The following is a 61,195-nucleotide window of genomic DNA, read 5'->3' on the forward strand; positions in this document are numbered from 1 at the left end:
AACCCATACTAAAGGAGTTTGAGTCAATCTTCAGTACCCCAAAAGGATTACCACCACAAAGACCACATGATCATAAAATTGTCCTCCTACCCAACTCATCCTCAATTAATGTTAAACCTTACTGATATCCTCACTCCCAAAAGGAAGCAATGGCAACTCTATTATCAGAAATATTACAAGCTGGTATAGTAGTACCAAGTACTAGCTCATTTTCATCCCCAGTTTTACTAGTTCGAAAGAAAGATGGATGATTAATGACGTACCTGATACAAATAATATAACAATTAAAACTGTAGTACTAGGAAGTGACTCCTAGGTCGTTTCCCAAGGATTATCTTCCAAGCAAAGCTTCAAACACCTTACACTCACACACACAAGGGGGTTTTTGTTGTTGGATAGTATGAACATAATTTAAATTCAGAAATAGTAGTTAAGCAATGTAATACAATGGCTAAATCTATTTGGTTCGTTTGTTCACAACTCAATCCTCAGTTTCAAAAGATTATTTTCAGATTCCAACCATTAACTTCCGAATTTGTTGAGAATCAATTAACTAAACGATAATCAATTCAAAGTTCCAGAACCTAAACCTCAAACTAGGCGAAATCAGTATAAGCATGAAACGATTAACAAAAACTAAGTATTCATGCACTAGATAAGTTTCTAAGCAATGGAATTAAGCAAATCATATTCAGAAATAAGATAGAAGAAATCAAAAATAAAGAAACTGAAAATGCATTAATAACAAAACCTCAAGAGTTGTGATACATTACCAAAGGAACTTATTCCATAAATTTAGTCTTTCATGGCAATGGAAGAACAAACCGAAAATGAAAAATGAAGAATGAGTGAAACCCTAGCAGAGCAAAAAGAGGGAAAATGAAAATGTGTTTATGTTTCAAAGTGAGGAAAAGTAAAGTGTGTGTTAGGAGTGGGGAATCCGAATTTAACCCCTCCAACATACATAAAATCAAATTGGGCCTAAACAATGGGCCCAAAGCTAAATTGCAATAAAAACAACTCCTAAAATAAAAATATAATCTTCACTTCAGCACATATTCTCGACTTCCATAATGCCCAAAATGCGATTGGTGACAAATGTGATCTGAAAATGATAATAGATTTAATCAGGCCAAATAATCCCAAATTAACTCATTTTAGGAATATTAGTCCAATAAAGTCTAAAACACACTTGGGCAAAATCAAGAAATAAGGCTATGCAAACCAATATGCACCAAAGTGAGTCATGCAAGAAGATCACAAAAACTATGAAATAAGGCTATGCAAACCAATATGCACCAAAGTGAGTCATGCAAGAACTTGGGCAAAATCAAGAAATAAGGCTATGCAAACCAATATGCACCAAAGTGAGTCATGCAAGAAGATCACAAAAACTATGAAATAAGGCTATGCAAACCAATATGCACCAAAGTGAGTCATGCAAGAAGATTACAAAAACTATGTCATCTTTTTTATCTTGCATGACTCACTTCTTAATTTTCTTCTCTATTCTTAATTCAGTTTACTTCTTAATCTTCTCTTCTTTTGAAACTCACAAACTACTTCTACATTTTTTTCCTATTTATTAGACAGATCTAATTTCTTCAATCGTCAAACGAGGTATGATTTTATACTCATTTTATTTTTTTATTACTTCATCATTCATGAATCGATCCAACAAGATATTCATTGGTATATATAAATTTTATTTCGTTTTTCATAAATCAAAGAGATACAAGCCTTAAAAGAAAAAACTGATATAATTTTGAACATATTTGGATTCTCACTACTATCATTAGGGTTTGTCCACACATACTAAAGTTCTAGATCTGATCCAAAACATGTATTTTTCAAATAGATGGAGGTTTCAGTGTTGAATCTATTTTCATCATCAGGTATCCTGATAAGCCATTTTACCATTTTTTTGTTTGGAAGTTTCAAATTGTTTAATATTCATATTATTTATATTCGATTTCGTCTAATGCAAAGCTTCAATGCTCTTATTTCGTTATTAATTTTGTCTAATTTGTTTATTTTTAATAATTAATAATGATGTTACAAATATAGGGTTGAAGTTGTGTTCTTCTTTTCAAGGTTGAAAGAACTTCGTCAAATTATGATCTTTAGCTCCAATGCATTATTCACTTCTTGGGTTTGATATTTTTTTATAGTGAGTTTGTTTCTAATTTTAAATTTTATATGGTCGGAGTTGTCTTCCACTTTTCAATTATTCATATGTCATTCAGTTAGACAATGAATTTATTTCAAAATAATCATTTTAATACTAATTATTTAAATAGATCTTAAAACTTTTTCAATTAATATTATTTAATTATATTTAAAACTGAAATAGTAGAAATTCAATCTTATTAAAACATTCTCAATTAATATCACCTAATCACTTTTTTTAATTTTGAAACACTAAACAGTATATGTAGTAGTTGCACATTAAATAGTAGATCTTAAAACGTTCTCAGTTAATATCATTTAAACATTTTTTTAAACTTAAATAGGAGGAATTCATTGTTACTAATAATAGCATGTTATAATACTACAATTAATAAGGAAATCTGTTGATATTCTATTTCGCTCATGAAATAATAGACAATGATTTCATTTCAAAATAATCGTTTTAATATTAATTATTTACGTAGATCTTAAAACATTTTCAATTAATATTATTTAATTATATTTAAAACTGAAATAGTAGGAATTCAATCTTATTAAAACATTCTCAATTAGTATCACCTAAACATTTTTTTAAAATTTTAAAACACTAAATAGGATATGTAGTAATTGCTCATATAAATAGTAAATCTTAAAATGTTCTCAATTAATATCATTTAATAATTTTTTTAAACTTAAATAGGAGGAATTCATTGTTACTATTAATAGAATGAGTATTGATATTCCAATTAATAAGGAAATATTCTACTCCGCTTAAAAAAAATAGATAATGAACTTTTTTCAAAATAATCATTTTTAATACTAATTATTTAAATAGATATTAAAACATTTTTAATTAATATTATTTTTAAAATGGAAATAGTAGAAATTCAATCTTATTAAAATATTATCAATTAAAATCATCTAATCATTTTAAAGTTTTAAAACACTAAATAGAATACATAGAAATTACACATTTAAATAGTAGATTTTAAAACATTCTCAATTAATATCATTTAATCATTTTTGAAAACTTAAATATTCTACTTCGCTTAAAAACTAATAGACAATAAATTTGTTTTAAAATAATCATTTTTAATACTAATTATTTAAATAGATCCTAAAACGTTTTCAATTAATATTATTTTTAAAACTGAAATAGTAGGAATTCAATCTTATTAAAACATTATCAATTAAAATCATACATTTTAAAGTTTTAAAACATTAAATAGAATATGTAGAAATTACGCATTTAAATAGTAGATCTTAAAATGTTCTCAATTAATATCATTTAATCATTTTTTAAAACTTAAATAGGAGGAATCTATTGTTACTATTAATAGAATGAGCTATGATATTACAATTAATAGGAAAATCTCTTGATACTTTATCTCACTTAAAAATTAATAGACAATGAATTTATTTCAAAATAATCATTTTTAATACTAATTATTTAAATAGATCTTAAAACGTTCTCAATTAATATTATTTAATTATTTTTATAACTTAAATAGTAAGAATTCAATCTTATTAAATAACATCTAATCACTTTTTAAATTTTAAAATGCTAAGTGGAATATGTAGGAATTACGCATTTAAATTGTAGATCTTAAAATTTTCTCAATTAATAGCATTTAATCATTTTTTTAAACTTAAATAGTAGGAATCCGTTATTATTATTAACAGAATGAGCTATGATATTAAAATTAATAAGGAAATTTGTTGATATTCTATCTCACTTAAAAAATAATATACAATAAATTTATTTAAAAATAAAAAAAATTAACAACAATTATTTAAATAGATCTTAAAGTTTTGTCAATTAATATTATTTAATTATTTTTAAAACTTAAATAATAGGAATTCAATCTTATTAAAAGATTCTCAATTAATATCATCTATCATTTTTAAATTTTAAACACTAAATGGAATATGCAGAAATTACGCATTTAAATAGTAGATCTTAAAACTTTCTCAACTAATAGCATTTAATTATTTTTTAAAACTTAAATAGTAGGAATATGTTGTTATTATTAAGAGAATGAGATATGATGTCACAATTAATAAAGAATTATGTTGATATTTTATATTGCTTGAAAAATGATAAAAGATTTACATTTGTCTAAAAGAATAAAATTATCAGTCTACCCCAACTAATGTTATTTTTATTTTACAATCGTATTATTCTTCTACTTGTATTTATGGCTTAAAAATAATATATTTGATTTGATTGTGATAATGAATTGATTAATTTTATATTTATTTTATGATTTATTTTTGATTGATTAATTTCAGGTCATACTTATTATGGATATAAATTTGAGACGATGTTCATCATGTATATATTTTTTGATAATGAATTGTGTCCAATTTCATGCAAAACAACATATTGAAAAATTTCACCAAAATATAACATAATAGAGGTTGACATTGTTCTTTAAAGTTGTATGCCTTTTTGTCTCATTTGGGTTTGTTTCAAGATGTTATTTTTTACTTTGTCTGAGAAATATAATTAATATCGCTCATTCGAGTTGAGTAGTTCTTATTGATAAAAATGTAATAAATTTATAAAATTAGGTAATATGGGTAACACATGTATTCTTAATAATGTGAATGTATGTGTAACATGCATGTTTTAAGTATACGAATGTGCGGGTAATAGGTGTATTCTTAACCATGTGAATTTATGGGTAACATATGTGAATTTATGGGAAAAATTTAAGGGTCACATGTTTGTTCTTAACAACATGAATGCATGGGTAACATGTGTATTCTTAACCATACAAATGTACGAATAACATGTGTGTTCTAAACCATGTGAATGCACATGTAATATGTACATTCTTAACCATGCGGCAAAAAATATCGTCCTTGCAAATGCACGAGTAACTTGCTAGCTTAATAGTAGTATAGATATATGAGGAGGGATACGTTTACAACAAAGTTTTGTTACACTAATTACATTCAATCTCAGTCATTTATTTTCTTAAATATAATTGACCAAATAGGTTAGTGCAATAAGTTATTTAAGATTTTTATTTTTCTCTCATCATTTATTGCACTTACTCATTTTGCGGTTAGATTTAAGAAAATGAATGACTGAAATTGAGTGTAACTAGTGTAACTTAACTTGGGTGTAAACGTATCTCTCATCTAGATATATATATACAAATAAATTTTATGTAAAAACCATTTTATATAGCAAAGTTATATGTTGGAAGGAGAGCACATTTATTGTCCACAGTTTGTGTCATTTCATGTGTTATGAGTTTGTGATTGGTCAGAAAAATACTTAATAATTAAATTTTAACTTAAATATATTTTTTCTGATCCATCATAAGTCCATGACACATGAAGTGACATAAACTGTGGACAACACATGTTTCCATTTTTCATCTAAAAAAACTCAAGAAGTATATAATTATTGTAACCTCTTTTTTCATGCTTTCTTCTTTTTATACATTATGTATATACTTATGCTTATGCATGTGAGGCACATTGTGAGAAACATGATCTTGCAGGTTGCAACTACTCAAGTCTTCGAAAAATAATGATAATTATGGCTTAACTAAATGAATATAGGTGAATAACCCAATCAACTACTATCTAATATGTACAACAAGATTTCTATATCTAGGAAACAACTTTTTTATTTGAAAAAAAACTGAATTAAATAGATTGTTTTTGTTGTTTTTCTGTTATCAATATTATTTTTTCTTCTAAAAATTGGATCAAATTTCATAAGTTAATAGTATTCTTCTAATGATATATACACCATTAAAAAGATATATTATGGAAATAAATTATTTGTTCAGCTAACAATCAAATATAAAAATAATTTATACATCACAAAAATCTAACGTTAACAAAATGTATATATCACAAAAAATTTAATGTTAAAATAATTTATACATCACAAATATGATTTTTTAATTGTGGGTAACTAATCAAAATTGAAGGGTAAAATTCAATGATATGAAAATCGGACTGGACGGTTCGACCTGTCTAATCGTTGACTGGTGTTCCAAACGGTCTTCGTTTGTACAGTTAATCATACACTAATTTGACCGTTTTAGACCGTCCAAAATCCGATTCAGTCGGATGAAACTGGAATAACTCGGAATAATCCAGCCACAAAACGAAACGGTTTACCAGAAGGTAGAACTACCGGTGATTCAGAGGAGACAGAAGGAAGATGAATGACTTTGAAAAGATATGCAGGTTACAAAAATGAAAGGATAAGGATTGTATAACAAACACAAAATGTCGGTGTTGGTTGTCATCTCTGTTATGCTAGGTATTATGCACCTACTATTATTACTGCACAATTAGAATTCGGTTTATGTTGTGTGAACGTTGGGTCGGGTCACAAGATGAGTTAGCCTAATGTGTACATAATTTATAATTGTATATTATAGTATGTTATACACTCATACTTCCAAGATCATTTGTTCTCATTCATATTTCATTTGGTGTCCCCATCTAATCAAAGAATTTTATTTGATTAAAAATAAAAATTATAATATCATAAATTAATATTTGTATACTATTCTATAAAATTTGATTGACTTAATAGATGAAGACATAATTTTCTTGGGATAAAGGATCGTTGTCCATTTTCTTAAAACACGTGTGAGGGCATGAAGCCATGAGTTTCTAGTTATTTACTCATCTTTTTTTGTTGCTCATTCTTCAAGAGTTTTATAATTTATTATTACTACTAGTGGTCATTAAAAAAATAGTAGGTAGGATATGTATAATTATATATATAATTATTAATTTTATATAATATACGGTTCTATCATACGGTTTAACTGTTTAAACTTTAAATCAGTTAGACCCTCTATAAAAAAACTTTCTAGTTTGATGTCTAGTCCGACTTTTATAACATTACTAAAATTAGTGATCGAATTATTGAAAATTATTTTAACTTTCTAAACAATACTTCAATTAGCATTCTAAAAAATAGTTTTCAAACATTGTTATTTTTTAAAAGTTAAAAACTCCCTTCAATTTTTATTTAGTTAACAATTCTAATAATTTATTAACTAAACTTCAAAAAAGCTCGAACATCACCCTAGTAGACTATACCACATTTATTGGATTGTATTGTGACGAGTGCTGGTCCTAACATATTTATGGCTCTGTGGGTGAGTCCTAAATTTATTAAAATAAATTTTATGAACAATTTTGATAAGAATTACAATAAGTTCTTACACCCTACGGGTTAGAATATAATTTTATCAAGAAATATAAAAAATAAACAGGTGAGTTGCTCTCTTCCCAATCCCTTCTTCAATATATTAATATCATTTCTATGGTCAAAGCTTAAGAACCCCATCTCCACCATAATGTCTTACACTACTATTATCATTTTAGATGTCTCAATAGTATTCTAATCTAATTAAAGATTATCACATAATTAAAAAGAATAGTTATAAAAATAGAAAATAACTTTTATATTACTTCATGTAATACAATTGGTTTAGGACATAGAGAGTAACAAATTATTAAGTTGAGGCAATTTTTTCAATTCAGATTATTCAGGACAAGACAGATAAGAAACACTGTAGAAATAATTCAGTAAATAAGGATCACCAACTAATGCAAAATGAATGTAATACTTCTACATTGATAGTATAAAAATCATTATATTATACACCATTAATTTGGATTATTTGGTTGAAAATAATGATTATTATTGAAGATGATAATTAAAAATGGATGTTGGAAGATACAATGATAGTATAAAAACTCTCTTACGCTATCAATGAATATATTTTTTGTAGTACAAAATACAAAGGCAACAAACTGATAATGATTAAGCCAATAACACTCCAACAAATGAGTTGATGAGATGTCACATCTTATGTCACACACACTTTTACTTAAGTTAACCATGCATAAATTCGTAATTAATCACATATATTAACTGGTTAATGCTACAACTTCATTAACAGACTAATATATATAATTAACTATTAATTCATACATACATAGTTTACTAAATATTAGGAATTATAAGATAATAAATGTGACAACAACCCTATGACAACTATAACCACAGCAGCATCCAAGCAATGTGAAGAGGCAACAGGTTGAGGCTGTGGAGAAATAGCATCATAACTAGTTGGAGGAAGAGGAATATGTTTATCATTAACAAAGGGTTTCAGCTCATATCTTACTCTACAAATCTCACTATACACTTTAACCCCTTCTTTTCCTTCACCACAATCTGGTTTTGCAACAAAAGCCACTGATTGAGTAAGACATTTCTTGCATGCCAAGCGAGATAGGTCTCTACTACACTGTGCCAATCCATATGCTGTGTGAAATTCATCTATTTCTGATTTTCCAGATGCATACATTTTTGGATTCAACACAGCTTCCTCAGTAACTTTGCTAAGAAAATCTTGGATCCTCTGACTAAACTGAATGGCAATAATTGGGTCACTCACATTCACATTTTTAGAGGACTGCATGCATAATAAAACATTGTTCATAGTTTCACCAAAAAAGTCATGGCTTGAGTACCTTACTGTGCAGTTTTCATGCATAACGATACCACCTTTGTTATTTGGGCAGAATGTAAGTATGTCATTGCTTGCACTAACAACACAGTTCTTACAATCTGTGGGAGAGAGATCACCACGGCAAAGAGCTAGCCCGTGTGTTCGGTTTTCGCCTTCGCCTTTTGAAGCCATGGTGAAGCCATTGGTCGGAGCTTCATTGGTGAGGTAGCTGAAAAGCTCTTCTAGGTTTGTGTAATAAGGGTCGCTGGTGGTGTAATTTCCTGAATGTGAACACTCATGCATAAGGTCCTCTCCTGAAGTGGTATAGTGGAAGAAGCTGAATGCTAATAAAAGGAATGAAAAGAACTTGAACATTGCCATTGGTGTTATATTTTGGCTATGGTTTCAATTCAATTTTTGGAGAGAGTGGTGCAATGCACATTTATAGGCATTGTAGTACAATGGAAACATATATTGGTGCTATTTCAGAGTATGAAAAGTAGCAACCAATCCTGAGTTGCTGTGTATGAGTTTTCTTTATTAATGTGCAGTTACATGACTTCTTAATTTCACCTAACTTTCCTGGCTTTTGATGATCACCATAGCTTATATAAGTTGATTAATTTACTTAGCCAGCATTGGACCGTCCCACTGAAAATTATACGAGTGTAATATCTATCCACTATGGGTGTAAAGATTTATACAAAATCATTACATCATCCACCCTATATACAGCACATACCACCTTATATAAGCATTGTGGTAAACTGGTTTTGTTAATATTTTGCTCTATTTGTAACTCTTTAGAGAAACCAAAAGTCAGGGGTGCACAGAACTAAAAGCTAATACATCTACTCTTCCAGTCTTCTACATTCACATAACGGTAACTGTAATATCCGCAACAATATGGCCCTTGGTACACTACATTAGATTAAAAGAACCAGCTCTTGGTCAAATACTCAGAAGCAACTATCACTTTCAAAGTTCACACGAGGTGAATATAATTAAACCTTTTTCTTAACTTAACTAAGAGGTTTCGGTTGCTCTATATAATTAGCAATAGAGACAAACACCATTTTTTCCTTATATATACGAATTTCCTATAGTAGATTCTTGCACCTAATTGATGATGCATTGCTGTAAGCCTTATGTACTGCAAGGATGAGTATTATATATTTTATCGAGTTGTGGTTTGGGTGAGACCATTCAGAGCCTGGCCGGATTTGAATCCTATTCGATAAGGCCACAACCAAAGTTTATTCTGGCCACTCAAGCTAGCTCTAAATCAACAATAACCAATAATCAAGTCATATTCTTACTAGGTGTGGTCGGCTACAGTTGAAAGACATTATAATGCAGTATTATATAAATCATGTCAATTGATAAAACATTGATCTTTAAATCTTGGTTTAGGAGTTTTCTCTTATTGCATTTAATACTTGAATATCTATCATTGTAAGTACAAAATATTGAGGCTAAACATATTACTAAATATGTGCTCATTCATTACAAAATGTGCTGCCAAAGAATCTCTGCTTCCATGGAGTTACTCATTGCTGTCTCACGTGCTATCAGTATTGGTATATCTACACGTAGCATCACGATAACAACTGCATTCTGAACAGCTGAATCTATAGTGAAGTTACAGAGTTATTTCCTTCAAAGCATTCTCCCATCCTATCTAGTATCTAGTCGAGTGGGTGTGGTTTTTCTTCTTATTTTCCTAGCTGCTATACTCATGTGTGGGCTGTTATACGTGTCTTTGTTATGAAGCTTTCTCTAGTGTACATCAGCATAGGTTTAACATATGCTTCCATCAGTGCATGTGAATCAATTCTTCATCTTTGCATTCTCTGATAGCAATTTCTAGTTGGTCATGTGCACTAGAGGGCAATACATCACAACAGTGCCTTCTTGGAGCCTGCAACTGAATACAGAAAAAAATAGTTTATAAGTACTAATACCAATGTCAAGTTGAGACCATCCTAATTAACAGCCCTGAAGAAATATCAGTGTACAAATATAGTTACCTGTTTAATGTCAAGGTCTAGCTTATCTGAGACCACTCTGATCCCTTCCAATTTTCTCGGCGATGCTACATCATTTGAGCAATTTTGAAAAGATCTCTTATAGCTGGTTATGATGCCATCCTTACCAGAAGACACATTGTCTAGATAGAAAATGGTGGATCTTCTACAAGGGTCCCGGTGAGGTTCTTTCGTGTTGAAAGTATATGACTTTGCCAACATGTTCCCTTTCCTCCACTGCTTGAATGTTTCTTGCACGCTCAGAACATCTGGCAAAAACATACGGTTCGGGAAAACCTGAACAGCGTAGCCCCATGACACTGAAATTGTCCATGAAAACCATCTATCATAGCAAATTGTTTGTTGTAGGACTCTCTGGGAATCAACATTCACAACTTTAAATAAATGCTTCAAAGCTTGCGTAGTTGTCATGTTCGGAAAGATTGGATCAGTGTAATCTGGGTGATGCAGGGACAACAAGGGAGTTACTGGATGTGCAGCCAATAGACCAAAAGCATTTCCCTTCAAATCAACCTTATCCAAATTCACAATCACAAAACATAAGATTAACAAAGGATGATCTAGGAAACACTAATATAGGATAAAGTACATGGATACAACACCATTACAGTTATGTTGATAACAAAAGAAATTCCAAGAGTTAATTGGAAGATATATAGATAAAACTATCTAAAAAGTATCAATGTGATAGGATAGTCAAAAGGAAGAAAATCAAGTATGATCTATACTTTTCAGCATTTTAAAATTCAAAAGATTTGTTACCTGGTGAAAACCTGGTTCATGTGTTAATCCTACACCAAGCTCAGCTAAGCAAGAGTACACTCTGCCATCACTTCCATAGAGATGTGGATACCTTTCGATACAAGAATCAAAAACCTTGACCAGGACTTTTGCAAGAGAGGAACTGATAGCAAAACCTGCACCACCAAAGGCCATTCCAAAACCAAACAACCGGTTCTGCTCATACACCTCAGAGTGTGCACCAATATAGTACCAAAGCTCATGATCATATTTGGACAGTGTTTTCACCACATTGTCTGGGAAGAAAACAGTGTCATCATCTCCAAACACGTACCATTTAACATCTGAATGATTCAATGCTATGGTCTCAGCAACAACACGCGCTACGCGGATCGCTGATCTTAGACCCCCTTTGCAAGTGTAGCGAAAGTGTGAAGTGTTTTGAGAGACACATAATGGAGGAAGAGAAGAAGTATCATTTTCAACATGGCCTTTTTCATCTGGGATACTATCTACAAACACACACCCTTTCATTGCATTATTGGGTTTCCACCAAATCTTAACATACTCCTTTCTTTTAGGCCATGAACTCTTACTTGAAGCAATTCCAAACACAAGATGATCAAGGGTTGTTGTTGTTGTTGTTGTTGGTATAGACACATCTTGTGATGAAGAAGAATGCACATGTACTAGCTTTGATGTGCCCAAGAGTAGCATTGATGCAAGGACATAAAGGCCACAGAATGAAGAGATTACTAGAATGAAGTTAATCAGAGACTGGACTTTAGAGGGTTTGTGAAATAACTTCATATTAACAAGGAATGAAAAATGGATCTAGAGATTAGTGAAGAAGATGCAGAATACTAATAGTATAATTTTAACTTCACATGATTTTATGTGTTTTGTGGGAGAAAGGGTTGTGACAGATAATTAAACAAAGTGCCACCGTGATCAACGGGGCATCCAAGATGCAAAATTTGACATTTTAAGTTAGTTAAACTCCATTGTATAGAAAAGGGTAGGTCTAGAAGAAGAAACTGTGTCCTTTCCAATTAGATTTGCACAATTGGTTGGTGATTTTGGTCACTCTAGTTGGATTGAAGTCAAAGTAAGTATACATCGGAAGAGGACGTGCAGGAGAGTATGGAATGTGAGTAATAAAAATGAGTTTTATGATTTATAATTTTTTATTAAAAATAATTTTAAATATAATAAATTACATTGGCACTCTAGAATCCTAGTGAAATTATATAAATTAATATAAACAAGTACAAATAGTATACAAGTTAATATATTTATATTATTTTTGGTTCATTATAAGATGAATATATAATTTTAAGGAAATATTGTTTAAATGATTCTTGTATTATATTGTAACCAACAAAAATAATGAAAATATATTGACTCGTATGCTATTTATATTTTTCCACAATATATCATATTATGTTTAACTTAATTATACTTATCGTCATTTTTTTTGTTCAAAAATTTTTTATAGGTATGAAAAAATGGAGATAGTTTGTGTAGTTTTATTAAAATTTAGGAAATGTCATTTTTTCAAACCACTTATCTATTCGTTAAATCCTAACTTTATTAAAAAGATTTTGAGAGACACATGTGATCCGGTTTGATTGGAAGGTAGAGTTGGTGAAGGGGGAAAAGGGTAGGCCACCTATCAAGTTAAGTTCTCCTAATCCTCCACAAAAATTTGACAAGTGCTTTGCTTTGGGGTAAATGCATTTATTAGTAAGAAGAAATAGATGGGCATAATGAAACGGGTGGACATTTAATGTCCCAAAACAGTATATTATTATATGTATTACTTACTATAGATAATTATTAAAATTTTAATTTAAATATATATTTTTAATCAATCATAAGCAGTGAGAAGTGATACACTTTATAGAAAACAGATGTGCTCCCTAATAAAACAACACCATGTGCTAGGGAATGGGGTTATGCTATATTATAATTCAGGTATGAAAATGAAGTTCTACTGTTGGAACGTTTAACATGTAGGCAAATCCAAAGCCAAAACTCTTCATTTTACTGATTTTGCTTATGCTATAGCTCTTACCCAAAATGTTAGTTTGTAATTTGTGGGAAAAATATCATTAATATATAATTTAATGTTCGGAGACTTTATAGATTTAAAGATATATAATACATACTAAAATGATGAATATTATCATCATATATAATCAAGATTTTTTATGTCAAATCATCAATAAAAACTAGACCGGAAGCGTATCTTATTATATTTGTAGAGAATATGGTAATGAATTTTGTACCATCCTTATCATGCATATACAAACTCCATGTTATTTGTCTTTGTATGCAAATGTATGTTCGTAATAGATTATGTGAGTTTTTTTGGTTTTTCAATTGTAGATCACCATTAGCCTTAATTTTTCCTCGAATGGGATGAAGAGAATGAATTCTATGTTGTGGTTGATGTTGTTGAATTGTGTTTTGTTGTAATCTATAATTGCATACCATAACCTCTTATTTATAAGAAGTATATATCATTTCATAAAGGGTGATACTACTTGATTTTCTTATTTCAATTTTGTCCATCATAAAATAAAAATAAGACTTTGGGTATCTACATAATAATTTTTATGATAATTATGTCTATAGTCGTATATCTTATTTGAATTAAATCACTTTAATTTGTTTACTTAAAATAATGAATCTAAACACATCTAAACATTAAAGTCAAAATTTCTTACATAATTTTCCTCTTACCGTCTAACAGCCAATCAAAATGACTTGTTCAAATGTGTCTCTTTATATGGTGACTTATTTTGGACTTCGTATTTGGTCTTCTTCTAGTGCATCAAACTAAGTAATCCGTAATTAGTTTTAATTATCAGCTAATACAAACATATTAATGTAATTGTTAAAGGTGTTAACCTGTATGTTAAAAAGATGTATGCACTAATAATATATGAATTTTATACATTATCACTACATCATCCATCATTAATATTTAATAATTTTTTTGATTTTTTAGAAAAAGTAATCAGAATGAATAGTAGATGATGTGATGTTTGTATGCAAAAACAATGTATAGATTTTACACACTAACTATAATGTAACTTAATAGTTTATTAGATAGTTAATTATGACTAGAAAAAAGGACAAACAATAAATAGTTAATACATATTGATTTCCAAAATCAATAAAAAAACAAAAATATAACTAGAGTGACAATAAAATTGAAATCACATAGTAATATTAGTATTAGCACCGTATGCTTACTTCATTATTTATCTTCTATCTACTGTTTCTTGAAAGAGAGGACAAAAATACTACCAAACAATAATTTAAAGATTCCATATAGTGAGGGACAGATGTAATTGCCACAGAACTGGTAAAGACTTCTTTTTAAGAACCGAGATCGTCTGTCCCTTCCCTTTCCTGTCTCGGTGTCTCTGGCCAATCAGTATTTGCAAAAAATAAAAAATAATCATTCAATTTAATTTAATTTTATAAAAATAATTTATTAAATAAATGTGTCTAAATACAAGTGGCTGAGACAGGATTGGGGACACCAATTTAGGACAGGTGATCCATCCTCTTTTTACTGTATCTTGAAACATGCAAAATGCGTATGGGACGGTGCAGAATAATGCTAAGCAACTCCTCATATATTAAGGGCTTCAGCCTTCAAGCTCCAAGACCTAGGATTCGGTACGAGAATGATATTTAGCCATGTAACATGGAAATAAGACAAGCTCAAATCTAAAACTAGGAAGTTTGGCTTCAGAAATTAGGTCTGTTGTTATTTGTAAATTCAATTTTTTTATTGCCAAAAACCATGTTCAATTATAAATGACTATATTTAATTACATGTTCGCTAATCATGGTTAAAGGAAAAATGATGAATTAATAATATTTTTTATCTTCATATTAATGTTTTTATTTAAATGCACAAAAAGTGGGGTATCTATTCTATTATTGTTATTATTGTTGAGGAGTATAAGATAATAGGTCTCAACTCTCGCGTATTCTTAAAATAAATAAATTGAGAGACTAAAATTTAACATGACTCATTAAATTTGAAGAGTAGTACCAACGGGCGTTGGTTCAAGTGGTACATGTTTGATTCTCCTTAAGTAAGAACCCGGGTTCGAGTCTTGTGGATAGAAAAAATGCCCGTTGGGAGAGTTAGCCCCACTTACCTGTGGATGTTTCCGGCTCGGATAGGATTGCCTCCAGTGCGAGGATACCTGTGGGAAACAAAAAAAATTTGAAGAGTACAAATGTTTAAATCTTTTTTTTTTGGGTACTATCCCTTCACCCTCTTTTAGTGAATGAGTTAATTTATTTCGGGGTTTCGTGTTATCCCTACCGAGTGTTATTCATAAGAATCAAATCATTAACATTTTAGTCTTTCCACGTATCAACATAGTTTTATATCATTATACTAACGTCTTGTCAATATAAATGTGTATCTTTTTTCAGTATTATGAATAATATTTTTTCATTTTTTGGGTAAGAAATTAATCATTTTTTAGTCATGTAGATGTTGCTCTTCACAAGTATAAATTTAATATCAAAATAGCAATTCCAAAATAAAATAATAATATATGTCACTTCTAAACTAAAAGTTAATAAAAAAAATATTGTTTTGTTTATTTAGTAACTACTATGATACATGTGCGACGCACATAAGTGATAATGTACTTTGTACGAATTTATTTAAAAAATGAAAGTATAAATTTTATTGAAAATGTTATTGAACTTTACTTCATAAAAAATGATGTTATGTATTTAATTGTTGATATAGAGTTGTTGACTAATAAGATATTATTCAACATATTATATTAAATAAATACAAATTTGTTAAGAATAAAAAATTGAAAGATAATGTAAAATAAATTGAAGAATACATATTAGAGATTTTGGAAAACTTTATAAACTATATTTGTTGTTGTTTTTAGTGGTGGACCATCCTTATTATATATCAATATCTTTAATCATTTTTTATCTGAACTCTTGAAATAGTTACATATAATTGATCATGACAAAATATTAGTCTAGTTAAATATAACCCCGACTTTTAGTAACATTCAATCTTGTATCATTACATTTTTAGACTGATCTAAATTGTTCAATATCATTATTGAAGTTCCAACTTTCAACTTAATCTTATGAGTGGGAAGACTAAATGTTATAAGTCGGTTTAGAAATTCAATAGCTACTATGTTACATGCTTCTTTTTCATTAACACAAGACATCAATTGAGTCTGAACTTAGATATGCATTTTCACCACTTATAGTTGTACATTAGAATATTTATCAATATAACTTTAATAAATATATTATATCGAACATAATAAAAATTTAAAGGTAACTAAAAAAATTCACTTGAAATTATAGTTAAAACATATTTATTGATTTGATTATTGATGCAAGTATTATCTTAGCTTGAGGAAATTGGTTGTAGATTTGGACGGGTCTAGAATATGACATCAATTGAATTATTAAATTCGATAATAATATTTTTTCTGAAATATCAACTTTAGAACAACTACCATTAGGCTTCGATAATTTTCCATCTCCCCTTCAATATCCACTCAAAGAATTGCTTGGTTTTTGTTGCATTGTCATGATTTTTTAGATGCATATTTTTGTAAGAGTTAAAATTGTCAATGATTTTGGTAATTTATCTTTTTTGTCGATAACATTTTTCTTGTTGCAGCTAGTTATGGGGATGACAAAAAAAATCAACCCGTGGCTACAGATGAAAATGCCTGCAACGGATACCCACAAAAATAGCTTATGGGTGGGAACATGTTTTATAATACCCGCAGCGTGAGCACTCGCATATAAATAAATATATTTTTAATTAAATTTTTATTATAATTTCATAATTCATAATGTGGTGGAAACTAAACATGTAAGTATTGCTTCTATTGAATAAATTATTCATTTTGTGAGAGGAATTGAATTTTTTCTTGGGCAAACAACCCTCCAACAACTAGATTGTTTTTAGCGTGGTATGTTGGCTGTGTATTTTCTTTTGTTAGTTAATAACCTCTAGATTTTAAAGTGGAATTGCAATATATTATTTTTGAAATATGACATTGGCTATTGTAAAATGGCTTTTGGTCAGTTGAGGTATAAAATTCGTAATGAATATAGTTGACAATCGTGTACTCTTTTTATGTAGTCAAACTGAATGAATTCTTTACAGGTACATTGTGAGAAATTACTTTTATGGGTGCACACACAAAATACTATTTATTATATTATTATATATCATGAATGAATTTATTATTGATCTACAAATTGAACATTTCAACTTCCCAAAGTATATTTAATATACAAATTGAATATTTTAACTTCCTAGAAGTATATTGCAGAAGAGGTCAGTTCCACTTGCTCTTTGTGCCACCCAGCTAATTTATACCTATAGCTTCACTCATGACTAAAGATGAGACTAACTTGTCCAAACTTATGTCATCAATGCAGCAAAGAAAAAAATAAAATGAAAAAATGAGTGCATTTAATTTGTGAGCTTGTGAAACTGGATGAGACAATGACTCATGCACTTGGTGAGATGTTAGAAATAATGTCATATCTCTTTAACTCTTCGTGATCAAAAAACTGCAAACCTTCCATATGAAAGCTCTTACTGTGGGATTAGCTTCTTGAATGTTTGGATTGAAGTATTCAACAAACTATATATGAAATTGAACATGATTAAAAAATAAATATATATTATATATTATAGTTAACTTATTTATATATATATATATATATATACTCCCTTTATTGATTTATTTTCCATGAATTGCTAAAACAAAAAAAAATAAGTTCATCAAAATTCAAGATCTAATAAATCGAATAATTTAAAATTACTTTTCAAATTAACGGATTTGTGACTCCCGAATATCTAACTGTTTTATTAATTTTTTATAACGTATTCTATTTTTCTTTGACAAATAAGACAGTAATCATTATATGCTTAGTACAAAAATATAACTGACTCAAACACATAAGAGGACATATAATGAAACAAACATTTGCAATAGTAAAATAAAATAAAAATCAACTCATACACATAATATAAGAATCTAGATAATGAATTCAGTAAAGCTTAATAAGAGACTTATCATATGATATTTGGAGTCCAGGAGTGGCTAGTGCTACCACCACCAAGTAATCCATATGAAAATGAGGTCAACTTATCATTTTGTAAGGACTCATAAAAATGAAGTAAAATATCAGTTCACTAAAGTATCATTTTTTAAGCTCTATTTACTAAAATTGCACAAAATAAGGACTCATAAAAATATAGTAAATAATGTTTAATGAAAATGTAATGTCTAACTAAAAAATACACAAAAAGCTTCATTTCAATAGTCAAGTGAAGATAGTAAAGAGCACATCTTTACTGAAAGTGGTGACCTAAACCTGATTTTTAGCTTATTTGGCTGAACATAGTTAAGATGAATATCAAATGTTTCATCTTTAACAAAAAACATATCATTATTGAACCGAAACTGTTTTTCAGCAAAGTAATTGTCAAAAAATTTATAAAAAAATTAGTTTTGTAGTGACTAAAAATGGTCTTAAGAAAAATGAATAGTAAAGCTTCAAAAAGAAAAATGGTCTCACAAAGCTTCATTTCAGTAGTGAAGTGATGATACTAAAGGGCACATCTTTACTAAAAGTGATGACCTAAACCTGATTTTCAGCTTATTTGGCTGAACAGATTTAAGATCAAGAACAAAGACAACGTCTTTAACAAAAAAATGAATAATGAATCGAAAATGTTTTTTGGCAAAATAATCGTCAACAAAATAGTAAAGACCTAGTTTTTACGTACAGTTCAAAAACACACAATGTCAAAAAGTTCATACTTTTACGAAAGATAATTAGATTATTTTTAAGAAAAAATGAAAAATAATGTTATATGCAAACATAGAGAAAGTAGTAAAGTGCATGTTTTTTGAGAAAAAATATAGCCCAAAAAAATGAAAACATTCATTCCAGAATAGTAGGGATCTCTTCATCATTTATAACAATGAAAGGAATGTAAATCCATATTTCACTTAGACCACTTTTGGTAATACTAAAAACTGAGCGGAGATGGGGAATATGAGTTTTCGTATTTTAAGAAGCGAAAGTGAATAATAAAATATTACCTTCAATTGATAGTTGGAAAGGGTAATATATGACTGGTAAGAAATATGAAGAAAAAGAGAGAATAGATCTAAAAAAGAAAACGAAGAGTTAGAAGGTTATGGAAATGAAGAGTGTGAAAGTTGAAATTCAAATCAACTTAAATTTAATGTCCAAAGTAATAATAATAACATGAATAGATGAAGCTCTCGTTATTCGTAAAAGGTTGTGGATGTAAAATCTAAAATGAGTCTCCTGTATTAAATAAAGTAATTACATTGTTATTAATTTTTTTACAAAAACAAAGTAAATGTAAAGACAAATATGTTCTATTACAATCCAAGTATCAATGATGTAAGATGTGTATAAGAGTAATAACACCTTCAATTCTTATTAAGAAGATAGTAGACTCTACCGAAGTGAACAGAACGACTTTGAGAATCATAAGATGGATACTGAATGTGGGTCGGGTCAGTGAGACCTACAAAACAAACAACCAAGTCCAGTGAGGTTGAAGCTAAACTATTATTTAAAGTAGCGTGGCGTGAATTTCCCAATTTCGTTCTTATATCCTCTTTCTTCCCATACACTCTTCAATCATTAACTTCAAGGTTTCACTTTCTCTCCCTCCGATTCGCGCATAACGAAAACTGTTTTTCTTTTTTCACCTCATTTTATTACCGATTTTTTTTGTCTCATTGTTGATTCTTTCGCATTTGTCTCAGCAACAGCAACGTTGGGACAATTCTTTTGGAAATCTAGGGTTACGTTATCGTGCATGAATTGAAGGCTGATATTGGTTATCTTCATCGAATCTCAACCACAAGGTTATTATTTCTGTGTTGAGTTTAGTTGAAGATGGTTGAACGAAAGCAATTCAAGACGAGGTTATGTGTGCTCTACCAGAAAGGTCGATGTAACCGAAATAACTGCTCCTTTGCGCATGGGAACGTCGAGCTGCGACGATTCTCTGCCTCATCTAGTGGTAATTTTTTAGCTTTGAATTGTTTGCTTCATTCTATATCTTGCGGGTTGAGGTGAATGTGATTTTTAATGTAATATCTATGTTGTTAATTGAAGGATGATTATTGATGTATCAGGCACAACACTCTGTGTGATATTGTTACTTAGATTTTGGTTGACAGTGCATTAGACAAGCGTGCAGTTGATTAAGTTAAATGCTTTATTTGGATAATAGTGTTTTTATTTTAGTAGAACTAGCAGATTATCACTGAGGAAACCGCATAAAAGAGAAATAAGCAATGTGCAAATTGGTACATTCACTTGCTGGTTAACATGCTACTATTTCAATTACTCTTGGTTTTAATGTAGAGAATAAAATATGTCCTCATTTAAAGGAGATACTTAAATCTATTAATTGTTTGACACATGTTTTATTTCACTTTTTTTTTAAATTATTATAAAATAAAGAATTAGACACGTGTCAAACAGACAATAAATTCAAGGAGATAAGTTATGTCAGGAAATACTCTTGTTTTTTTTTTCCCTCCTAGGAAACTTCCTCCAATAACTCCATCAGAGCAGACTATCTAATATTTATTTTCCAGATCATTTCAGCTCCATCAAATTTTCTTCCTTTTGTTTTCACATTCTCTTTAGAGGGCGAGCCCCAACTCATTGTTAGGTTGCCTCTTAGTGACCAAGAGGTCACAGGTTCAAATCTTGAAAATATCCTCTCTGCTTGCAAGGGTAAGCCTACTTGCATCTATCCTCCCAGACCCCATTAGGTGAGAGTCTCGTATATTGGGCCGCCCTTTTTGTTTTCACATTCTTTTTGTTGTTATAATTTCTTGTCTATTTCATTTCATGCAATTTTATATCATTACCATTGAACCTTTTTTCTAATACTTCCTCCCTATGCCAATATCAAGCTGTATTTCTTTTATGGAGTGTTGACTTCAAAAGATTGTTCCAGAATGAAACTTATACTCAAGTTTGAAGTGCTAGCTGTTGCTTCTTGCAGATATATGCGGTTTGTTGGTGTCTTTGGATTATTTGTGGTCCCTAGTTCTGTGTCTTTCTTTCTTTGTATCATGACTTGTACATTAGCCTATAACTATTATTCATGGGATATAAGGCTGTTTAAATGGAGGGGGGTCTGAGTTCTGTCGTATATTTGTGATAACGTGCTGAACTTGAATGGGAAAATTCACTAATGATGAGAAGAAAAAGCATTGTATGATGATAATATACTGAAGGAGAAAAATGTGAGGAAATATATTATTTACAGAAGATGCATCTGAACTGTCATGGTATTTGCTGTAAACCCATTATTCACACCCCGGCTTGTTTCATGAACACTATGTTATTCCATTTGTTTAGCTGGAATCCACGTCCTTAAAAAACTGAGGATCAGGATACTTTTCTAATAGACTGGTCCATATGTGCAGTTGGTTCTGTGTAAGAGCCCCAAGCTTAGATGTGCAATTACAAATAGCATATGAGGTTAATGTCTGATTAATTTATTCAATGATAGAACTTCTGGTCACATTATCATGTCGAGACTAATGCATTTCCAGCAGTATGGGTATTCGATTTTAGTTGAAAGATTCTTCAGAATGGATTGTGCTGTTTGGTATTGTTGAAGGCATTATTTTTTCCATGGCAACCATTTTATGCTTCATTCAATAAATCTATGGTACTGCAGTTTTTCCTGAAGGATCATGATTGTGCTTATGTGGCTATGTCGGCTGGCATCATATTTTGATCTGGAGCAAGTTCCGCGAATTTCTTAATCATTTAATGTACAAATGTACTGCTTGAGTGTATGGACCTTATTTTATTAATTGATTGATACTTCTGGATAAGATGTGGCTACTTGGACAAAGGCACGTGGAGTTGTTAGTGGAGAATATATCATGAGAAACCAAATCTGATAGCATGTGGATGGATTTTTATTTCTTATGTATCTTGGAAATATCTCTACATTTGAGATTGTATTTTATATCTTACTGCTCAACAATATGAGGACGTGAACTGTTCGTAATCTATTGCTACCTTGATTACACGATAAAAGCTGTGGATTTTTATATATGTCATAATATGAGGGCACTAGTTTCTATCGTCCTTTTGGCATAACATGGGAGGCACTATTACTATTCATTAATATGTTTCTCTTGTTATTCTGGTTAATGGTAAGCTTGATCTTATTGTTGTTGTTTGTATCTTCAGAATGTGCTGATTTTAATTGTAGTCAGTAATGATGTACCTTATTTTCTTATTGCAGGGAGGAGAGAATATTCAGGTAATGACTTGAGGGATAAACTTGACAGAAGGCATTTATCACCTCCTCGAAGGTACTCACCAGCTAGAGATGGAAGAGGCGGCCAGGCTACTCATGGTCAGACACATCATCTTATATTTCTGATTGCTCTTGTTTATAATTATCATTTTTTTAGTTTAGTGTATAATTGAGGTGCAACTTCACTATCACTTATATGAATAGATTATATTTCCGTGATAGCAGTTTTACATATTGACATTATTTGAGATGGATGCTTTGGTTGTGTGTCATATAACCATTTCCTAGATTTTAACAGATCTTTAAGCAAGAGACTGACAGAGACATCATTTCTCTCTCATTTTGTCTTGCATTTTCTGTATGCTATAAAGAATTTTCTCTCCTACCTGCATAATTACGCACCTATTTACCTGTGCATAAATGGAAGTTCGCATTTATATATTTTGGTTTTATTTCTTCATGTACATGATCGTTTACCTTTCTGCTTATATACAATCTCACACGCTCATACTGTTTAACTTAATGAAATTCCCTTTCTCTCTTTTCTAATGCCCCATCTTCCATGATTTAAAAATTGCAGGGTACAGTCCGTCAAGGTCCTCAGAGAAAAAAAGGTAAATAGGCATGACACAGAATCACTATCGATAGTCATGTTTATATTTATATTGCCATTGTTGTCTACCTTTTTTGATATAAATTGTTGATGCTATAACGTGGATGTACACTTAGATATGCTTTATTAGAGAGTGGAAATGGTGAAATTCATAATTATACTTAGAAATTATATCTTGATAGTGATTGGCATTGATTGGGAGAGTGTCATCGACATGGTGGTAGTGGAAGAAAACAAAGAAGGATCAAAAGTATTTTCAAAAGGAAGCAAATCATTAACAACAAAAATTTTACCCCCACGATGCACATTAGCATTACATATATAATTCTCACTACATAATGCAAAACCTTTTTTTTCTGTAGAAAAGATAAAATTCCATTACCACAAACAAATTTACATCAAAACGGAAGAAAAATTACGTGAGAGGAGAGCTACCTTCTATGAAGGGTTCCCTCCAAGACACATAATCCCAAAGAAAAAGCATGTTATCCTATATCCAGAAAGTACCAGACTGCAGGTGTGGCTTAGTTAGCGGCGCAGATCAATTAGAACCAAATTAATCTATGGTTCCTTTTAGAGAGAGGCATTTTGAACGGGACTCTGCTGCTTCATATCAGTTGTCCTTGATAGGAACCAACCAAATAAAGAAAGAATTGGCAGAGAATTTAGGGAAACAAGTGCAGAATGTATTTACTGATAGTAGAAAAAGAAAAGTGCAGAGTATAAGGTACAGAAATGACTTATTAGTGTGATGACAGAAACACAATACAAGAGGAATAATTTCCTTCTCCCAGTGACACAGTCACCCCCTAATTCCCCCAAATGATTGCCTGCCTTATTCGTACTCCTCTCTGTCCTCATATTCACCTTCTTACTCTGATTCTAGGATCTTCCTAACCAACCAACTCCTGCCACGTGTCTGGTTAGTTAGAGTCATGTGTCACAAGCCCCTTTTTCTTCCTTTTCCGGTATACCCTTACTCTCTTTCTTTCTTCTCTGAAATACCCTCCTAATTGGAGGCCTAACAACCCTCAAGCAGCCTTTCACATCTTATTTTAAACTTTTCGCATTTTGAAAAATATGAACATATGTAAGGAAGACATTGGACAACTGTCCTTAAAAAATATGAACATCCATAAGATGAAGAAGCACAATGCTTCCTTTTCAAGTTTGGTTTGAAAATAGAAATAAAAAAGCTTTAATGAAATGCTATGTTGCAACTTCTATTATAGGATAAAAAAGAATCAGTGAAATAGATTATTCCAGTTATTAGGGAAAGAAGTTATGGCACTACTTTTTTATAAGCAATTATGATTACAACTAAAAACACAAAAGGTGTAAATATTTAAGTATAAGAAGTATCTTTAAAAAAGTAACAACAACCGAGCCTTTAACCCCACAGGTGGAGTTGGCTACTAGGATCGAACGATGCCGTAAATCATGTTCATCTTTGAAAAAGTAAAGAAATATATTTTTTTAATAATTGTATAGTGAACCAAAGAATTCTACCCCTTATGCATTGCATCTGTTTTTTAGTAACCTATCCCAGACCCGTTCCCACAGCACATATCCGGACGTACTGTGTTCCTAGTTGAGCATGGCAGGCTTATAGTTTAAAGGTGTGTTTTTAATAATTAGAGGTACAGGGTTAGTGAGGATTAACATTTGATGCCAAGAAACTTATTTAGGGAACTAGTTATATCAAAATTATGTTTTCACTCTTCAGCCACCTAATGACTGGAATGTGCTTATGTGCCTCCCTTGGGCCAAATCTTCCATTTGTTTGTCTAGTATTTTATTTTGTTTCAGATCCTTAATATTAGTCTAAATATCAGTAATTACTATCGCAGTGACAGAAGGCATATAAGGAAGCAAGGAACTACCGGCCAACATGATAATCCTGGAAGTTTAAACTTCTCGGATAGAATTCAAGATCAAGTTAGGGGCAAATTGTTTACCTCTGGTTCTAGAAATACGCTTGATGAGCAGGTTTGGAAATTCTGTTTAACCCTTCCATCGTTCATATGTATAAGATATTCCCTTGTTCATTCTGTGAAAATTGTATTTGTTTTGGTAATGTGTGCAGCTGAAGAAAGTAGAGTCAGATATCAACACTCTTCAGAACCAAAAATTCCAACTAGAGGTTGGTTTTCATCTCTCGGAGATGTAGTTACATTTTATCATTATTTCTAAGCGTTCTCTGTGCATTTTTTGTTTCTTTGCTTTGACACCTAGAAGTATTGGTTATGTATTGTATATTAATTAATTTCTTCATAATTTTCTGGACTTCAAAGATCAAAATTATTTGGTTCTTATTATGTCAAGTTGTCTCACAAGGCATCTCAGCTTCTTTATTTCCTAGTGTATCACTATTCATATGTTATTTGATGATATCATAAATTATAGGGACTAAAACCAAAAATCGGTAAATTTTCAGAGACCAAAAACATTTCTAAACCTATAATTTAATATGTGGGAAGTTTTTTAAAGAAAGGAACACTATGTTTTAAGTGGGGATAGGCATTATTAAACCTTGATGCTTTATTGTAGAATCTTAGTGGGAATATTTTTAAAATTAGACAAAATTATTCTAACAGACAAATAGAAAAGATAAACTTAAAGTGAAGGGTTGGAGTTTATTCTGTAAGTTGAAAATACTATCAACCAATACCGATATTTATCAGTGAAGTGCATTTTCAGATTTATATGCTTCTTCGGAGAGGACTATAGTGCCAAATTATCTTTCGTAGGGATGTTCAATTGCCAAATCTTTGGTTTTAGGCATTTTGAAGCATTACAAATAATATTCTTGTTGTTTCAGATGATGCTAATTATTCTATTTGAGTTGTAATTGGAATTAAATCCAACTCACTTTATGACTTGCATGCATTCTTATTGTTGAAGGTCTACCTCGATGAGAGTGTTCAAGAAGTGGATAGCCTTAATTCTACAATTCAGGAACTTGATGCTCAATTATGCAAAGAGAAGGAGGAGTGTAGAAGGTATAGGAACGTTACAACATCTACTTGTTGATGATGTGTTGTTATCCCTTTCCATTTATCCATTTTCAATGCATACATTTTGCTAATGATGTTATTTTTCCTTGATTTTATTTTTCCTTTGTTATAATTGGAAAATTTAGAATTACTTCAAGAATAAGGCAGTTCATTAGAGTGCACCATCATAATTCCCAGTTACAAGATGAACTGCAGAGGCAAGTTACATTTAGTTTTGTGTTCGTAGTATGCATTTATTTCTTATGTTCTTTGTTTTCTTGAATTTATTATTGTTAATTTATTTTTGGGGGATTGTTATTGTATCCAATTTGTAGATCACAGGTCCGACTTCAAAGGTTTGGAGATGAACTTGTCTCTGACATTTCTAGAATTGGTGCCAGTGAAGAAGATTTAAGCATTGATATTGTAAGCAATGGTGAGAATCCGGCTCTTCCTCTGGCCATCAAACATAATGTGGATCAGAATGATGCATCTCCCCACAGGAAAAGGCTGCATGTTAAACAAGATGCTGTGGAAGAGTTGAAACAAGGTAGTAGTTATGAAAAGTACTGTGAGAAATTGGTAAATGTTTCCATCTCCCAGAACCAGAAATACTGTGACCTTTGCTAAGCAGAACAGGGGAGAGTATCAAAACTCAATTTGTTTCATCTATCTGTGGGAACCATGTTTAGACAAACCTATAATTTAGCAAATATCTTTGCATCCTTTTTTATCTGGTAAGGAATAATTCAGAGTCGTCATTTAAGGGCTTATGTTTAGTAACTCGGATGGTCTGGACCACAGGCATTTGAGGGTGTTGTTATTCTGCGGTCAAGAATAAATGGACATGTTTGAACTTTTAACTAATCTTTCATGCTTGTTTGCTGTTAATATTCAATTACAACATTGATTACAGAGTATCCTCTCTCAGTTTGTATTGCAGTTGGTGATAAATATTAATGTTTTGCTGCCCTTGCACTAAATTCTGCTTTTCATCTGGCCTCTACACTTTCTTTTTATGCTGACTTCTCCATTAACATGTGTGCAGATAGATCGAAAATTGGGAATTTGGTTGGAACATCAAGAACCAGGAAGCGGTCTCGTTGGAATTTGCCTGCTCAGTTGAATGACAAGGATGAAGAGAACATTGATGTCCCCCCAAACACTGGAACTGAAGTTACTAGGACCGTCAATTATGAAGGGAAGCACAAGAGAGGAATATGTAATTCTTCTAACAACCTAATTTCAGAAAAGGTTCAAGTTCACTTCATTTCATGATAACTCTACCCCTGCTGGAATTCTATGACATAATGCATAATTGGTTTGTTGCATTCTTCATGGTTCCGTCTGCATGATGCCCTTTCTTTTTGTTTCATTCATACTTAAGCATCGGTATATCTTGTGTCTTAAATAAGATTTTGAAAAGTTGCACATTGTCATTGCAAATGATCTTTTCCTTTCTTAACCATCAATGTGCAGTTTAAGGAATCTAGGATTGAAGTGCCACCAACCAGCATGGCAGCTCATGTGATTGATGAGGAAATTGAGATTGAACTTAATGACAGAACTGATATCACTGAAACTGTAAAAACCCAAAATGAGAATGGAGTGGCACATGAGGCAAAGAGCCTACTGCTTATGCTTCGCCCACCTTTGATTCCTCGTACTAATTATTCGCGGGTCAGTTCTTCCTCTTGGGTACACTTTTATTTCGCAGCATACTATCCCATTTACTTATGTTACTCCTGTAGACTTCTGTTCTATAGAGTAGATACCACACTTTCATTGCCGTTGTGGTTTCATACTTTCATTCATTTCCCATAAATATAATTACTGCCTTGTAAGTTAGACATTTTGTTGTAGGCATAGCTGAAGCAATTTAATTTCTGTGCAGTATGAAGGTGATGACGAGAATGTGGATGTGGATGGTCTTGACGAAGAGGATGCAGGAGCACATGTGGATATAGTCTAATTAATAGTATGGAGGCTTTTCAAAACTCAATTTGTTTCATCTATCAGAACAGGGTAGCGATTTCTGAACTATATTTTCCTTGGTGACTTAAAGTAGTTGTTGGAAATGTTAATATCTTGAACAGAGTATTTACAAACAGGATATAGAATGCAAGACTATCAAAGAGAAAATATTAAATATTTCATTTTGCTTGCCTGAATGCATGTATGGTACACATTTTACAGTGGTGGATAAATTGCAGTAGCGTGCATAAGAATGCATGTCATAGTCGTAGTGGTGGTGCTTAATCTGAAATGTCTATTTCCTGTAAGACTCATTGATATTGAACAGTAAACTAATCCTCTAAGCTATGAATGTTTTTCGTCCTTCTGATCCAATTATTGGATTTTTTAAGATTCCTATAAAACATGCAATTCATACATTTTATAGAGGCTTTTCTGTTGAAAATATCCAATAGAGAGTATTGAGATTCATTGTGGTCAAAATATATTCTTAGTGCCCCTTTCCATTAAAGCTTAAAAAATGTAGCATCGGACAAATAATTGTTTTTTGGTCAAGCTGTTTGATGTTAAACCCCTCTTATCTAACCAAGAGAGATGCTAATACAATTATATTACTGTATCCCATTTTTGATAACGCAAGAACAAAGGAGGTTCATACCATGCTGACCAACAAAACTGAATGCTGGTTCTTTAGCTGCATACGCGATGGAGAATTTGGTAGTTACGAATTTTGACTTGTATCATCGAAAGGATTATATTCATCATTTTAATACATTTTCACTAATTAAATGAGAAAACAATAACTAATATTTAAACATTAGGAGCGCAACCTCCAGGACTCCATCAGTCCCTTAAAATGTGTTGATCTTTTTCTCGATTAATAATAATATATTTCAATATACATTTTTGGAGAAGATATAATTTTCATGTATTTCTATTAAAGAGGGTATAAAATATATGACAAATCCAAATTCCAATTCTGCAGATTATGTACTGGCGTTAAGGTATATCCCTTTCCTTCTATATCTGAACTAGTTGCTTCTCCATTTTTTAATATTTTTACTGTCTTTAAAATGTTTTAAATTATCCATAATCTTACAGTGATTTTTACACCCTCTCCTGAAAACGCTTTTTCCATGCTATCGTATAATCCCATAACAATAGCTCACAATATGTTCCATAACAATATTCAAGTTTGAAAGCCTATTGTCTTACATTCCTTGTTCTTTTGAGATCCACCTCTCTTGATCCATAATCTCTGTTGCTACATTTCCAATTTCATTGAAAAATTTATTACACATTTGAATTGAGAATGTTGGTGGCGTTTCCAAGACCAAATGGTATTGTAAAGAAACCATAAATCAGGATGACCACATCTAAATATAGCGTCCGAGCCATTATCCAGGAGGAACATAATATCCCCCGGAATTGGTAATGGACGCAATTACTTATTAGTTATTACAATAATTCATTTCAGTTAAAGGAAAGGCTTCAGTGTGTGTAACAATCAGATCATTGATCGAAATCTCACTGAAATCCGCTAAGATAAGTATAATATCATCATAAGCCCTCAATTTTCTCAGACAAGTTCAGCAAAAAAGGCATTATCAAATTGAAGAAATTCCGCAGAAACTGAAAGATAAAAACGGATGATCTTTTGTCTGAAATTGAAATTTATGCAGATGAGTAGAAGTAAGATTTGCATAAACAAGAAAGCAAAAAAACCTATAATTTTGGGGGATTTAATGTGTGCTCAGACAGCCAAGGGTTTTGTAATCAACTTCTGAGTTAATACCCAGATCAGAAACTCTAGTCCACATAATTGAATCGTCACCGCACGCATAAAATTTCAAACCATGAATTTGTAAACGAAAAGAATGAAGAAAAAATGGGAAAATATGAAACTCGGAACAAGGAACAGAGAAAACCCATCTAATAAAAATATGATTTTGTAATGCAGAAGATGATAATAAACTATGAAATGAATAGAGATCGAGAGAGAGATAGATTAACGAAATGGGTTTGGTAGATTATATAGGCAGAGAAGGGTGATGTACAATTTAGGGTTTATAAAGTTAGAGTTTTTTGTTTGTGGCGGCTGCGACTGGGCTGAGCTAGAATAACGACCCGTTTTAGGGTTCATAACCCATTCCACAAGCATATTTTTTTATTTCCCTCTAATACAAATATTTCGATAAATCTTCTCTTGAGTTCTATTATTTAGCTAATCAATTTCAAGACATATCAATTTTTACCATATGACGTTTGTTCATTTTTATATCTTTATCCTTTTTTTTGAAGGAGTTCAGTTGTCTTGGATCCAAACAACTAAATCGATTAAATTGAAATAAACAATAGAAGCAAAACAAAAAATATATGCTATGGTTTAACTAAGCATTTATTTAAGATGGATGAAACTCTAATTGCTTTGGTTTAATTAAGCATTTATTTAAAAAATTGTTTAACAACCTGAATAGATACAAACATGTATTAGTTTCTTCTTTTTTATCTTAATAAAATAGTTACAACACAAAAATTCAAAACGTGTTGGATACTTGGATTAGTAATAATTGGTTCAATAGGTTTTCAAATCGGTCAATAAAATAAAACTTAATACTCTATAGTCTATATACAACTTATGTGTATTACTGGCAGTTGGGCTATGCATATGGGCTCCGCCTATCTGTATATTTTGGGTGGGTATGACATTAAAAAAATATTTTCAACGCCGCTAAAATGTTTGTCTAACATGTCTTTTTTCAGTCATGGCCATTTCAAACAGGCAGGAAGGGCGGGCTACGAGCATCAACGAGTACTATAAAGTTGATAACTACTTGCGACAAATCACAATAATAATTAAATATTTATCTCAATATATGGAGTTGAGTGCATAAATCGAACAATAATATAACATTTTATCATCAATCATGTTCGTTGACAAATCAATAAGCTCAAAGTACTTATTTATCATTTTCCTTATGATTTTTTCTATTTCCATCTTCCTACAGGAATTTGACTAACTTTCACTTGATTTACTCTCCTTGTGTGGCTTCTATGGGACTTCTCCATAATTATCAAATCATTCTACCATCTTTCATTCATAAGGAGTTAGTGAAACTTTGTTATCATGTATTCATTTGTAATCATATATTGTCTAATGAATTTATTTAACACATCCTTCACATTTTTTTGTTACATGTAGCCCACTATTTTTTTCATATTTAATTGTTCAACATTCAATCTCATATAATATTAGAGGTCTTATAGTCTTATGATAAAATTCTCCTCAATATTGAATGATACTTTTTTTTATCATAAGTGGAACTTAGATCACTTCACCATTTCATCCAACCCACTTAAATCCTAGGGCTTGTATGTCTGTAATTTTTTTCAATGTCATACCATATACATAAATCTAGTATCACGTGATAAAAAATTAGGAAAAATGACTTAATACAATTATTAGTTGATAGACTCATTAGGAAAATTGAAGACAAACTTACATATAAAAATACAAAAGACTTCATTTAATATATCATGTCGTTAAAAATAATTATAAGTATCAAACATATTGTTTTTGGGCTTTAGCACAGACTAAATATCATAAAATAATATATATAGAAGGAGTTACTCATATAAGAAAAATGACAACACCTAATATATAATACTGGATATTGATTAAGTGGTTAAAATTAAAATATACATGTATAAGACTATCATATGATCAACAATTAACTTTTAATCCTAATCATCTATGATTAGTTATAATGCCCAAATTTATTTTTCTTATAATTTTTATATGACAACTGTTCTCACTTGAATAACTCATATATATATATATATATATATATATATATATATATAAGTTTTCAACATTGCATATCCTAGCTCCTAACTTGCCTCAATGTAGGATTTATATAATTACCGGTTAAAACATTAAAACGATAACAACTCAAACTCCCAATATAATTTTATCCTTTTCATTTAACATTTTAAACAATATCCATAATAATATGACTTGTGCATCGGAAAGTGTAAAATATTTTTAGATTATCATTAATCATCCACTATTATATTTAATTATTATTAACTCTTAAATACAGTAATATAAATAAATATACATGGTCTATATAACTTATTGTGTATATAAATTTTAGAATGTAATATTTATGAACTGACATTATAAAGATTTATACATATATAATATATCATTTATTTATATTACTTTTATTTAAAAACTAATAATAATAAAATAGAAATAATAAATAATATATAAATCTATTAGTCAGCGAATACATTTTTTCTTTACAGTTTATACTTTAAGTCAAGTGACAATGAATAAATATCATAAGAATCTAGGAGTGAGATGAGTTGTGTGGCTGAAAGTAATTGTCTCGTATCCAAACCGCCCTATAAAATAACCCTTTTACCCAATCGGTGTTCCTATTTTTTTCTCAATTCTTATTCTCCCTCAAATCCTTGCACTTCTTCTTCTCCTTTCCCCTTTTCCACTGTTATTAGGTATTCTCGCTATTCCCTGTTTCCACCTTTTCTTTTTAAAATTAGTTTCTTATTTTGATTGATCTATCTTCTGCATATTCTTTTCATATTTAGGTTTTAGTTTTTAGTTTTTAGATTTCTCTGCATAACGATAATACATAACAATAACTGACCAAGTTTATAACTTTAACCCTTCGACCTTTTTTGTGATTTTAATTTTTTCTTTAATACCATCCTATTAGTTCTTATATCAGGTGTTTATTGTATCAATTTAGCATAATGATATATTTTAGGGTTTTGAAGAGTATTATGCTGTATTTGCACTTTGCAGCATAATTTATGTTCAATTTTGTTTTAATTGGCGGTTCAATTTATTTACTCGTTTTTAATTAATCTTAATGCAACTTTTACTTGGATCTTTATTCTGTCAGCTCCCTATAGCTTATAGGTGAACGTAATATCTTGTGATTCCATTATCTTCTTTTTGATCAGTTTGTTGGGTTTGTAAGTTCAATCACTGTTATTTCCTTTCTAGAAGTCTCTACTTTTGGGTTAGGAGCAGGGTAGGTTTTTTATTCTCTAGTTTCATGGATCGTTGCAGCCTTGAGTAACATAGAAGGTCCTATTTGATTATAGAGTCTTAAGTAATGAACTTTTCTGTGATTAAGTCCATTTGAACAGTAGTGATGTAATGAGTGCATATATATAGTACCAAATTCCATGTCCATGTGTAAATGATTAGTGTTTCTAGTTTGTGAGGTGGAGTGCGTATAAGGATTAGATAATTCATATTTGAAAAGAATATGACTGTGGCCTCATGTAATTGTTGTTGTTAAAGTCTTAGTGTCTATTTGCAAGTTGGATATTGGAGAGCAACGGAGGGAAGGGAAAGGCTGCGAAGCCATGAAATATACTTGTAAGATGACTCTCAAATCCTCCCTTTCCTTTCCCTCTAAAAATTAACTCACAAACAGAGCTTAGAGATATAAAACCATCCCCAAGACTTCACTTTGCAGCCTAAACTTTTAGAAGAGTTGGACCTTGACAATGTTTTTTCATTTGGCATCATTATATTTATGCTGTCTTTTTTATTTCCTGTTTGTAAAACAATTTCTATTTATTATAGGTTGATTTATATTTTAACATATATTAGGAACTAGTTGTGAGTAAAATTTAAATCTTCAGGGATTTTGATTGTTATATATCATCTGACCTGAAGTATATTTGATTTTTTTCCAGTATTGAGTGGTTGATTAGATCAGTAGGCCTTCATCACAACTCACGTAACCAAGGAAAATTTCATGTCTGAATTCGACACGAACATCCCAACTGCTTTTGGTGAGTGTTAAGTCTCTGTGTTCAAACATTTTTGTGGTATCCAGATTTCTTAACCACAATTTATGATTGGTTTCTGATGTGGTTAATTAAATAGATCCCTTTGCTGAGGCAAATGCTGAGGACTCAGGTGCTGGTACGAAAGAGTATGTTCATGTGCGCGTACAACAACGCAACGGAAGGAAAAGCCTAACAACTGTTCAAGGATTAAAGAAAGAGTACAGCTATACCAAGATACTCAAGGACCTGAAGAAAGAATTCTGCTGTAATGGTACTGTTGTCCAGGACCCTGAGTTGGGCCAGGTTTGTTTTCTGTTCATAAGTAATGTACTTATGTATGTAACTATTTTATTTTGAAATCATAGCATAAGGAGTTGCATGATATTTATCGTCTAATGAGATTATTTTCCCGTACCTCAGCGTATGAATATTCTTATTTCATCGCATTTTCAATAGACATGCCATCAGGTGCATCATCTCCTTTTATCCATATTAGCGGAATTCAATACCTAAATGTTAGTTTTGTTTGGATTCAGGTTATACAACTTCAAGGAGATCAAAGAAAAAACGTTTCTACTTTCCTTGTGCAGGTAATGTGCTGACTGATATAATGTAGTTGTTTTTCTTGCCTATACAATATGTTTCCGTTTCCAAATTCTTATATGTTTTTGTTACAAACAGGCTGGCATAGTAAAGAAGGACAATATCAAGATTCACGGTTTCTAAGCCCTCTTACCAATAACGGGCAATTTAGCTTCACGTTTAATATATTGTCTGCATTAGCTTATAAATCTGAATTCAAGCAGCATTCTCTTATAGTTAAGAGTTCTATGTAATCTACTGATTAACATTCTATATTGCTATTTGCTGGTTTATGTGGGTACGATTATATATGTGTGCTTTTAAGACAACTATCATGAATAAAATTCTATGTTGCCCTTTATGTATATGTGCCTATGTGTATGACTACGTGCTCTTATAAATAAAATTATAAATTAAATAAACATATATTTAACTCGGGGGTTTGGCAGGGAAGATCATTTCGTAAAAAACTACTAACAGTGTTTTAGAACCATTTCTCTTAGTTAATTCTCCTCTTCGTTGGGTTGTTTGACTTGTTTTCGGAGTAGCTACGACTCTGTTTTAGATCCATTATTATCAGTTAGTTTTCTCTAACTATGTAGTATATACAGCATTTCTGTTTTATAAATTAACATGTTATATAAATGAACACTTTTATAAATTAATATGGACGAGTAAAAAGGCTAAAAACTCATTCACAAGTTCCTTTAACAAGCTAAACATTGTTGAATAATAGAAAAAGTACGTTATTTTATTATGGAAAGATGAATAGTTGTTTTTCAACAACTGTGCTAATCTTTCTCCTCACTCCCCTTTAGATATAATAACTCCATTCAATATATTCCTTTTGCTACAAATGATTTGGTTTTTTCATAAGATGAAAACCAGTTGGCAACTATTTAAAAATGTCAAAGCAGTGCTTCCATATTTCATAATAATATATAATTCATATTCATGTCGAATCTTGTATTCCAATACAATTTCTTTCTCTTTTCGTTGTGCAACCAGAGAAGAAGTACATTCTGGAATCAATCAATTCTTATGGCTTCATATAATCTGACCCCATTCCCCATTGTGGCCGAATGTCACCTTAGCTGCCTCGTCTTTGAAAGTGCCAACATCGTTCTCTTATGTTGGGCTTGTGAATTGGGTATTGGAGGAGGAAAAATATGAAATGTATCCGTGAAATGACTCTAAAGTTTTTCATTTCTCTCCAAAACCTAAATCACAAACAAACTCTATTCATTCATTGCAAGTGCCTTTCTCTTACTCCACTAGTATATCTTAGAGTTATTAGATAGTAAGAGAAAAATACTTAGAATGGGGTGGTGGGTGGCTGCCATGGTGGATGTCAGCCACTTCCAGAAGTGACCTGGCCAGGGCGGTGGTAAGGTATAGATTATTTTTTGTGCTTTACACAAATTGGAGCTAAGGACTGTGAGAACTGGTTTCCATCAACAGCAGGGAATGAGAGCTTGGGTGAATTGCTCCAGGATGCTACAGTTTCTTGATAAAATTTAATTTTTTACATTCGATACAAAAATATAACAGTTAGTTTATTAGTTAATATCAGATTTTGTTTTATATAACATAATTGAACTCTTTGTTTCAACTATCTTATTTTCATGAACAGTAATGTTATAAGTGCAAAACTACCCACACTAAAGCTTGGATTTTTATTTATAAGCATACACAATGTTTCTGCTAAGAAAGATTCAATTTGTAATATACAGTCTTTTCAATGCAAATGTAGTTTTATTGAAAATCAGAATCTTGTTGGTAAAACAGGATGACAAAGAATTGCATGATTAAATCTTTTATCATGTTATCTAAATACTGTCTTGAAGTGCAGCTTTCAGTCATATACTAATTAATAATGCATAAAAATATTCAACACACAAATTAATGATGTAGGCCAAGTTTTATTCTCTTACTCACTTTTCTACGATTCATAGATCATTTGCATTTGTTCAATGAATAGGCATAAGAAGAAAGACAACACCAATTGGTTTTTTAGTTTCTAAAAGGAAATTTCTAAATGTTTTGCCTATTGAGGAGTTGGGAAAACATTTATGCATTCTGTGTCAGGTCCAACCATTGTATACTCTGTACTACTTCCATTGCAATAAGATGACAATATTCCAGTTTGTGGAAATACATACAGGCTGAGAGGCTAAACTACTTAGTCTGGCCTCAGATGCATTACTTTGGCTGTTGCAAAATTCTCCAAAATATTGGTATAGACATAGTCCTACTGATACAACTTAGCTGAAGTCTCTAAGAAATAAGCTAGTCATCAAACAAACAAAATAAATCTCTCCAATAAAACAGCACGAAACATGGCTAGTTTGCGGGAACACATCTTCTATCCCAAAGTATATACCATTCCACATACCTCTTGTTTCTTTCTGGTTACAAAATATAATGTTAAATATATATTTAATTCATGTTTAACTTTTTTAGCCAATGAAAGAACAAAAGGTACATAGAGTTGTAGAAATTTTGGGACAAAAGATGTGACTCGCTAATTAGCTTACGTGGAATGTGGAAGCCATCCTATCAAATAGAAGAAGATAGCAGAAGTAAGTGGTCCTGAAGTCCATATGCCCTATCCTCATTCCAATTAAGTAGTAATTCACCTGGAGGAATAGGAATGGGAGGGGAAATAATATTTCATGTATAGATAGGAATAATAAAATATGTTATCACTTTAAGGGTAAGGGTATCAAATTGTCTATCATAGGGGATATGGGTAGGAGTTCAAATTTCACAAGAAATGTGAGAAATATGACTATATCGAAATGCTAAAAAATATCATCTATGGTGCATCCTTCTTTCATAACCATCAATTCAGGACCACCATTTGATATTTGATCATATATTCATTGTAATAATAATTGTACAATATAATCCTAGCCTCCCTTATCTTGTTACTCAATCATTTACTTAGTGTTGCGAATTCCAATAAGAAAAATTTGTGGGTCATATTTATCATCCACTACACGATCAACTTGTTCCTTTCAACATTAGTCCCATGCTTCCGTTTATCACTTTTACAATCAGCAAACTACACTCCAAATTTCAAGACTTTTAGGAATGAATTCACATGACATAATATAGCATTATGGCTGGGTTTTGGACAATATAATACTCTTTATAAACGTGTAAGCAACTGAATTCTGTAGCAGCTTGTAAAAGAAAAAGAAATGATAAGCCACACAATAAGTATTATTCATTTTTATTGATGGAAACGTTGATACCCGTGTAACTGGTGGGTTTGCATAGAATCTCACAATTGTTATGATTTCAATACCAAAGTGTTATTCATTTTAGTGCAGTGCACATATAAAAACATTCACTTTGTTCTTCTCAGTTAGTACTTATTAATGTAACTAAATTGTGTAAAGCTTAAACCAAAGAGAAAAAAATGGATTATTTACTTTTAGATTAAATGGAGGTCCAATTTTTAAAGGTTGATGGAAATGATTAAGAAATTAATTTGTTGTTCGATCTATCTATCCGACCCAATTAAGGTTCGATTGTTGTTTATCTATGCTGTATAGTAAGATTGGAATGAAAACAGTGAGGATATGACTGCCAACTTCAACTGGCTGGTCAAGTAGTCTTCTTATCTAATTCAAGCTTTAGCTTTGGAATTCAATTTCCAAATTCTTGTAATTGTGCATAGGTTTTCCAATCTATCTCGTAACTCAACTTGGATCCTCTTTGCAGCGTACTTATTATACAACTCTCAGAAGCAAAAAAAAGTTGACCAATTATGCTCAAACGACCAATCGTGTGTCCAATTAATAAAACCACTTGTCCCTAACCAAGTTAAAGCTAGTATCCTCAGCAACAAAGCATATAGAGAGAAAACGAGGTAACCCAAGAATAGTAAATTTCCCTGATTTATCAACTTAAGAAAAGTTCAGATATAACCTCCAACTAATACTACAAGAGAATAAAACTAGGCTGAAAATGTTCTTCAAGACAACTAGGCTGAAAATGTTCTTCAAGACATGATGGTATTAAGGATAATGATAATAATAATAATAAATAGAAATAAAAATATAACCACTTACCTTTTGCTTTGTAGTATATTAGTGACAAACATACTGAATGATATGACAACAGGGTGACACACAAAGGAACGTTGAAGAAGTGGCGCTTCCATACTTGCATGCAAATGTAGCTTTCGACTACCATTTTTCTCCCTCTAAACAATAAAGGATATTTAATCAGATTGGTTAAAAAAAATTGATTTTTGTTTGTTTCTCTTATCCATAGTTTCATGTAAGTTACTATTCTTACAAGGGCACCATTGTCTAATTTGATTGCCCCCCTCTCTTATATAAATAGAGGTGCTTGAAGGAACCTTTATATGAACTTCTCATACTTGTTTTACTAAGTAACATTTACAAAAAGAAAAGAATTCTGACCATGGCTGCATCATTTTTATTGCCATCATCCGTAAGTTCAATATCCTGCACTCTTCCTTTCATTTCTGCTAAGTTCTTGCTTGATTCACTTGTCTCAATATTGTTTTATATAGTTAAGTTCAGTGCAAATTTATTGAATTTGTTCTTTGAGTATTAATGGCAAGTTCAGGAACATTTGCATGATGCATGTTTTGTAAGTTTAATCGTTTTAGCTCCAATTTTTGTTTTTGATTTTTGCATGTTACAATGTTCTACCCCTCCACACATACAATTTCCCCTCTAGTCATCAATTAAGTTCTTGTTTTATAGTTCTGATCCTCACACAAACGTACAAGTTAAATTTGTCAGCAATGCTATTTGACTGAAAACCAGGTTCATAAGAATGTACAATGCTGATTCTTTTTAGGAATCTAAATTAAAATTCACTGTGTCATGCAGTATAGTTTGTCATTAGTTACTACAATAAGCCAAGAATCAGAGGCACTGTCTTCTCCTTGTTATTACTAAAACAAATTTTTAAGATTAATATTATTCAGAATCTAACAGTTGAAACTTAAAATTACAAATTTATTGTACTACACAAACCTCTTCAATTTGATTTATTTTATTTATGATTTGTGTTTTCCTTTTCTACCTAGCAGTTAGAAAGTATAAATTGCAATTAAACCTTTTTTATAAGATTGATCTCCCATTCTGTGATTTCTGTCCCCAAGAGACCACATTGGTCATAGAAAGTGGAAACTTTGTTCAAACATGTGAATGAGATTATGCCAAATCAGCATATTAGTACACTATCTCAGCCATCCTATGTATACATGTAGTAATGTACTAGCAATGAAAAATTGGATGATTGTAAGCTGCATGATGCTTTCATGCTTTGTTTAAATGAAAGTGTATGTGACATATAAATCATAATGGTTTTGTTTCTTGGTAAATGCTAAGTCCTGTTATATGAACAGGCAATGGAGGAAGAAGCCATGTTTGAAGCTGAAGTGGCAGAGGTGCAAGCATGGTGGAACTCCGAGAGGTTCAAGCTAACCCAAAGACCATACTCAGCTAGAGACGTGGTGTCCCTTCGTGGCAACCTGAGACAAACCTACGGCTCAAATGAGATGGCTAAGAAGCTATGGAGAACTCTCAAGACCCACCAGGCCAATGGCACAGCCTCAAGGACATTCGGTGCGCTTGACCCTGTTCAGGTCACACAAATGGCTAAGCACCTGGACACAATTTATGTCTCTGGGTGGCAGTGCTCATCCACTCACACCACCACCAATGAACCCGGTCCGGACCTCGCTGATTACCCTTATGACACTGTCCCTAACAAGGTTGAACACCTTTTCTTTGCTCAGCAATACCATGATAGGAAACAAAGAGAGGAGAGAATGAGAATGACCCGGGAAGAGAGGGCAAAAACCCCTTACATTGATTACTTGAGGCCTATCATAGCCGATGCTGACACTGGCTTTGGTGGCACCACAGCAACTGTTAAGCTTTGTAAGCTCTTCGTGGAGCGTGGCGCGGCCGGTATCCACATTGAGGACCAGTCTTCCGTGACCAAAAAATGTGGCCACATGGCAGGGAAAGTGCTTGTTGCAATAAGTGAACACATCAACAGGCTTGTGGCTGCAAGGTTGCAATTTGATGTCATGGGTGTGGAAACTGTTTTGGTGGCCAGAACAGATGCTGAAGCTGCAACTCTCATTCAGTCTAATATTGACACAAGGGATCATCAATTTATCTTGGGTGTGACCAACCCAAGCCTCAAGGGGAAGAGTTTAGCAACTCTCATGGCACAAGGCTTGGCTGCAGGAAAGAGCGGCGCCGAGCTTCAGGCCTTGGAGGACCAATGGCTATCAATGGCACAATTGAAGACTTTCTCAGAAGCAGTAGTGGATGCAATTAAGAGCCACAACATTAATGAGGAAGAGAAAAGGAGGAAGTTGAATGAGTGGATGATTTGTTCAAGTTATGAAAAGTGTCTTTCCAATGACCAAGTGAAAGAGATTGCTGAAAGGTTTGGGGTAAGAAACCTTTTCTGGGATTGGGACTTGCCTAGAACTAGAGAAGGGTTTTATAGGTTCAAAGGGTCAGTGCTAGCTTCAATTGTTAGAGGGTGGGCTTTTGCTCCACATGCTGATCTTATATGGATGGAAACTGCAAGTCCTAATGTAGTTGAGTGCACACAATTCGCTGAGGGGGTTAAATCAAAGTACCCGGAGATTATGCTCGGATACAATCTTTCTCCATCATTCAACTGGGATGCTTCTGGCATGAATGATGAGCAAATGAGAGACTTCATTCCTAGGATTGCAAGGTTGGGGTATGTGTGGCAGTTCATAACAGTGGGTGGTCTACACTGTAATGCACTTATCACTTCAACATTTGCAAGTGATTTTGCAAATAGGGGAATGCTGGCTTATGTGGAAAGGATTCAGAGAGAGGAAAGGAACAATGGTGTTGACACACTTGCTCACCAGAAATGGGCTGGTGCTAACTACTATGACAGGTACCTCAAAACTGTCCAGGGTGGTGTTGCATCAACTGCTGCAATGGGAAAAGGCAAGTCACAGTGACCAAAAATACCATCTTTTTTCTATATAAATTGTTCCTCTAATCACTTTTTTATTATCAAACCACTTTTTACACTTAAGTACTAACCATATATCATCGATTCTATGTGGGAGAATATCATCATCATTTATTTATGTAAGTTTTAGGAAAAAGATTTGAAGGTTGTGACAAGTTTTCTCTCCTATTCTATGTTTTTTCACAGGAGTAACTGAAGAGCAATTTAAAGAAACATGGACTAGGCCAGGAACTGTAGGCATTGGTGGAGGCAGTGTGGTGGTTGCTAAGGCCAGAATGTAGAAGAGCTATTTTTGCTAAGGCAGGAGCTTGGGAAATTAATCAATTCCTATATTGGATTTACAATAAATAAATGTTGTCTGTGGTATTTGAATACTTCATGAAGTCATTGTTCTGGTATTTTTTGGTTGCACATTTTCTTTTGTTTCTTACATACTCTTGAGCTTGGCAAGGGGAACAAATGAAGTTTCTTATGTGGTTTGTAATGTGGTTTACTCCTTATATTTGAAATAATAATGTTAAACATATTTACTCTGTGCACTTCTCTTTTACATAAACTTCCTCTTAGAGTCCAACAAATGTACATGTATTATTTGGAATGTTATGAGTAGGCATAATATCTTTAATGCAACCGGAAGGAAAATGAGTATCTGATGTATGTATAGGTACATGAATACATGATCATAAATTTGAACACAGATAAACCAATTACTGATATCAGAAAACAAAGAATTTGATAGTTCCTGCATATCTGAGTATCTCAATCGGTCAAGCACCGGTCAACTCATAGGGCCATAGCCCATCACTGGACGAATAAGATCTGGCCTACATGGCTGTTGATCACGTCTGGATGGCCGGCCTAACCGAGGGAAAGGCGAACGACACTAACAAGACATGACTTAGTCAACACTTGCAAAACCACAAACCCATGTTACATGACTGATGTACCACCTAAATAGCGCAAATACTGTTATAGAGTTGATCACGAACATACTTTCTATACACTATAGCCTACCCAAGCCATGTAGCGAGGACAAACCTAATATACAACTACAACATTATGGACAGATGACAAAACAAACCATCATGGATAAAACATTGTGTAAACATAACACGATTGCTTGTCATGATTAAAACATCCTAAGGAAGTTTACTCTTACACTCTTGTATTCATATATTTTCACTATTGTCTTCTCTCTATCTATCTTCACTTATACCTAGCAAAATTATTCATAATCTACAATTCAACTAAATCCAAAAAAAAAAATTCATCTATTAGGTTAATAGTTTAAAATGAATACAACTAACTAAATTGATAGTTTTAACAATAGATGAATCCAACTCATCTATTATATCCATTTGAATTTGATATTCAATCTATCAAAAAATAAAATTCACAACTCCTTTAATTTTCATTTTCCTTCATTGCCTCATTTATTTCTTACACGTGCTTTTTATTCTTACTTCGTTTTTATATTAAATTAAATTCTGGTATTGGTTTATATTAATTGTAGCATTTGCTGAGATGATAATAATATCAATATAAGACATATAAATGAGATTAATATTAAAAGATGCTCTTAAATACGTAACTTATATGAAACGTTAAACCTTAAAGGCTTAAACAACAATGCATGGTGCAGCTGTTGCAAAAAAATGATTGTTTAAGAAGTTTAAAAAACAATTTTTAAAAAGTGTTGTTAAAAAAATAAAAAATTTCATATATTTTGTTTAATATTGATTTTTTTAAAATGATGAATTTCTTTAAAAATGTTTTTAATTTCAATTCACAGAAAACAAATTGATTAATATTCATTCGTTCAAATTATTAAAATAGATTCATGAATATATTGAAATTGATCAATTAAATTTAAATAATAAATTAAATAATTTAAAATATCAATTAATAAATTTATATGGATGGATGGAATGAATACTTTCATCATTAGGATATAAATCCATTCAATTCATCCATGTTGCCACGCATAGATAGCATGAACCAAGAAGTATTCGTTTCAAATAAGTATTGTAGTGTCCAACTAAACAAGCATCTCGTCACTTGGTTAGCAATAACTAGGACATTAATTTTGTCTATTGGCTTGTTCTCTAGAAAGGAATCATGTGCCAAATTATTAGGCTACATCCGTCTTTTGATTTTGAGTTATACCAACTGAACAATGAAGAAAAAAAGATATATAAAGAGTTTAGTTTTTTATATTATTATATTACCTATCGTTCATTTTTAATTATTTGACTTTTTAAAAATATAATTCAAATGAAATTAAATGATACAATAATTATGCACTTTTACATTCTCAGTGACAGTACATAAATATTATAATACTCTTTAAATTTTTTGTTTTGAAAACTCACGCAACCTCACATATATGTATAGCATGTCCTCACAGGAAAACACAATCCAATACAGACTCAAATTCCATTACCTACATCTGCATCCATTTGTCCCAAAAATCAAAAGCAATGGGTATACAAAATTCTATTGGTCACTACCTAGAACCACAAACTGTGACTACTAAACAACGCCTCAAAATCTGCTTTGCTGTTTCAGCACTTTTCTTCATCATTGTTGCTACAGTTATTGTGACCTTAACCTTTACCACCTTTAAAATCAAAGACCCAGACGTTAGTCTTCGCCCTGTGGGCTTAGAAAATTTTCAATTTTTTACACCCAATTCAACTATTGAACCTCTGAGCATGTTGATCACAGTAGTGAACCCAAACTATGGCCGTTTCAAGTCCATAAATTCCATAGGTTATCTTAATTATCGTCACAATGTTATAGCCAAAGTTCCCTTTGAGAAGATAGTAATCCCTGCACATAGCAAGATTAATGTAAGCACCACTGCAGGTATTGTAACAAAAAAGTTAATGTCTGATCCTAAGTTTTGGACAGATATTGAAGTTGGGGCATTGAATTTGACAGCAAATGTGATACTACCGGGGAAAGTGAGTATGATCAAGATTTTCAAGTTAAAGGCCACTGTTACTATCTCATGTGGCATTTATTTAAACTTGAGTGCAGTGGATGCTGATTCTAGCTGCATAACCAAAATCAAGCTGTGATTAATGTTCCAAAGGAAGGATCTTGTAAGTCCTAGTACAAATACTATAACTAATTTGTATTAACATAAGTACAAAGTTTCCTTTCCTTACAAATTATTAGCCGTAGTTAGTTACTATTCATAATAAGTGAGTGAAAACAGTTACAGTTTTACAGATATTTAAGTTACTACTTGATATGTATCTTGTACTCATCAATCAATAACATATCTACTATTCATTCTTTCACTCCTATTATAATATAGAATGAGAGCCAACTTAAGTATTTATTAGGAATTCATATAAAGGATGATTTGCATGGGTAAGTTACATGCATGAAGTGAAGGTCTTCACTGCTTTGAAATAATCAAGCCATCTCTCTTAGGAACTATCCAAGGACTTTAATTTCCAACATGCAAAGGCCTGAATAGAATTCGGTATTTTAGAGGAAATGCTAGCATTTGCTGAATGTGGGAAGGTCTCTCTTGAAATAAACCAGAAGAAGGAAAAAAGATTGGGTTGAATATTGTGTTTCTTAAAAAATTTACTGATAAAAATTCATTGCATGTAAGAAATATGTGTTAGATTAATTTAATAATATGTTCTTGGAAGTTACTAATTTAAATCAAAGTACATAATACGATGATAATTGACAATTAATGGATCAAATTAGTGAAGGTGTGTTGGTTAACCTCCTCTCCTCTAATTTCATGGGTAATTTTCGTCATAATAAATGATTTATTTTCTTGAATAATTCATCATAATTCTTTCTTTAAATATGTTACTTAGGCATTAGAAAAGTGATGTTATTTATTTTGCTCTTGTATGAGTACAAATAGAAAGTGAGAATTAACAAATTAGTAGTTGAGTAAGGAATATGTATAGAAAAGGGTTCCTAACTATCAAAGGAATGTATAAAGGGGAAGGAGAGAGGTAAAAACAAAAACAACACAATAGAACAAAAACTAAAATGGAATTATATATTTTTCAATCTTTTATTTTATCATAGTATCAATGTTTTAATTAAAGAGTTTTTATAAACAATAAAATTATGGTAAAAGTTTAAAGTAACAATATCACCCAATAATTATCCTAGTTCACTTTTAATCAACATGAGGAATGTATTATCCTCAACTAGTAGTCAATATTTTTAAACATACTCAACAATCATACAAGTATTGTTTGTGCATGAATGCTGTTCAGGCTCAAAAATTTTAGTTTTTTCACCTATACTTTACAGGTTATAACTTTTAGAATAGAATAAATTGATTGGAACTAAATCAAAATTTCTATAACATGTCTCTCAAATCACTCACAAAATGTCCAAAACAAGTAGTGAATGAAAAAACAAGTTTAGAAAGACTCTTGGAGAATAGCTTAACAAATATTTCAAAATGATAGAAATGAAACATTAAGAGCTATGAATAGTTGGTGCGTCTGAGCAATAAATTTGAATGATTGCAAACATTGTTAGCTTCATAGCAGAATTCAAGCATCCTATTGGTACAGCATTATTAAAAGACATGGATTGATCAAAGACGGTCCTCCACCTTGAAAAAATTCGAACATTCTTGGAAACATTAAATGCATGAATTTGCCACATTGAAAATGCTTTTGTTTTTGGAAGTTGTAGGCGCCACATATCAAAAGTAGAAGACAAGATCCATGTGGATACTAGGACTATTTCCCTCCTCTAGGTGTATTACATGTGAAACAAAAACAAGAGCATTTTTATTCTTAGTGTATGTGTTTGTGGAATGTTTAAAAGTAGAAGACATGGACCATGCTTATGAGTATGTGGAATGTTTTAATATAACAAATTTTCCCATTAATAGCTGTCTTCTGCAACTCTTCAAGAAAAAAGTCCATCTTCTTCTACTCTTGAGATAATTATTATAAGACTCAAATGTTTTTTGAATTTGCTAGATACAAATTGATTTTTGTATCGCGGACAATTTGTTACACTAATTATGCATTATAAATTGTAATTCAATATTTTAATGATTAGAAAGTTGTTAAAATGTCATATCAAGATAATTCAGTACTCAACATTTTAGGCCTTGGTTACCGAGTGGGCTGGTTTGAGAGTTTAAGCTTGGATACAATAATGGTCTATCCATAACTTATTGGGCCATTACTATGGACCAATGGGATGGAACAAAAGCCTTCTCCACCCTGTCTTATATTTCATCACAAGTTACAGACATCAATATAATATGGAAAGATAAAAAAAAATATTCAAACCCAATATTTATTTTATGGATTTAATATGTATACACTAATAGTGAGATTATTTTTTACACTATCAGTAAATCATTTACCATTGATTTATTAATCATCATTGATTCTCAAACAAAAAAATACAAATCAATGGTGGATGATGTATTGACAGTGAAAAAATTAAACTGTCAGTACACATATTTTAAATTCATATTTTATATATTATAAATATATTATCATTTATTTTTAATTATTATTGAGTCATTAAAAAAGATAATACCAATGAATGATAATCGATATATTGACTTGTATAAATATTTATACTGGTAATACTTAGATTTAACAATGATATAAATATTAAAATATATTGGAGTGACGTCAAAGAACAGAAGTGCATTAGAAAGTGTTTAAGAAATTGTCGAAAAGGATGTAGTCCAAATCCCCATAAGATACGTGATTAGTGCTTAATGGATATTGTTCCAACTTCCCATTATATGCTTAAACTTTTTTATAGTTTATGCATAGGTTGTTGGTTGCCGGCCACTATGGATATTGACACTCAGAGAATGTTTGCAGACATATAATGTATAAAATATCATGTATAGTCTGTATAGAGATTAATGTTATTTACCTATATATAAAATTTACTTCAGGAAAAACACCTCTTTTTATAGATACCTGAGTCTCTGCCGATTTATATTATATTGTTTATTCTATACATTGCACGAGTAATTTGTCCTTAAGGGCATTTAATTTTGTCATCCATCTTTGGACGATAGCAACTTTATTATATGATATTTAAAAATACAAATTTACTATTTTTTAATAATGTGATCATTTAAATTTATTTGTTGAAGATAAAATAAATGATTTATCACAATAAAAATGAATTGTTCATTCAATGAACCTCTACAAAGGTTAAGATCACATATTTGTGTACCTATGGATTACTTATTAAATCATCAATATATATGTGAATTAACCTTCATAATAAAATATTTATGTTTTATATTTAATAATTGTAATATGTCATTTGATCAAGAATATACGGGACATTATTCCACAAATAATAAACTATAACGCACTCTTACTTTGTTATTTTGGAGAGAAATCACCTAAGGAGAAGAAACGAGCTTTATTATATTATTTGATTCGGTTTGATTTAATTAATTTGGTAGGTTGACACAAACTGTTTTATATGCCTAACCATTTATCATTTTATTTATCCTTTCACCTAGCGAAAAAAAACAAAGTATACAAATTTATATTATCCCTATATTACTTTTTATTCAACATTAATTTATTTTTTACTTTAAATCTCAACCGTTAGATTATTTAGTGTCTCACATGCCTATATAATTTTATTTTAAGAGAAAAAACTAACTAATCCACTTAAATACTATCTAATAGGTGTAAGACCAACTTGATATTCGTTTAAAACTTTACTATTATTTAGCTCGACAAATTGATTCATTAATAAAATGAGTCGAACTTAAGCTAAAAATTAAGATCGTTAAATAAACAAATTGAACTTGTAGCTTGATACAATTCGACTAGTTAGATTCATAAGTGGACCTGATATATATATATATATATATATATATATATATATAACTATTTTTATCTTTATTTTATCAAGACTCATATATTATTTTTTATATTTACTGTTATTATGTATAAAAAACAATGTTATATATATAAGTTTATGCAAAAAAAAATCATATCAAAGTCAAGTATAATTTTGAGTTGAACAAATTCTTATCAAACTGGATCAAACTAAACTCTAGTTTGATTCAATTTATTTCGTCTCACATTCGGCCCTGCTATCTAGGATATATTGCAAGCCGTGGGAGCACACCCTTGCTAAATTTTTAGACATTCTCAAACGGTGAGAAATTAATATTTAAGTAATAAATGGTAATTTTGATGACTAGTTTTAATTAATTGAAACTTAGCAAATTATGAATAAAACTATTTGCAATACTTTTTAAAAATACCACAGTTAAATCCAAAGATAAAAAAGATCACTTCAAAAAAAGAAGATAAAAATGACAAATTGTAGTGGGACACATATATTCTTAACTTTTGACGTGTAGTAACATTTTCCACATATCAAAGGTTGCAAATTGCATAAAATGAGATACAAATAAAGCTAGGCAACACAACGTGTCAATTAAACTTGCTTTTTCCATTCACGGGGCTAAAATGAGTAAGCTTTTATTGTTGTCACGGGAGACAAGAGAAACATGTTTTCTATACAAAGTCAATACAAAACACATCACCAATCGAATGGATTAGGTTTAAGAATCTAAGGGTGGCACATGGTGGTGGTTATTTAACTAATGGTCTTAATGTTTAATATAGTACTTACTTACGTGGGGAAGGTATATTTTGAAGAAAAAAAATGAATGTCTTTCTTTTTGCTTGTGTGGCCTATTGCTTCAGCCTTCAATACCTTATTGCTGGCTTTGCTTTCTTAGTGGTTCGACGGCCATGGACAGAAAAATCACAAGGACAGATTATAGCTTTCTGAAATTAGGAATTAAGTCTCTATGGTACGGAGGGTGACGAAAAGAGAGAGATTTGTAATTTTTAAAATAGTTTAATATAAAATCAATTCAGGTTTTACAATTTTAAAAATTTATTTCTGTCAAATTTCAATAGTTTTACCTAGTATTAGAGCCTCAAGTACGGATTTAAATTCTAAAATTAGTGGCATAGAATGATCACGATTAAAATTAATTTTTTTATATACCAGTCAGATTTTACAGTAATTACTAAATTATTATCATTTAATATGGTGATGTATAGGATTTGTGGACCTTAGGCGAAATCTAATTTAGGGCATAGTATAATATTGGTAATTAACTTTCATTTTATTCTTATAACATTACACTCTCAATATATAATATAGTTAATACATATTCAATCTATCTTTTAACATGGTCGATCTCCAATAACAATTAAGCAATTTTAATTTTAAAAAACATATTTTTATAATTTTTTAACTCATGTTTTTTTATCAAATTTTTATAACTAGATTCACACTTTCTAGTTGACATCTTTTAACATTACAAAGTAAACAAAAAACTACATTGAAAAATTAAGTTGGAATATATAAATACAAGTTACAAAATGATAAAACCTGATATAGTAGAAATAAAGACAATTCAACTTCAACAAATCATCAAATTTCAACACCATTAGTAACTACTTCACCACTTTAAATTCACATCCATTCTTCAAATGGATGGACTACTCAACAAATAACTGTGATTTGATGAAAGGGGAAGAAAAATTAGTTATTAGAAAAATTTCAACACCATTAGTAACTACTTCACCACTTTAAATTCCAGACCCATGAATATACTGAGTGTGTTATTCATTAAGCTTAACTACTCCCTGTATTATTTTATTCCCCTTCCAGGGGAGCCTTCCGTGACTTGAACTCGTGACCTCATGGATAAATAGTCATTATATCACTGAGTCGTTACACTAGCTTAATGGTAACGACTCAATGATATAGTTACTATTTATCCCTGAGGTCACGAGTTTGAATCGTAGAAGGCTCCCCTGGGAGAGGAATAAAATACTGAAAGAGGTATTTAAGCTTAATAAGTGACACACTCAGTATATTAATGAGTTTGAGAAATCCCATGTCAGAAATGGGGTGTTACAACTCTCACAAATTTCAAGTTGAAATCTAAAATATTTAAAAAAATTATCAAGTGGTATAATCCAGTATCTATGAACTATAAAGTTAAAGGCCTTAATACTTAATTGTTTAAGGGGCCTTAGTCCTGTATAAGATATAGAAAATGATGCCATAAAAATATAAATTTGAATAGTTAACAAAATATCTTTTATAATCTTATATTTTTTAATTAAATGTTATGAATTATAAATGATTTTTTAGGTTTTAGGCGGTCTCCTTCATTGCATAAGGGAAGTAACGACCCTATCATCTAATCAAGTAATATTATTATGATGGGCATGCATATTAGAGAACAATCTAAAAAAAACTACATATTTCCATTGTTCAGTTGGTGCATAAACTTTTTTACACAATTAACTAATTATTTGTGACTTTTGATATCATATTTTCAGGGTTAAAGTTTTTCTTAATAATATAATGATTATAATCAGGACGCATAATTAAATAATAGTGTAAAAAAACTTAAAACTAAATCACAGAATAATGTTGTGCAAGCTTTCCATTCTCTTTTGTTTTCGTTCCATCTCAATGTTTTACGTTACAACCACTAAAAACAGCTTTATACTATTATTGCAATATATGTTTATAGATATATGCAACATGCAACCTCTCTAATTTTACCCTAATCAATATATATATATGATGCTAGAATAAGATGGAATTGATGATTAATCGCCAAGATTCCAAGACTAGTACTAGGCTTAAGTCTTAACAGATGGATTATTGTAGGACGTGTCTATCCTAAAAGGTGAAGTTAATTCTCTATTGTCCGTTTAGGCTTTGAATTAGACCTTTGATCTACCACTCTATAACACAAATCACATCATTAGTGGTTGTTAACTATTTGATTGGTTACCTAACGTGTGATGTTAACTAAATTTTCGTCAAGTGGATCAGGCTATTGTCTTTTCAAACTACTGGGAAGTTATAACCAAATTAAGAGGCTCATATAATTATTATTTGACGTAATGCATTTGAGTTTTCTTTAGCTTTATCAATTATTAGTCTAATCTCCAACCATCTTTATGCGTAAAACTTTGATCTGGCTATGACATTCCATTATATGGAGATCATTGTCAACAGTTTTGTAGTATACTCTCTTTGATTGGGACTGGCGTATTAACACAAGGCACACATGGACCAATAGCACTTGCCATTTGAAATATCGACCTTCAACTTTTAATGATGTTGAATAATTGGGTTTAGGAATTTAGAGTATGTTTAGCATAATTCACTGATAAAATAATTCAATACTAATAACTTAGTTAGAAACTTATAAATTAATGGGAGACTTATATAGTTAATTAGAAGTTAAAAATTAGAGTTGATTTAATCGAAATTGTTTGCTATGATTAACTAGTTGATAGTTTATAAGTACATAGTTGCCTAGAATAGTTTACCAAGCAGAGTTTATTCATTACTTAATGAAATAAGTACATTTGTAAAACACCAACACCAAAAACTTATTTTCATTAAACAGTATAGTTGACTAACATACGAATACATTGATGATGTTATGAAACATTTACTTAAGGCACTAATGGAATAAGACTCACGTCTAGAACTTAAAAAGAAAAAGAGTGAGGATCATATGTATGCTTATGAACTTTGCATAAACTTTTTTTCCTATACACCAATGTTGCCCGGACCATGAAGTGAGGAACTAGTAACAAAGTATTTTCTATACACACAGCAAAAATCGAACTCTTTTTTATGTTTCAGATTAAGATCCTAAAAAAAGGTTTGGGACGTTTAACATAAAATAACTCATTAATGTTAAAATTACTTGATCCTTTGTTCTTCTCCAACCCAAAAAATCGTCAACACACTTAACCATCTCATGCATGTACGCAAAGGTTAACTAGAAATTAGAATACAAAAATTTAATCTTAGCTAGTAGAAGAATAATGGAATTGAAGGTGCAACATAGTCCTGGTGATGTTTTGTGAATAAATGTTTTATATATAATACTTGTGCAATCTTATTTAGATGCTTTAGCACATGGAAGGGTATTTTGTTGTAGCCGTTTCTAAGAATTCTTTATTAGATGAACCGCAAGCAAGCGGTAGGAGACGAATTAATTAATAATAATATGTATACCTATCAATCTACTCTTTTCCTTTTTAATTAATAAAAAAGAATTTGATATTATATTCCATGAATTAAAGTCTAAATTAAACATTTTCGAGGGTACAAAGAAACTTGTATACATTGTTTGTGGTTCTATTGTGGATTTTAAACCTGTTTGAATAAGATACGAGTAATACTTAACACAAGCATATTATATTAGTCATAAGATATTCGTAGAATAATATTATACCCAAATGTTTATTATCGGCGTGACAATGAAGATATGTTAGAGATCAGTGTTCACGGGATTTAGACACCAAATGGGAACAATATGGAATAGGCATAAATGTATAGATTGTTAATACATTACCGTGTTGCTTTATATTCAAGATACATATTTTTATAAGGCATCAGTTAATTTATATCATAAACAGACACATAATCAGCTCAATTAATTATCTAGCGAGACATGATTTACAAGTAAACACAACCTCCACGCTTCATATTTTTCTTCGTCTTTTACAAGGAAAAAATACACGGCATACCAATCTTTTAGACCTCACGTGTTATCATCAACCAAGAAAAAAAATATATTTAGCGCATATTAAATTGGAAAAGTTAAAAGATTTTATTTACTAAAAATTAAATTATTATTATAAATATAGTAATATAAAATTTTGAGAGAGAAAATTATGAAGCTTTCAGGCAAAGGTTTTATTGGTCATATGAGTTCTTTTTTTTCGGCAGTGGTGTGAAGATTTTTTCTCATAAAATTAATGATAGTGATACAACAACTTGCACATATACATATTTCCCCTTATGAAAATTGTTGTATCTCTAGTTTTTTAAGTTCTTTCCTAATTCTTTAATCTCTCATAAAGATTAGTATTGATCCCTAACGAATCTTATAGCGTGCTAAGAGCGTAAGCAGATAATTTTTTGAAAAATAAAATGTACTTGTTATTCAATAACTCACAAAATTGTTGCATTGATGTTGTTTGAGAATTAGAATAAAGCAAGCACTAAAATTATTATTTCCTATAAAATGATGGACAATATTAAACTTGACCTGAAGGCTGATGATAAGAAATTAAGAAGTCTGAAATGATAAAATTGTATTGAAAAATATAATTTTTTTTATTTTAAAAACCTTTAAACTTAACATTTACCATATCCTAATTCTTTATTCTCAACCCTTAGGATTAAGGATAACATAACCCTGAAATATTTTAGGTTTAGCTTTTTTCCACATAAAAACAACTAAACGCCCAACATTTTGTTGGATGCTTAATTTCTTATTAGTTTTGGAATGTGATTAGCTTTTTCTTTCCATTCTAATTCTAAAATATCCGTTTGCAATAGGTCAGAAACGATTAATTTTTTGAGTTCCGAGTTATGACCAGATATTTAAGTAAGGACTCTTCTTAATTATATTTTTTTAGAGAAAATTGTTATTTTAGTTCCTTAAGTTAATTGTGTCTCTCTTTGATCCTTTTCATTTTCTAATGTTTTAAGTTTTAACTCAACATCCACAGTGGTAATAGCTAGCATTAGTGGTTAATCCAAAATAAGTACCATCTTAAAATCTATGGTTATTTCACTGTGATTAATTAAAATTCAAATAATCGAAGTCCCTTATTGCTAATCCAATTCTAATGGTTAAGCCTTTTGAGTTTTAACCCACCTGGATCACTTCCTGTACTATACCATTCTTTTGTCCAAATTTACCTATGTCCATAGCAGCATGAACAGCGTTGTTTTGTGTCCATATTAATTCACATTTATGTTAATGTCATCCACATGTTTTCTGAACATTATCTTCATAATCTTATACATTATTTCTTTATTCTTTTCTAGTGTATAATGAGCTATCGATGTAATTATTAATTAATACCAAATTCACAGAAAAAATATAATAAAAAGAACATCAAATTAACTGAGATACGCTCATACGCTACCTCCATTTGATGAATAAATTATAATGGACTTATCAATATGTTAATAACAATTTAGTATTAATACAGATATCAAAGTCAATTACACTGTATACAGTTCCATTCCATATATACCACATAGAAGAACACAGAAAAGGAGGGACCAGAAGAGAGAGTGGTTTTTATATAGACAAGAGTATGATTCATCCAAAATAATTAACCAACATGGACATAGGAACCAGGCACAGACCCCTTTTCTTCAAGTCCGTGCAGTCATTTTTCTCTCCATTTAAGTTTACCTGATCATTCTCATCATCTGTCTGCAATTCTGAATAATTCTCTGATGATGCGAATCCCTTAACCTAAATTAAACAATCATGAACCATATAGAACTTGGTTAGTATTTATTTACTGCCAAATTTATTTCTTCTCTTCAGATGAAAAGCAATATAATACATGTTCACCATAGAACCATGGAGATGATCATCAATCTTCCTTGAAACCATTTCATTTGGATTCAAATCAATAATAGTACTGTGAAAAGTTGGGAAAACAAAAAAAAGGCATTAATGGTGAATGAAGAAGGGGTGACACGGTACACAAGACTGAAGGGTGACCGCGAGATAAATGCTTCTTAATCCCACAAATGGAGAAGTTGTTTTAAGTATTTGAACTCGTGACCTCGAGGTCGGACGAAGGAACCCAACAACCTTACCTTTTAGGCAAGGCTTAACATCTTATGATAAAAGATGAAGGGAAGAAGAAAATTAAAATTATATAAGGTCAAGAAATTAAGTAAAGTTGGTTTTTTATACATATGTATACCTTGGGGCTATTGACAGGAGAGCTAGCAGTGTCCTCCAAAGGGTCATCCTCTGATATCTGTTTGGCTCTTGCTTTCTTGAAATTTAGTTTCTTTAGTAGATTTGGTGCACTACTACCATTACCATGATTCTGATGAGAGAATTTCCATGCAGCACAAGAAGCAGCATCTGAGACCAAAGAAGAGCCACCCAAACTGGAACAATAACTAGGCTCTATCCCTTTTGACAAATCTTCAAAGTAAGATGTCCATCCACTTTCTTCAGGACAATTACTCACAAGGCTTTTGTTTGCTGATGATAAAGCTTTGCCACCAGATGAATTATGATCCATTAATTACTCTAACAAGAAGAGCAGCAACATAATAATGATATTGGAGTCTTTTTAAGTCTTTGTTTGGCTAGATGTTGAGAAAACCTTAGGTAGAGGGATTTACAACCGAGTTATGAATGAGTGAAGAAGGAGAAAAAAGGGGAAGCCCATAATATAGAATCTCAGGGTGGGCCACAGTGTGTTGTGGAAGTTGTAACAGTTGAAATATTGCAACTGAAAACCAAGGCTTAAAGCTAGAGAGAGAAATGGAACTTAGAACGTGCATAGAAAAGAAAAAAACTTAGTATAGACTTGGTGTGGGGGTAGGGTTGACCGTAGTGGTTTAGAAGGGGTTCTTAAGTCATTTTCATTACCAATATCATTTTTATGTACTATTAAAGACATTTTTTCACATTTTTTTGACAAAGGTAAAGAACTAATCTCATTCAGAGTTCGTGGTTGTTCTTCCCAATAAATATTGCTCCCAAGAATTAAACTTCCAACCTTGAGATCCAATAAGATCTAAACCACTAAACCAACTTCTTATCATTTACCGATATCACTTTTACATCCGCCTTCCTAATATTAGTAAACTTTTTTTAGAAATCAAAATCATATTTCTAGATATATTCAATTATTTATATTTCCCCTCATTTCATCTTATCATTAAAAAAGGAAAATAATAACACTATATGACCATTGGTGTCTTTTATTATAGTGTCACTTGGAAAGATAAAATATTTATTGTGCAACAACTCTTGATACTTCCTTCTTGAAGCAAAAAAGAAAGGAAATAATAAAAATGCATAAATTATGGATCATTTTTTCTTTCTGATGTATATTTGTTGTAAATTAACTATGGCTCCCATCAAATACAACTAGGCCGAATACGAAAGTGATGTTAAACGTTTGACTATTTCAGCAAAACTCTGCCTAGACTAGTCCATCAGGAACGGATTCAATTTAAAGATAATATATTTTTTTAAGAAAAAGATGTATACATTGATCATATAAAAGTTTTTTATACTGTTGTATTATTTACCATTCATATCTAATTATTATTGATTGTCTAAAATATAATACAAATAAAGGTAGATTATACACTAAGTGCATATAAATTTTTACAGTTTATAGATATTACGCTCAAATTTTTTTCTTGCATAAGAACAGTGATGTGCCTTTACTAATTTTTTTTTTATAGGAACTTTGCCTGTAAGTTAGGTTCATAGGAAATCTTGAGAGAAATATAAGTTGCCTCTGTCATGCGAGGATCAAAACTTTGATGCTCTTAAAATTTGTGTTCTCTTATGTTGGCTTTAGCCATTAACTATTAACTCTACTTTTGTTGCTCGTGGTCATTCACTTTCATTTCACTCTACACTCTCTTTTTTAAGACAAAATGAGGTGTTCGTTTACTTTTTTTGGTTGTGAAATTAATACTTGCTCTACCATCAAATTGGTCCCGAATTATGGGGTGATAATAATGATGGAATCGTCAACTTTTCTATGAATTATGGAATATGATAGTATATCATTTTTACATTACGCTCTTTATATAATTTCACTCCCTCCTAGAAATTCTAATTGGTTTGAGCATCAAAGTTTTTTGTAACTTCAAACCCCAGTGGCAAACATCACTCTACACATGACAATAGTTTTCATATATATTACTAAAATATTTATTGTTGCTAGTTTTCAGTGGCGAATATTCACTCAAAGATGAGGACGTCCAAAATATATAATAAAAATTGTAAATAACTTTCAAATTGTCATCAACAACCGCTATCTTTACGTCATGAGTCAGACGCAATGAGGCGTGAGCCAGAGACAAAGAAAGCCGTGACTTAATTTGGAAAATAGGGTTTAAATCTAAAACCCAAAACAATATCGTTTTGGGTTGTTAATAATGTTAATACCTCGCCCTCTTCCCCTATTGATAGCATGACTACTCTTTATAAAATTTGGACTCGAGCACCTTAGAAACCCGAATTATGTGTCGTAATCTCACGCATAATTTCTTTTAGCTTGCAATCTCATGATTCTCACGTGTTGTAATTAGATTTGCATTTCGTAATTTCGTTCTTCATATTGATCTATTTGAAACTCGAACCGATGCGTGAAATAAAAGGGTAATAAGTAAACTAAGTAGACAAAAAAAAGTTTAAATAGGTAAGCTGCAACCATTTTGTCAATATTCGACCATGTAACAAAGGGGGGAAAGGCATCTTTGCATTATATATAACACAATGCAAGTCTACCATTACTAATGACCTCATAATGACCACATATCACAACATGCTTGAGCAGCAGACAGTTCACTCAGTAATGACCTCACGATGGCCACACAATTTAAAGGACATCTATTGGCCACAATTATGTGGCAGTGCATTTTAATTGGTCAGTTTAAATGCTCAACAACAATTTTAGACATATCTTCTTGACCAATCAAAATACTTTATACAAGTTCATGACAAATCTTGTATGACAACATAGACCTCCATATTTACATCTCACTAACCATTTGATAAGGAGCAAAATTTTGATTTGGCTTACTAGCTGGCTACAAGGGAGGGTTGGTCAATAAATATAAACTAAGTACAGCCACAGGAGGTAACCTACCCAATAAAAAGCGTATGGAATATAGCATGCAATGACAGTGCAAATATGTAAAGTGAAATCTAAAATTGATTAAAAAAGGGTTTTCGTCAATTGGGGGCAATATGCTGGAAATCGGAAAATGCACAGAAGGAAGGATGGCCAGCACAAACAGCTTGAAAACATGGCAAACACACAGCGAAAGGGTAGCAGATGATAACATTAAAATAAAACTTTACATGCTCCGGTCCGTGTATACCAAATTCCATTAGCCAATGGCTTTCATGAAGATAATAAATCCAGTAGACAAGCACAAGAAAATAACACAGACAGAGCTGTAAATATTCGAAAGATAGGATAGGCAATCCAAATGTCCATGGAACTCAACCACATCAAGCTTCTAGTGACCATATTTCTGAAACTCCCACTCGCTGTTATCTGTACCAACACAGAAAACATAGGGTTAGTAAGAAGCGCTTCGTAATCCATGAGATGGCAATGGAAACGAAAATATTAAAAGGAATTAGGCCGAAATACCTAGAGGACAAACTTGACGGGTCTTCAGCCATCGACTAATGCAATGGAAGTGGAAAGCATGGTTACAAACCCCTGTATAAGATGTAAGACAGCAAGCAACACTGAGTAATCTATCAGATCCTAAGCAGAATATTTTTACCCATGACATGTCTCCTAAATCCCCACTGTTGAAAAAATGTATCCCAAAATCCTGGCAGTTCAAAAATGTACCCTAACCTGAAATAACATAACATCTTTACTCACGAAAATGTGATCTAGCTGTACCAAAATCTTTGTGGAACCAAAAATAAACTAGCAGTAAGGAAATTACAGAAGCATCTTGGATAACATAGGATAAAAACAAAGAAATATTGACAAACACAAAGCAGCTTTACATCCAGGGCTAAAAGTGAATCACAACTTTTATCTCACTTAAGCACAAGGAAAGCTAATTGCAGCCACCAGCCCAACAACCATCATGTGAGCACAAAAAGTGTCGTGAAGGGTTCGTGCAGATCTGATTTTTCTGTGAATTTTAAAACCACATTTTTGAGGCACTAGCTTTGACATAATTAACTATTATTTTCAGTACCACCAACTATCATATGCTATTAGTGGAGGAAGGAGGCATGGTTAATTTGATGAATATTCATGATGTGCCCACTTTGGAGCATCAATTTGTGTACAATTTGATCATCTTTATAAATAACCCAAGTAACATGCATACCTTCCTTGCCCCTCAGGTGGAAACACTGAAATAAGTTTATCAACATAAAATTTACGTTTTACAATATTCCTATATTAGACATAGCTTAAAGCCTAACATTGCAGATAAAAGCAAACTATTCTAAATGGTATTTCACATGAAATCACAGACTAAATTTAAAAAACAGGACAAGAATAGTTTGGAACATACCCCAAGCCACGGTGCATTCCTCACTAGTGGCGCTAGCCTGGTTGGCTTGGCATTCAATGCCTAAAATCAGTCACCGAAATTTCGAAGGCAAATTAGTACAAATCAAGGTTAAAACTATTAGCATAATAAATTGCCTACTTACACTCTTCACTGGTGGATCAAAACTTAAAATAAAAAATTATGACTAGATAACAAATACAGAACATGTAGTGCCAACAAAAAACCTTCAAATAGAATAATAGGTCATAGTCATTGATCGTAAATTGAATTGAAAATAACATGCTTACAGAGATCCATGATATGGTTACGGCAGATAGCACAGTTGTCAACAACGATGTCTGAAAATTAGAACAAAAATTTCAAAATAAATAAATTAAATCAAATCGAAAACGCGAGAATCGTAAAGAATAGGGTTTAGGGGATGAGAGAGAAAGAAACGAACCCCAAGCCCAGAGAGCGACGGCGTTCCACTTCTTGATCTCGAAGCGCTTGGGCTTTTTGGAAGAAGGACCAGCACTGCTTGAAGGCTCGCCGGCGGGAATCATAGCCACATCGGAATCGAGAGTCGCCATGTTTTCTTCTTCTTTCTTTCTCGCACCTGTGACTAGATTTTGGAATGTCAAAAGTAAATTATGTATGAAGAGTTCTACTTTTAGGATTCCTTTTCATTGGGTTGGGTTCCAATAGGCAATGAAATGGGCCTTATTTTCAGTATTAGCCAGGACCCAAATTTATAATTTTTTATATAAAAAACGAAACTATTTAACTAAAATAATAAAAACTGGTGCACCTTTTAAATTTATTATGGAACTAATGCACTTTTTCAAATTTGGGAACCTGATTACCGAGTTTGTTATTTTTTTTCTTAAATCAAACAAGACTCGACAATCATATTGGAATGTTTATAAAATATACATCTTTTATTAATCTCATTAACTAGAATGAAGTTTTACATATTATTTTTTTAAATTTCTCACTCCAAACTCATCTAACTCATCTAGGAGTGGAGTTTTCCCTTTAATTCATATTTTATTATACTTGGTACTCACATTCTAGATTTTTTTTTTAAAGTCGTCCACTTGAGTGAAGTTTGTTAGTTTTTTTTTAAAATTCCCTAAACTAAAATCTCATTACTTGCT

General features: G+C 31.3%; 8 protein-coding genes across 15 annotated transcripts; 4 read left to right on the forward strand and 4 right to left on the reverse strand.

Moving 5' to 3' along the window:
* On the reverse strand, window positions 8,178–9,315 carry LOC109354023 (cysteine-rich repeat secretory protein 38-like). Its single transcript, XM_019596377.1, has one exon. The coding sequence runs from the start codon at window positions 9,057–9,059 to the stop codon at window positions 8,178–8,180; it is 882 nt and encodes a 293-aa protein (XP_019451922.1). The 5' UTR covers window positions 9,060–9,315.
* Window positions 10,072–12,559, reverse strand: LOC109355266. Its single transcript, XM_019598325.1, has 3 exons — window positions 11,489–12,559; window positions 10,709–11,239; window positions 10,072–10,605 (listed from the first exon to the last, which is right to left on the reverse strand). The coding sequence occupies exons 1-3, from the start codon at window positions 12,275–12,277 to the stop codon at window positions 10,495–10,497; spliced, it is 1,431 nt and encodes a 476-aa protein (XP_019453870.1). The 5' UTR covers window positions 12,278–12,559; the 3' UTR covers window positions 10,072–10,494.
* On the forward strand, window positions 20,057–28,840 carry LOC109355205 (zinc finger CCCH domain-containing protein 13). 5 transcript variants are annotated; one of them, XM_019598216.1, is made up of 14 exons: window positions 20,059–20,217; window positions 20,332–20,414; window positions 20,447–20,591; window positions 22,854–22,967; window positions 23,449–23,482; window positions 25,332–25,470; window positions 25,568–25,624; window positions 26,386–26,483; window positions 26,624–26,695; window positions 26,813–27,027; window positions 27,526–27,731; window positions 27,957–28,175; window positions 28,372–28,462; window positions 28,503–28,599. In XM_019598216.1, the coding sequence occupies exons 3-13, from the start codon at window positions 20,465–20,467 to the stop codon at window positions 28,447–28,449; spliced, it is 1,359 nt and encodes a 452-aa protein (XP_019453761.1). In that variant the 5' UTR covers window positions 20,059–20,217; window positions 20,332–20,414; window positions 20,447–20,464; the 3' UTR covers window positions 28,450–28,462; window positions 28,503–28,599. The 5 variants fall into 5 exon arrangements, 4 of the variants coding, with proteins under 4 accessions (XP_019453763.1, XP_019453761.1, XP_019453762.1 ...); XR_002108637.1 differs by adding an exon at window positions 28,640–28,840 and having other exon boundaries at window positions 20,060–20,217; window positions 20,332–20,591; window positions 28,503–28,566; XM_019598217.1 differs by having other exon boundaries at window positions 20,068–20,217; window positions 20,332–20,591; window positions 27,957–28,157; window positions 28,503–28,604.
* Window positions 32,873–35,235, forward strand: LOC109353286 (protein translation factor SUI1 homolog 1). Of its 2 annotated transcripts, none has more exons than XM_019595496.1 (5): window positions 32,873–32,972; window positions 34,191–34,289; window positions 34,384–34,589; window positions 34,823–34,876; window positions 34,968–35,235. In XM_019595496.1, exons 2-5 carry the CDS (start codon window positions 34,253–34,255, stop codon window positions 35,010–35,012), a joined length of 342 nt encoding a protein of 113 aa, XP_019451041.1. In that variant the 5' UTR covers window positions 32,873–32,972; window positions 34,191–34,252; the 3' UTR covers window positions 35,013–35,235. The 2 variants fall into 2 exon arrangements, with proteins under 2 accessions (XP_019451041.1, XP_019451042.1); XM_019595497.1 differs by lacking the exon at window positions 32,873–32,972 and adding an exon at window positions 33,574–33,584 and having other exon boundaries at window positions 34,189–34,289.
* LOC109353726 (isocitrate lyase 2) lies at window positions 39,010–42,397 on the forward strand. Of its 2 annotated transcripts, none has more exons than XM_019596087.1 (3): window positions 39,010–39,161; window positions 40,267–41,869; window positions 42,084–42,397. In XM_019596087.1, exons 2-3 carry the CDS (start codon window positions 40,270–40,272, stop codon window positions 42,176–42,178), a joined length of 1,695 nt encoding a protein of 564 aa, XP_019451632.1. In that variant the 5' UTR covers window positions 39,010–39,161; window positions 40,267–40,269; the 3' UTR covers window positions 42,179–42,397. The 2 variants fall into 2 exon arrangements, with proteins under 2 accessions (XP_019451632.1, XP_019451631.1); XM_019596086.1 differs by lacking the exon at window positions 39,010–39,161 and adding an exon at window positions 39,172–39,338.
* On the forward strand, window positions 44,297–45,196 carry LOC109354083. Its single transcript, XM_019596441.1, has one exon. It carries the CDS (start codon window positions 44,378–44,380, stop codon window positions 44,978–44,980), a length of 603 nt encoding a protein of 200 aa, XP_019451986.1. The 5' UTR covers window positions 44,297–44,377; the 3' UTR covers window positions 44,981–45,196.
* On the reverse strand, window positions 54,956–56,336 carry LOC109353645. 2 transcript variants are annotated; one of them, XM_019595984.1, is made up of 4 exons: window positions 55,711–56,336; window positions 55,598–55,610; window positions 55,360–55,390; window positions 54,956–55,257 (listed from the first exon to the last, which is right to left on the reverse strand). In XM_019595984.1, the coding sequence occupies exons 1-4, from the start codon at window positions 56,048–56,050 to the stop codon at window positions 55,099–55,101; spliced, it is 543 nt and encodes a 180-aa protein (XP_019451529.1). In that variant the 5' UTR covers window positions 56,051–56,336; the 3' UTR covers window positions 54,956–55,098. The 2 variants fall into 2 exon arrangements, with proteins under 2 accessions (XP_019451529.1, XP_019451528.1); XM_019595983.1 differs by lacking the exons at window positions 55,360–55,390; window positions 55,598–55,610 and having other exon boundaries at window positions 55,721–56,321.
* Window positions 58,813–60,687, reverse strand: LOC109353407 (RING-box protein 1a). The gene is made up of 5 exons (XM_019595667.1): window positions 60,499–60,687; window positions 60,344–60,394; window positions 60,057–60,116; window positions 59,162–59,233; window positions 58,813–59,062 (listed from the first exon to the last, which is right to left on the reverse strand). The coding sequence occupies exons 1-5, from the start codon at window positions 60,626–60,628 to the stop codon at window positions 59,025–59,027; spliced, it is 351 nt and encodes a 116-aa protein (XP_019451212.1). The 5' UTR covers window positions 60,629–60,687; the 3' UTR covers window positions 58,813–59,024.

This window comes from Lupinus angustifolius, chromosome LG08 (assembly GCF_001865875.1).
Source record: "Lupinus angustifolius cultivar Tanjil chromosome LG08, LupAngTanjil_v1.0, whole genome shotgun sequence".
NCBI classification, from domain to species: domain Eukaryota; kingdom Viridiplantae; phylum Streptophyta; class Magnoliopsida; order Fabales; family Fabaceae; genus Lupinus; species Lupinus angustifolius.

Excerpts from the sequence above, each read along its gene's own strand:
- LOC109354023 (XM_019596377.1), bottom strand. The coding sequence starts at position 9,059 with ATGGCAATGTTCAAGTTCTTTTCATTCCTTTTATTAGCATTCAGCTTC.
- LOC109355266 (XM_019598325.1), bottom strand. The coding sequence starts at position 12,277 with ATGAAGTTATTTCACAAACCCTCTAAAGTCCAGTCTCTGATTAACTTC. Across the intron at positions 11,240-11,488 it reads ATGAACCAGGTTTTCACCAG|GTTGATTTGAAGGGAAATGC; the intron begins GTAACAAATCTT and ends AATTTGGATAAG. Across the intron at positions 10,606-10,708 it reads TAGACCTTGACATTAAACAG|TTGCAGGCTCCAAGAAGGCA; the intron begins GTAACTATATTT and ends TTCTGTATTCAG.
- LOC109355205 (XM_019598216.1), top strand. The coding sequence starts at position 20,465 with ATGGTTGAACGAAAGCAATTCAAGACGAGGTTATGTGTGCTCTACCAG. Across the intron at positions 26,696-26,812 it reads TTACAAGATGAACTGCAGAG|ATCACAGGTCCGACTTCAAA; the intron begins GCAAGTTACATT and ends TCCAATTTGTAG. Across the intron at positions 28,176-28,371 it reads GGGTCAGTTCTTCCTCTTGG|TATGAAGGTGATGACGAGAA; the intron begins GTACACTTTTAT and ends ATTTCTGTGCAG.
- LOC109353286 (XM_019595496.1), top strand. The coding sequence starts at position 34,253 with ATGTCTGAATTCGACACGAACATCCCAACTGCTTTTG. Across the intron at positions 34,290-34,383 it reads GAACATCCCAACTGCTTTTG|ATCCCTTTGCTGAGGCAAAT; the intron begins GTGAGTGTTAAG and ends TTAATTAAATAG. Across the intron at positions 34,590-34,822 it reads AGGACCCTGAGTTGGGCCAG|GTTATACAACTTCAAGGAGA; the intron begins GTTTGTTTTCTG and ends GTTTGGATTCAG.
- LOC109353726 (XM_019596086.1), top strand. The coding sequence starts at position 39,309 with ATGGCTGCATCATTTTTATTGCCATCATCC. Across the intron at positions 39,339-40,266 it reads CATTTTTATTGCCATCATCC|GCAATGGAGGAAGAAGCCAT; the intron begins GTAAGTTCAATA and ends TTATATGAACAG. Across the intron at positions 41,870-42,083 it reads AACTGCTGCAATGGGAAAAG|GAGTAACTGAAGAGCAATTT; the intron begins GCAAGTCACAGT and ends GTTTTTTCACAG.
- LOC109354083 (XM_019596441.1), top strand. The coding sequence starts at position 44,378 with ATGGGTATACAAAATTCTATTGGTCACTACCTAGAACCACAAACTGTG.
- LOC109353645 (XM_019595984.1), bottom strand. The coding sequence starts at position 56,050 with ATGGATCATAATTCATCTGGTGGCAAAGCTTTATCATCAGCAAACAAA. Across the intron at positions 55,258-55,359 it reads ATCATCTCCATGGTTCTATG|GTTAAGGGATTCGCATCATC; the intron begins GTGAACATGTAT and ends TGTTTAATTTAG.
- LOC109353407 (XM_019595667.1), bottom strand. The coding sequence starts at position 60,628 with ATGGCGACTCTCGATTCCGATGTGGCTATGATTCCCGCCGGCGAGCCT. Across the intron at positions 60,117-60,343 it reads TAACCATATCATGGATCTCT|GCATTGAATGCCAAGCCAAC; the intron begins GTAAGCATGTTA and ends GACTGATTTTAG. Across the intron at positions 59,063-59,161 it reads CCGTCAAGTTTGTCCTCTAG|ATAACAGCGAGTGGGAGTTT; the intron begins GTATTTCGGCCT and ends GTGTTGGTACAG.